Source organism: Syngnathus typhle, linkage group LG9 (assembly GCF_033458585.1).
Source record: "Syngnathus typhle isolate RoL2023-S1 ecotype Sweden linkage group LG9, RoL_Styp_1.0, whole genome shotgun sequence".
Lineage (NCBI taxonomy): Eukaryota > Metazoa > Chordata > Actinopteri > Syngnathiformes > Syngnathidae > Syngnathus > Syngnathus typhle.
The window spans coordinates 15471324-15543412 of NC_083746.1; the positions used below are offsets into that span (position 1 = coordinate 15471324).

At 45.6% G+C, this 72089-nt stretch overlaps 3 non-coding genes and 1 pseudogene across 3 annotated transcripts; 2 read left to right on the forward strand and 2 right to left on the reverse strand.

Annotated features, from left to right (window-relative positions):
• Positions 1 to 2026: 2026 nt before the first annotated feature.
• Positions 2027 to 2098, reverse strand: trnaq-cug (transfer RNA glutamine (anticodon CUG)). The gene has a single exon. It is a non-coding gene; the product is annotated as a tRNA-Gln (tRNA).
• Positions 2099 to 13620: 11522 nt separating this feature from the next.
• trnas-gcu (transfer RNA serine (anticodon GCU)) lies at positions 13621 to 13702 on the forward strand. Its single transcript has one exon. It is a non-coding gene; the product is annotated as a tRNA-Ser (tRNA).
• A 9959-nt stretch (positions 13703 to 23661) lies between these two features.
• Positions 23662 to 23734, forward strand: trnat-ugu (transfer RNA threonine (anticodon UGU)). Its single transcript has one exon. It is a non-coding gene; the product is annotated as a tRNA-Thr (tRNA).
• A 21133-nt stretch (positions 23735 to 44867) lies between these two features.
• On the reverse strand, positions 44868 to 45039 carry LOC133160275 (U2 spliceosomal RNA; annotated as a pseudogene).
• Between the last annotated feature and the right edge of the window lie 27050 nt (positions 45040 to 72089).

Sequence of the window (72089 nt, forward strand, 5' to 3'; positions counted from 1 at the left end):
AGAGGCAGGTCTTTAATTTTTGGAATGATCTTGGTTTTGTTTTTGAAGTCCGAAAATAGGCACTGATATTTTAACGAATGAGTCCTTCATCGGCCATCGGTGAATGGTTTTCCGCGCTTTATTATCTCCCGGGCTGCAACAAAACTTGCAGCAGTCGTAGAGTTTGGAGATGCAATCTATTTCTTGAAACTGTTTTTTCGTTCCTCAAATTGCACCTTTCCTCTCAGTTCCAACTGGGTGATCGGCAGCAAATTTAGCATGCTTTAGCTGAAAATGTCACTCCAAATTGCTCTTTTTGTTATATTTGACAACTTCTCATTGCAAATCCAACATTCAGGCAATCCTTCAGCATTGGTAATGAAAGCAAATAGTTGAGTCCATTCTTTCTTAAACCCTCTGTTCTTATCAGCAATCTTTCTCTTTTTGCCTTTAGAATCCATGGCCCGTCACTCAAACACCTGTTTGTTTACAACTCGCCTGTGCTGTGTCGCAATTTTGCGCCATTCTAAAATTCAGTATTTTTAATATATTCACAACTACATACATTTTCTACAGAATAAGAATGTTTGTGTCATGATTACCATCTAAAAACATATATATAAAAAAAACAGCTTTTTCCATTTTCACGCATTTTTGCAAGAGCTACAGGGAGCAGCTAGGATTGTGCTAAAGAGCTGCATGAGGCTCTGGAGCCGTGGGTTGACGACCCCTGAACTAGCCCCATTTAATCTGAGGTGCATGTCATATGGGCTATCAATTGCAATGAAACGGCTTGAGTTAATTGACCTTGGGTCTCTTCCGTCTGCTATTTTGTTTCTCATCATACATAAAACATCACTTAAACCTGCCATCATGTGTTACCCATTGCGCCACTCGCCCTACAACACTGTATTGACTGTAAACTTGTGTGGAAAACTGTCATTGTCCAAAGGAAGGCTGTTTAGCAAAAGTGACCAGCAGACAAATTCAACAAGGTAATTTGATTATGCCATAACCCGGATTTGAACCGAACCAAGAAACGAACCGAAAGGAACCAATCAGATGGCCCGAATCCAAGCACGGTGGATGGCGGCGGTGGTAAACAGTGATATTTGAGTGAAATGAAGTTTATAGGATTTGCAGACAGTGTGGAATCATTATTTCAACAAAAGTAGGCAGGTGCATACATTTGGGCACCCCAAGAGAAAAATGACATCAATATTTAGTAGATCCTCCTTTTGCAGAAATAACAGCCTATAAACCAGGGGTCCTGAACCTTTAATCGGTCAAACTAGGGGTTCGGTGAGTCGGTCTCAGAGGTTCAGCAGAGCCTCTACTGGGGAGGTCCGAACACACCTGATTTATCAATTTGTGATAACGCATATCTGAACTGATCTCGTAAAGGCAACAGCAGAAGTCACACTGATTTGCTGGTATGTCATTTGACGTGAATTCATGCATTATGTTGGTTTTATTCTTTGAACAAGGTGATGTTCATGCACGGCTCATTTTGTGTGCCAGTAAAAAACATCTATGTCTTGAATTTGAAAAAAATATATAACATTTTTTCACTAACGAGGGGTTCGGTGATTGCGCATATGAAACTGGTGGGATTCGGTACCTCCAACAAGGAACCACTGCTCTAAACACTTCCGAAAGCTTCCAATGAGAGTGTGGATTCTGGTTGAAGGAATATTGGACCATTCTTCTTGACAAATCGTTAACTCCAATAAACTTCATTTCACTTCTCAAATATCACTGTGTCTGTCTGCTATAGGATATATTTAACTGAAATTGCTGATGCGAACAGCCAAGGATTTATAAAGAAAATGTTGAAATTGATTGGGGCGCCCAAACCTTTGCATACGACGTATATGTATATGACCAAAGATTTGAGGTCCAACCGGGACTAAAACTTTGATCACTGGATTCAGAGTGTAGAGCGCTCATGGAACCCTCAGGTGTAGGGAAGCATACAATTTCATGGGGCAGCACACAAGCTATCACCATTTTGCAAATTTTTCCCAGCTAAATGACAAATTATTTGAGGTCCCACCGAGACTTGAACTCGGATCACTGGATTCAGAGTCCAGAGTGCTCACCATTACACCATAGAACCCTGGCAGTGACAGACGGAGGACCATAATTTTTCTTAGCACAATGCACTAACTAAGGTCCCCATTTTACGAAATTGACAGAAGTAGTGGAGGCAGGGCTGACACACTCATAGGGCTGTCCACAAAGTACTGAATTGGAATTTCCAATTGTTTCATGTAAATGACTACAAATTGGAAGTTCCACCAAGACTTGAACTTGGATTGCTAGATTCAGAGTGCTCACAATCACACCATGCCAACATTGACTAAATGATTGATTGATTGATTGATTGATTGATTGATTGATTGATTGATTGATTGATTGATTGAACATTTATTGATCCCGGGGGTGGGGAAATTCAGGCCCAATCAGAATCCATACCACAGAGCGGGTATACAAAAGACACAGAAGGCATGAGCGCAACTCAATAGGCTCTCATAAGGCTGCCACACAACAGCGCCACAAAGAAAGCCAGTAAGTGCGAAAGATAAAAGCCATCAAAGCAAAGGAAAAAAAGTAACAGCGGCTAACCAGCACCCCTCAATATCAAAGAACACCCCAAAACACACAAAATAGCCTCCATGGGGTCCATAAACAGGTGTAAGGACAGTCCAATTCAACGGCGCCCAATGGACCGTGGTCGTGAATTGGTGAAAACATCACAAAACAGGCAAACGTGTGAGCAGCGTCCTGGGCACGTGCAGATGGACACCACGGGGCTAGCACGGCGAAAGTCGTTGGTTCCGACGAGCACGAGGCTGCGAGGCCAAGGCGAGGGACCCGTCAGCACCGGCCGGATAAGCAGGAAGCCGTCGTAGAGTTACGCCGGTCTCAACCGATTACTCGGTAATCCAGAAGAGCATTAGCTTTAAAACCATCCAAGATCTAAAGTAAGTTCCACCAGTTGACATTGTAACTCGGAGAACATGTGATTACTTTATCAAATACTATATGGCTCCTGTTTGCCGAGGTGTCTCTGGCACACTTTGCAAAGCAGACAACACTGACAAATAGATTTAGAAAATGTTGTTTCCACCCAGTCTCAAACAGGGGGTGTTTCGCGTCTTAGAAGAACATGATGACCACTACGCTATGGAAACTGCTGTGAAGTCCAAAGCATTTTGAGAAGCCTGGCAAAAGTTCAACAAAAGTGAGTGAGGAAGAAAGCAGGCACTTATAAACTTTTTGATTTGCTTTTCAAAACTGTGCCAGCAAAAGCAATTTTTCCATACAAAGAAATAAACACGTCGGGGAATTGAAGCCCGATTTGCCGAGCCCAGGCTGCGTCGTTTCGCTAAAGGGTACCTGATTTGAGACTGGGTGAAAACCAGGTTTCGCACTTTTGTTTAACTTTTGCCAGGCTCTTCAAAAGGCTATGTGTCAGCGCAGTTTCCATGGTGTAGTGGTTATCACATTCCCTCACACGCTGAAGGTCCCTGGTTGGAAACAAGTCTTATGATCCTTTTGATTTTAGACTCCGTGTCGGGGAATTGAGCCTCAGTTTGCCGAGCCGAGGCCGTGAATAGTATAGCTAAAACGGCCTGTTGCGTTTTGTTCAAGGTGTCCATCGTTAAGCAAGGAAAACAAAAATGTGGAGTAACAGTTTTTGTAACAGATATTAGGTTTTTTAATGGCAGTCAGTGCACAAGGCACTTCAGCAGATGAAACAACAACGTCAAACTTCAAATCAGAAGGCTTTATACTGACCAAAAGCAGGAACTAGGAAGGGAACGGAAGGGAAGGATAAGGTCTGTTCTGTTATCACCTGAATGTCCTGTTATATACTGACTGTTTTGTGACTATGTGTCATGGAACTTAACTGAGCTCTGTGTGCCGTGTCTGTGCTCACTGCCTATGTGTAAGTGAAAGTCACAAAGCTCTGTGTGCTGTGTCTGTGCTCTGATTGAGCAACTGTGTTTGGGTAAATTATTTACACATTGATTGATATGTTTGTATAAACTAATAGGAGTATCTGCATATTGCTGTTGCTCCCTCTTCAGGCCCTAAACTGATCGGCATTCAATTCCATCCATTCCGTCCATTATCGGTACTGCGAGGGGTCGCAGGCGTGCTGGAGCCTATCCCAGCAGTCATCGGACAGTAGGCGGGGGACACGTTATAACCGGTTGCCAGACAATCGCAGGGCACACAGAGACAACAATCATTCACACTGGCACTCACACCTATGGGCAGTTTGGATTACTAAATCGGCTGACCAAGCATGTTTTTGTGATGTGGGAGGAAAACCCGGAGAACCTACAAACTCCACACAGGGAGCACCAGATCACAAGTCAAAAGTCCTTACATGATACAAATGGATTTGCTTTCATGTCGAATCGTATGCTTTGCATGTTTGAGTGGGGATTTGGGGAGGTTTCACCAAATGTGAATAAATGATGGAGTAACCGTAAAGATCTCAAATAGTGATGGTTCGGGTGCGCTTGGTGCCCAGCAGCCCTCACCTTTGGTCCAGTAAGTAAGGTGCACCACTCTAGCAGATGTTTCCATAGTGTAGTGATTATCACGTTTGCCTAAGACGCGAAAAGTCCCCAGTTCGTGACTGGGTAGAAACAGTTTCGTTACATTCCGATTGGTAGCGAATATGACATGGACCTGAGGACTGCATTTCAGTGATTATTCTGATATCATAGCCGGTTTGGACGTGTCCTTTCAGAGTCATAATTGTGTGTCTACTGCTGCCAGGCCTAAAAAAAAAAATGGGAACGCCTAAGGGAGTTTCGCCAAGATGAATTAGGAAGAACTTTATGAAATAAAGTTGATGTTGAAACGTAGTTGGACGTAATGTCTGGAAGCTTGTGTTCAACAGAAGGCTGTTTGGTAACAAAGTCAAAGTCAAATTTATTTATATAGCACATTTCATACACAGAGGCAATTCAAAGTGCTTTACAAAACAAATTTTTGAAAGCAGGTGAAGCAATGCATAGCATTTATTGTATTTTCCGCCCTATAAGGTGCACCTAAAAACCTAAATTTTTATCAAAAGTCGACAGTGCGCCTTATAGTCCGGTGCGCCATATTTATGGATCAAGTGATGAATTTGTTGATCCATACTGGTTGTACACAGTGCTCTGCCACAATGTTTTAGTACGTTTTAGTACGACTAGTAAATTACAAGGTCGCATCGCTTCCCAACATTACGGTAACTGTAGTCAGGGGCCGTCACCGAATAGCTGTTGTGCCCGCGAGGCTATTTCATGTCAAAATAGGCTGCTCTGTTCATGTTTCGAGTAAATCTACGGATCAATATGGAGGGGAAACATAGGTAAGTAGTACCAATGCGTTAGATCGAACTTTAGTCAGTTCTGATCATTTTATAGGAGATCGTTTGAGAAACGCGATTGTTTACACTTTACTGAGGCTCATGGGAGATTGCGAGCTGAGGCTCATAGGAAATTGCGAATGGCTAATGCTATAACGATAGCTGCTATACGCGCGAGGCTATTTCATGTCAAAATAGGCTGCTCTGTTCATGTTTTGAGTAAATCTACGGATCGATATGGAAGGGAAACATAGGTAAGTAGTACCAATGCGTTAGATCGAACTTTAGTCAGTTCTGATCATTTTATAGGAGATCGTTTGAGAAACGCAATTGTTTACACTTTGCTGAGGCTCATGGGAGATTGCGAGCTGAGGCTCATAGGAAATTGCGGATGGCTAATGCTATAATGATAGCTGCTATACGCGTGAGGCTACTTCATGTCAAAATAGGCTGCTCTGTTAATGTTTCGAGTAAATCTACGGATCGATATGGAAGGGAAACATATGTAAGTAGTACCAATGCGTTAGATCGAACTTTAGTCAGTTCCAATAATTTTATAGGAGATCGTTTGAGAAGCGCGATTGTTTACAGAGGGCTCATTGGTTATTGGCTAGTGGGTGCATACCGCAACCCTAGTCAACCTCAGTTTGTTGCAGTAAAGCTTCTATTTTATGCGCCTTATAGTTCGGTGCGCCTTATATATGGACAAAGTTTTAAAATGGGCCGTTAATTGAAGGTACGCCTTATACCCCGGTGCGCCTAATAGGGCGCAAAATACGGTACATAAATTCATTTAAAAAAATAGATTACAACGTCATTGATAGATTATAGAACAGAATCACATCAGGTCAGAGCCTGGCATAAATTCATTTAAGAACATTTAAGAACATTTTAGATTATGATAAACAAACAGAAACAAAAACAACATCATTGCTTTAGAAGCAGCTAGAAAGCAAAAGAGAATAAAAAAGTTTGAAGTTTTATTTAGATGAAGTTTAGATTTAAAGATGGGTAGGGTAGGTGTTAGGGTGGTGCTCACTCTAACTTATTTTGCAAGAACCACACAGGAGTCAAGTAAGTCATTTTAAACATCTGCAGGCGGAGAGTCCATTCATAGCTGTGGTTACAGCGATGGTCGAATGGAGGTCTGACTCAGGCCTTTTCAGGTGCATATTTATTGAGAGAAAAAGAGTGGGGTTGAAAGTGGGGGTGTGGGAACACACAGGAGGGGGTGAAGCTGCTCCCCTGCTGATCAAAGCATAGCAGGGGGCCTTTTACGACTTTCTGTAAACAAAGCAACTTTGATTGCTTCCTCTGCGTCTAGTCAATCAGTTGAAAAGATCTTAGCACTTTGGTCAACTACTTTTGTCTAGACAGGACAAGCTAGTTAAATTATTACAGGTTACATTACAACATAATCATACGATAAAGATATTCTGCAAACCCTAACAGTAGGGGCAGATCTAATGTCCTCTGGGAGTTTATTCCAGCTATGGGGGGCATAATGGCAAAAAGCAGCTTCACCATGTTTTGTTTTGTACCTGGGAACAATTAGCAGGCCTGTTCCCGATGACCTAAGTGATCTAGAAGGTTCATAGTGTTGGAGCAGTTCAGAGAGGTATTTTGGCCCTGGCCCATTTAGAGATTTATAAACTATTAGCAGAATCTTAAAATCTATTCTATGGCATACTGGTAGCCAGTGTAGGGACTTGAGTATTGGTGAAATGTGTTCTGCTTTCTTGGTTCTTGTTAGAACTCGAGCAGCAGCATTTTGAATGAGCTGTAGTTGTTTCATAGCTTTCTTTGGTAGGCCTTCGAAGAGGCTGTTCCCATAGTCCAATCTGCTAGATATGAAGGCATGAATTAATTTTTCAAGATCTTGTTTGGATGTATAGCCTCTGAGCCTTGCTATTTTTTTTAGCTGGAAGAAGGCACATTTTCAATAATAATGCCAAGAATTTGTACTTGTTCCTTTTGTTTAAGGGCTAGGGATTTTAATTGAGCAGTGACTTTGAGCCTTTCTGCTTTAGCGCCAAAGACAATTATCTCTGTTTTGTCCTTGTTTAGTTGGAGGAAATTCTGGCACATCCAGTCATTTATTTGCTCAATGGTTTGGTATAGTGTATTTATAGGGGTATAGTCATCCGATGAGAGGGCTATGTAAAGTTGTGTGTCATCTGCGTAGCTGTGGTAGGCTATGTTGTTTTTTGGAGTATTGGGCCAATTGGGAGCATGTAGAGATTGAATAGGACCGGATTTAGGATTGAGCCTTGGGGTACCCCACATGTCATATTGGTCAGGTCAGAGATGAAATTGCCGATAGAGATAAAGTAGTTCCTGTCTTGCAGATAGGATCTGAACCAGTCAAGAACCTTGCCGGAAAGACCCACCCAGTTTTCCAGTCTGTCTAATAGAATTTCATGGTCAACCGTATTGAACGCAGCACTAAGGTCTAGTGCAGGGGTGGGCAAACTACGGCCCGTGGGCCACATCCAGCCCACGGGACCGTTTAATCCGGCTCGCCAACCCTGAACAAATTGTATTATTAAACTTTTTTTTTTTTGGTAATTTTGCCTGCAATGACTGCGTTTCCCCAGTAGATGGCGAAGCGCTCGCATGCGCATTTACTACCAGAAGCCGTGTCAGAAAGCTCGGTGCACACTCACAAGTGCGTGTACGTACTCAGTAGTACGGACATGGCGCACTCTCGCTCTATTCGTATCAGTCCCGAATTTAGAGCGTGGGCTTTGACGACAGCATTCTTGTAATTCGCGCGCTGAGCTTTCAGATGCAGTTTGGCGCTAAAGCCAGCCACAAACCTTCCCCTGGAATCTTTCCATTAAAATGAGTCCCCCAAGGAAAAGCAAGGTGAACACAGTGCCGAGCGTTTAAAAGAGTCGCCAATTTGGCCCGACGTACGCGACGTGACGTTATTCTGTTATTCATAATAACAGTGTCGTATTTTATGAGAATCACTGATAGCAGGTTTTTTTGTGAATTTTTTTTTTTTTTTAATGCTGTTAATAAATGCATTTGTTTTCAAAAAACTTGTTTGGAATATCCATGCTTTACTACCTACTAAAGGCCAAAATCTTTTATGCAATGACCTTTGCAGGTCGCTTATATGACTTCACACAAAGCCTACGTCCATCTGCTCCTGGTTCGACCCACCGGTCCAAATTTAGAACCCAGTTCGGCCCGCGAGTCAAAAAGTTTGCCCACCCCTGGTCTAGTGACACTAGAATTAAGATTTTACCTGAATCCGTGTTCATTCGGATGTCATTGATAACTCTGAGAAGCGCAGTTTCGGTGCTGTGATGGGGTCGGAAACCGGATTGGAAGGGATCTAGTATGTTATTGGAGGATAGGAAGGCACAGAGTTGTTGATAGACAGTTCTTTCGAGTATTTTGCTTGAAACAGGAAGATTTGATACTGGTCTGAAATTGCTGATTATGGAGTGGTCAAGATTAGGCTCCTTTAATAGGGGCTTCACAACAGCAGTTTTCAAAGATCGTGGAAAGATGCCTGTAAGTAGAGAAGTGTTTATTATCTGCAGTAGGTCTGGGGCAAGGCATTTGTGGACATTTTTTTAGAAAGCTTGTTGGCAAGGTGTCAAGGCAGCATGTTGAGGATTTAAGGCTTTGCACTGTTTCTTCTAGTTGTTTTTGGTCAATGATATTAAATTGGGTCATGTTTACTAGGCACCTTTTCAGTTGGTGCATTGGTGCCATAGGTCCTTTTACTGATGGCTAATCTGATGTTTTTAATTTTATCCTTGAAGAAGGTTGCAAATCCATTGCATTTGACAGTGGATAGGAAATCAGGGGCAATTGGAGGGGGGGCGTTTGTTAGCCTGTTAATGGTGGCAAAGAGAGTACGAGCGTCATTTGTGATTTTGTTGATTATGTCAGCAAAGAAAGATTGTCTGGGGTATTTTAGTTCTTGGTTATAGGATTTAAGGCGGTCTTTGTAAATATCATGATGAATGTGAAGTTTAGTTTTCCGCCATTTGCGTTCTGCTTTTCTAGACTCTCTTTTTTATCTTTTACAGAGAGAGAGTATGTCCATGGTGCTTTCTAGGAGGTCATTGACAGATTCTGATGGAAGGGTAGGGGCCTGCGAGAAGGCCTCCATAAATAGTGTACTAGTGGCCTGATTAAAGTGCCGCTTTTTAATGGTTTGTGGTTGACTGAGAGCTATAGGGGTGACCTTCATTTCGATAAAGATGCAGAAGTGATCAGATAAGGCAATATTGACTGCTGAGAGGAAAGATGACTCAAGACCTCTGGTTATGAATAAATCTAGTGTATGGCCTCTGTTGTGTGTAGGTCCAGAGATATGCTGGGATAGGTCGAAGGTGTCAAGGAGGTTGTTTAGTTCTTTGATGTTATTATCATTGAGGTTGTCTATGTGAATATTAAAGTCACCTACTATTGATATACAGTCATGTTTAGAGATGCACCGATCCGATATCTGGATCGGATATCGGTCCCGATATCAACAAAATAGATGGATCGGGTATCAGAAAATACAGCCGATCTGTGAGCCGATACTTTCCTTAATCTATTGGGACGCGGGCTACGTCATACGCTAGCAGCACGTGTGCCGCATGCCACGAGAGTTTTCTAAACAAACGCAAACATGGAGCGAACGTTCGCTTCTCTTCCCCGGGTTGCTAAGCGGACGTCAAACCCTGCGCGTTCGCTTCTCTTCGGGTTGCTAATGGGACGTCAAAGGCTGCGCGTTCGCTTCTCTCCCGAATGGGGGGGGGGGGGCTAATCGGATGTCAAACGCTGCGTGTTCGCTTCTCTTCCGGGGGGGTGTTAATGGGACGTCAAACGCTTTGTGTGGCGGGCTCCATCTAGTGTGGAAACTGAGAAGCTGAGCTCAAGCTTCTTGTGCGGGTCATATTCAATTATGTTTTCAGAATTTGCTGCGGGCCAATAAAAACTGGACCGTTAGTTTGGACACCCCTAATTTAGAGCAGAGAACTGTGTAGTCTGCCTGATGCCATTGCCTTTGGTCTTTTCTCTTCCACATGTAGAGTTATGTAGCTTCTTAAATAAAATCGGAATTATTATTTCAGTGAGTTCAATTATTAAATTGAACTCACTGAAATACAACGACCTAGTCGACTTTAAAACCATCCAACTCATGTACAAAATAAAAAATAATCAATTACCAAACAGTATCCAGAGGTTGTTTGAGTGGAGGGAAAGTACCCATTATTTAAGAGGAACACGTATGTTTAAAAGAGATTTGGTGAGAACAAACTTAAAGTTACATTGTATAACAGTTAGAGGTGTGGAACTATGGAACACCAGCAGTGACGAATTAAAGAACTGTAGTACCTTACCTAAGTTTAAAAAAATGTATAAGGACAAAATATTGACGGGATACCGTAACATGCTGTGAAGTTGTTTAAGTTGATTTGTATTTTAATGAGAAAATATATGGTATATATATGTATGTATATGTGTATATATGTGTATATATATGTATGTGTGTATATATATATATATATGTATGTGTGTATGTATGTATATATATATGTATATATATATATATGTATGTTTTTTTTTTCTTTCTTTAATATATTGACTATGGACAAATTCTTGACAGAATTAAATAGAAACATGTAGTTACATGGGGTAGAGTCAGATAAGCTTAGGCTTCCTTCTACTCCCTTTTTGAACAAATATGATTTTACGATAAAGGAAAATTATGATGCAATATCTTTTTTCTTTTATATTCTATTGTATTATGGAGTTATCATTTTTCTGTATTTTTATTTTTTTCTTGTATTTCTTTAATGTTCGAAATAAACGTTTAAAAAAAAAAAATCAACCATAATATCGGATCGGTATCGGGTATCGACCGATACGCAAAGCCACGGCATCGGTATCGGTATCGGAACTGAAAAAGTCGGATCGGTGCATCTCTAGTCATGTTCCAAGGAGATTATAGCGAGGAGTTCAGAGAATTCGACGAAGAAGTTATTAGCATAACCTGGGGGTCTGTATACAACCATAAGTAGGACAGGGGGAGAAGACTTCATTACAACTGCAAGATACTCAAACGAAAGACAATCTCCAAATGACGTCCGTTTACATTGAAACAAATCAGAATAGATTAGGAAAACGCCTCCCCCTCTCTTTCCGATTCTGAGGGCGTCAATGCAGTTGGAATTAGGTGGAGTTGATTCATTAAGGATATATTCTCTGTTATCTAGATCAAGCCAGGTCTCTGTAAGAAACATGATATCTAATTCATTACTCGTAATGAGGTCATTGATGAGAAGTGATTTATTGACTAATGATCTAATATTGAGCAGGGCCGCTCGAATTGTTTTGGTTCTGGTGGAGTGTTTTGATTTCTGGAGCTGTTTCTGACGGATGGGTATCAGGTTTGATCCAGGGACGGAACAAACTAGGATGATAGGGTTGTTTATTCTAGGAGTGATCAGCGTTGTGATAGCTTCTGGAGTATGTTGCTGTGTGACCTTGTTCTTGCTGTTTTTGGGTGAGGAATTTTCTTTAGAACTCTGGCTTGCGGGGAGTAATGGGACAAGGGAGGACGTATGGGGGGAGTTAGGTGAGGGAAAGGGGGTTTGTGTAGAGAGCTGTTCAGTTTGCTTATGGGGAGGGGTTGAGCCTGGGTGGAGCATCGATGGGGGCTGGGTTCGTTCAGGTCGGTTTGGGGATCCTGGGTGGAGCATCGATGGGGGCTGGCTATATTGATGTTTGCCCGTTCAATCCTCTCATTCATGTGTGATGAGAAGGGCAGTGGAGGGGGGGAGGGAGAAAGGGATATGGAGGAGGGTGGGAAGTGGGGGGTGGATTAGAGAAGGGGGGTGGGGTTCTGGGGGTGTGTAGGGTGAGGTGTGGGGGGTGGATGAGAGGAGGGGGGGGTGATGGGTTTCTGGAGTTGGAGAGGTGGGGGGGTCTGAAGCATGTGGGAGCTGCTGAGCATGGTTGGTCTCCGTACCGGCGGCTGTAGGCGATAGAGGGTCGGTCTGGGTCCGGTCTAGTGGTTGAGATGATTCTGTGGTTGCTGTTTGTAGGGTTTCGGCTTCTTCTGCTGGAGCAGTGGTCTCTGCGTCTAACAGTGAACAACGGACAAATTCAGCAAGGTAATTTAAATACGCCATGACCCAGATTCGTTCCGGGGATGCTACGGCCACAAAAGTCAAAAAGTCAAAGTCAGCTTTATTGTCAATCTCTTCACATGTCAAGACATACAAAGAAACCGAAATTACGTTTTCTCTATCCCACGGCGACGAGACATATTACACGAAAGACATACAAGTAAACGACACAATATAAAAACAAGAAGGCACAAACAATAAATAAGAGTGATGAACAAATAATAAATAAACAGATAACACAATAAATAAGAAGAGCAAAACGGAGCCAGTGTGCATACAGCAGACAGTAAGCATAGCGCAAAAGTACAGGACGCTACGCAGAAAGGGAAGCGAGTTCAGGATCCTAACAGCCTGGAGTATGAAGCTGTTGTTGAGTCTGGTGGTGCGGGAGCGCAGGCTCCTATACCTCTTCCCAGAGAGCAGAAGATCAAACAAAGAGTGAGCGGGGTGACTCACATCACTCACAATCGTGGTCGCCTTGCGGGTGAGATGGGAGATGTAAATGTCTTTCAAGGAGGGGAGTGAAGCACCAATAATCTTACCAGCCGTGTTCACTATGCGCTGCAGGGCCTTCCAGTTGTAGTCAGTGCAGCCGCCACCCCAAACAGCAATACAGCTGGAGAGGACGCTCTCAATGGTGCCACGGTAAAATGTAGTCATGACGGCCGGAGGCTATACAGTCATGCAATAGCATACAAGAAATTTAGGTTCTTTTCTTTAGGATCTTCAGCCGAGATACCCAGGCAGACCATGAAAGAATGTTGATGTTAAAATGTTAGTGGAACTATCCAACTGCGCAGAGCCGATGATCCCAAAGATTCGGGGTGAGACAACATTGAAAAAATGTTTTTCTTTGCTGACAGTGTCACTTCTTTTGTGGCTTAGCTCTTCTTCATTTCACATCTAAAGTATCGTATCATTTTACCTTGTAGCTTATACTACCCCGTACATGACATATCATGTCGCCCATACAACTCATGCATGAGATGCGATGGCTGAGATATTTAGGCGATGGGTTGCTACTCCATTGTGCTCTCCACTCAGCATTTCATCATACTCGTCGGATTTTCACACAAAGTATCTCGGCACAACGTGTTGTCAATGCCATATGAGCAAGACGAGGTGGCCGAGAGGTTAAGGCGATGGATTGCTAATCCATTGTGCTCTGCACGCATGGGTTCAAATCCCATCCTCGTCGAAAGTTAATGTTACATTCTTTTACAGTGGAGCCTCGGTTTCTGAACGTCCCGGTTCTCGAACAAATCAATATTTGAACAAAAAATTCGAGAATTTTTTGCTCCGGATGTCGAACGAAATTCGATTGTCAAACCTCACGAGAGGACCCGCATGCCAACTGACTCCGTTCGTTATTACATTCTAGTTACTCTGAAGATTGCAACAACTCTAATCATGCCTCCAAAGGAAGCAAGTGGGATAAGTGTTGTTGATGATGTCCGTTGTTGGGTCAGGAAAACTAAGATGTGGGGTAACGGTTTGTTCTTTATTGGCAAGATCTTGGGTTGTTTAATGGGGGTCAGTACACATGGCACTTCAGCAGATGTAACAACATCCTCCATCTCCAGGTAAGAAGCTTTTATACTGTCCGGAAAAGGCGGGAAAGCAACACCTGATCATTTGGTATCGATGTGTATTGGAGAGTCACTGCTGCGTGTGTGTATTTGTGTGCGTGTGTGTGTGTGTATGTGTTTGTTTGTGTGTGTTGTTGTAAGGCGGACGTAGTTGAGAGCGCCATGAGAACGTTAAAGGGGCGTGGATTGTATATATAAAACCCGCACCCTATGATGCGGTGCGCCATATGTGTGTTAAACACAGTCATGGCACACATAACTGAGACTGCGCCTTTTATTACGGTGCACGTTTTAATCGTGAAAATACGGTAACTCGTCAGCGTTGGTTTACTGCAATTTGACGACAAACCGCAAAACTATTGGACATGGAAAGTATCATTTATTGGCGCGACTAAAGACTTAAATTTATCAGAAAGAGAGGAGTTCGACCTACTAACAAGGTGGCTAGATCCAAGATCTGCAGAACAGGTGAAAAGGGTTCATGCAGTACCCGCTGGAGGCGTAAAGATGATTTGGGAACGGCTTGAAGAGTGTCACCGTTCCTCAGAAGCAATTGAGGACACACTGCTAAACAAGATAGAGGAGTTTCCAAGGCTAACAAACAAAGACACGAGCCAGCTAAGAGACCCGGGAGACATCTTGTATGAGCTATTGTTGTCAGGCTTGGATCAGGGAGAGGACTCGGATGCAGAGTGCAAACAAAAGGTATTTATTCGAACAGGCTGGAGACAGCACAAAGAAACCAAAAGCGCCTCAAAAAGAGGGAAAACAAGGCTGAAGACAGCAAAAACCAAAAGCACCTCAAAACGAGGGAAAACACGGTGGCAAAAAACAAAATTGAAAAACAGCGCTCAGGCTTGACAAAAAAAAGGTATCTTCTAAACTAGGTTCTCTAAAGCAATATCTGTTACTCACGCGATCGCTGGTGCTCAAGACGGGACAAGACGTGAAGGAATGGGGTCAAAATACAAAAAGTCCTGCCTAGCTACAAAAACAGATATGCTCAAACCTCATTGAATAAAGTACATAAGTAGAAAAGTATATTCACATATTCAATCAATAAAAGAAACATTTTAAGCATATAATTATACCTACACACCAACTCAATAAAGAAGACATAACTAGACATTTTTGATAGGTGGTAATGACAAAGGTTTTTATAACTTTATGAACTGATATATATTTCTGAGCACTTTGAAATAACAAATGTTTTTTGATATATTGCTTGAATAGCTTAATGACCCTTAAGGAACTGTTTAATGCATGCCTGATGATTCTCTAAATCACGGACACTGCCAAAGTCGTCTAAAAATGTTCAGTACTTGATTGTATTTTATGTTTTGACTAATGCTAGACGCCAATTTTCGATTACTACTGAACGTTCTGGACAGAGGGAAATATTTTGCCTAACAAAGAAAATATATGGTTGGAAGCATGATTAAACTAAGAAAATAATGACGTAAGCAAAGACATGGAGTATCAAAAGAACAAACTTTGCATAGTCAAGGAACATTAATAGATTAATGATGTCACAGACAAAAAGCTCACATAATTTCGTACAAAATGACAAAATTGAAATAATTATGAAAGGATGAGGTGAGACAGTCTATGTGCAAGAATGGAGGGGAATGTTTACAGGAAGGTCACTTGGAGATAAAAACCAGCAGGTGCCAGAGGGAGCCAGCCAAGGACTCGGCCAAAGATGATCGCCAAGGCCGAAAGACGGGATGGAAGACAACAGCCCCCACACACACTGAATCGCTCATAACCACCACCCACTCCCATGAAATCAGAATCTCCTGCGAACTTGCCACACCCCCTGACTCATCACCCAACAAACTCGGCCCACATTGGCATGTGGAAATGAATATAAGCTGACCAAAGAACCTTGAATGTGGCGTTTTCTGAATGGAGACTCTCTGCTCTTGAAAGGCCCAGCGCTGTATTGTACTTTCCTGAAAACAGAGCTTTCTTAACAAGAATTGTGATTGAACTCAACCAACCTGTGTAAGTCTAATTTCTGCTTCAGTGTCTTAGCATTTTCCTAAATCTGAAGAAATCAAACGAGCATGCAGTGAGTAAATTGGATAACAGGTGATTGGCAATGGCCATGAGGCGCAGATAGCGCGCTCCCTAAATTGTGGACAAAATCCAACAGACGCACTGGCACAAGACAAGGGGAAGACGCTGGCTAAATACACATAGAAAGGTGAGGACACAGGTGCAGACAATTAGGACCAAAGACACAGGTGCACACAATTGGGATCAGGGAAGACAAGTAGCCTGACACACAGAGGAAGGACCCACGAACTGAAACGAGAGGAGAGTTACCAAAACAAAACAGGAAGTGACAATACGACAAACAGGACAAGACAAAAACAACTCACAAAACATAACAGCATGACAATTGTGGGAGCTGTCAGGGTTTTCCAAACTATCTTGATCATATGATTATGTTGGAATGTATGTAACCAGTAATAAATAACCTAGCTAGATTAGTTTTATGCTTATGTTGGTGCGTAACCAGTAATAAATAACATAGATTGTCCCATCCTACACAATGTCGTAAAACATCTCCTGCTATGCTTTGACTAGAGGTCAAGGGCTTTTTCTTCTCTATCCAGTCCACTGTCACCCCCACCCTGTTTTTCTCAATAAAAACGCTCTTGCGGGAAGCGAGAGTCAGACGTCGTTCGATCATTGACGAATGGACTCTCCACCTGCAGGTGCCCAAAAAGACTTAATTGTCTCCCATGTGGTTCTTGCAAAATAAGTTGGTGAGCACCACTCGAACAGGAACCAAGACAGATGATTGATTGATTGATTGATTGATTGATTGATTGGTTGATTGATTGATTGATTGATTGATTGATTGATTGATTGATTGATTGATTGATTGAAACTTTATAGATCCCCGGGAGTGGGGAAATTCAGGCCCCAGTCGCCGTGGGATAGAGAAAACGTAATTTCGGTCTCTTTGTGTGTTGTGACATGTGGAGAGATTGACAATAAAGCTGACTTTGACTTTTGACTTTGATAGAGCTGGTATGTAAAAGACACCCAGATGACATGAGCGCAACTCAGTGACGTCATATGATGGCGCCGCGGATGGCAGCCACGGTGAGTCGCTCTCTGTTTATTTGTCTTATTTTGTGTGTTTTCTGTGTCCTCTGCTGTCCATCCCGGATCACTTTTACCAGAGAAGCTCTGTTAAACATCGGACAGACTTCTTCTGGTATTTTCTCTCCTGTTCTCTCCGATTCAGACTGTTTGTCGGAGATTCTAGCCGGAGCGGCGGTGCTGTACAAGCTAGCGCGACGACGGCGGCGCGGAAAGCGAGCCGGAGCACTCGTAAGGCTGAGGCAGAAAGGGTTCCGTTCTGCCCTACCGTCAATTCATCTGGCGAATGTCCGCTCCCTGGCGAACAAAATGGATGAACTGCTGCTCCTCACTTCAAGGAACACGGACTTCAGCAGATCCGCTGCGCTGTGCTTTGTGGAAACGTGGCTTAGCGAACAAACCCCCCACCACGCCGTGGAGCTAGCCGGGTTCAGGCTAATGCGAGCAGATCGCAGCGCGGAGCTCTCCGGAAAATCAAAGGGAGGTGGTCTCTGTTTCTACATTAATGAACGTTGGTGTACTGATGTCACGGTGTTGAAAGAGTTTTGCAGCCCTCTCCTAGAAACACTTTTCATAAACTGCCGGCCGTTCTATTCACCACGTGTTCTCCTCGATCGTCATGACGGCTGTTTACATCCCACCACACGCACGTGCGAGTGAAGCCACGCAGATGCTGGCTGACCAGGTAACAGACATGGAGAAACTTCTACCAAACTCACTAATCATTGTTCTGGGTGATCTTAACAGGGCGAACCTCACACACGAACTCCCCAGATACAGACAGCACGTAACGTGTCCCACCAGAGGGGCACAGACTCTGGACCACTGCTACACCGTGATCAAGGATGCATACCACTCTGCGGCTCGTGCAGCTTTAGGACTCTCGGACCACTGTCTAGTTCATCTGATCCCGGCCTACAGGCAGAAACTAAAAACTTCTAAGCCTGTGGTGAGGACTGTGAGGAAGTGGACAGTGGAGTCAAGGCAGGACCTCCAAGCCTGCTTTGACTGCAGCGATTGGGGAGCTTTCGAAGCTGCAACTTCAGACTTTCATGAACTCACTGACACTGTCACATATACATCAGTTTTTGTGAGGATCTGTGTGTGCAGACTAAGACCTTCTGCACGTACAACAACGACAAACCTTGGTTTACACCGAACCTCAGGAGGCTGCGCAAAGTCAAGGAGGAGGCCTACAGGAGCGGCGACCGCGAGCTGTTCAGGCAGACCAGAAACACACTGAACCGAGAGGTCAGGAAAGCCAGGAGGTGCTACGGGGAGAACCTGAAGAGACACCTCTCTGCCAATCCTGATCCCTCAACGGTGTGGAAAGGTCTGCTGAGCATCACGGGCTACAAGAAACGAACCCCCCGTCCTGTCGAGAGCCCAAGGCTTGCTAACCAGCTAAACAAGTTCTACTGCAGGTTTTATCTGTCCTCCCACACAACGGGACCTCCGGCAGCACAATCTACATACTCACCTCTACCCACAACTGCTCTGTCCACACCTGTATCATCGTTGTCACCCACTCACTCTCTTGCAGAGGCCGCGCCGGCACTCCAGGTCCGCGAGGAGGAAGTGCGCCAGCTGTTCCGGAGACAAAAGACCAGAAAGGCACCGGGCCCAGACGGCGTGTCACCTTCCTACTTGAAAGTCTGCGCTGAGCAGCTGGCGCCCACCTTTGCACGGATCTTTAACCGTTCTCTGGAGCTGTGTGAGGTGCCCTCGTGCTTCAAGAGCTCCACCATCGTTCCAGTGGCCAAGAAGCCCGCCATCACAGGTTTGAATGACTATAGACCCGTCGCACTGACATCTGTGGTCATGAAATCGTTCGAGAGGTTAGTGCTGAACCACCTGAAGGAGGTCATGGGCCCCCTGCTTGACCACCTCCAGTTTGCCTACCGGGCAAACAGGTCAGTGGATGATGCGGTCAACACGGGACTGCACTACATCCTGCACCACCTGGACACCCCAGGAACGTACGCCAGGATCCTGTTCGTGGACTTCAGCTCGGCGTTCAACACCATCGCCCCTGACATCCTCCAACAGAAGCTCATCCAGCTTGCGGTGCCTGCCTCCACCTGTCAGTGGATCACCAGCTTCCTGACCAACAGGAGACAGCGTTTGAGGCTGGGGGGCATCACATCTGACACCCGGACCACCAACACTGGAGCCCCTCAGGGGTGCGTCCTCTCCCCACTGCTCTTCTCTCTCTACACCAATGATTTCTCCTCAGGTGACTCTCCTGTGAAGCTCCTGAAGTATGCAGACGACACCACTCTCATCGGACTGATCCAGGACGGTGATGAGACTGCGTACAGACAAGAGGTGGAGCGTCTGGTCCACTGGTGCAGTCAAAACCATCTGGAGGTGAACCCGCTCAAGACCGTGGAGATGACAGTGGATTTCAGGCGAGACCCTTCACCACTTTTACCCCTCACTATCCGCAGTAATACTAATCTCTCCACAGACACCTTCAAGTTCCTGGGAACCACAATCTCTCAGGACCTGAAATGGACTGGCCACATAGACTCTGTCCGGAAGAAAGCCCAGCAGAAGCTGTACTTCCTGAGACAGCTCAAGAAGTTCAACCTGCCGCGAGAGCTTCTGAAGACCTTCTACACTGCCATCATCCAGTCTGTCCTCTGCACGTCCATCACTGTCTGGTTTGGATCGGCCTCCAAACAAGACAAGCACAGACTACAACGGACAATCAGAACTGCAGAAAAGATCATTGGAATCAACCTCCCATCTATCTAAGACTTGTACCTGTCTAGGACCAGGAATCGGGCAAGGAACATCTCTACAGACCCTTCTCACCAAGGTTGCAGTCTGTTTGAACTACTCCCCTCCGGACGGCGTTATAGAGCTCGGTACGCCAAAACCAGCAGACACAGAGACAGCTTCTTCCCCCAGGCTGTTGCTCTGATGAACTCACACCACTCATAGAGTCTCAGAGACATTACTGTGCAATAACATCTCTTCAGCTCTTCACACCTTTTTGAATTTGTCTACACTGTTTTTGCCATTATTCACGTCCTGAATGTTGTTAGTCACCTAAATGTTGAGGGTGTGTTTTTACCGAAGTTAAATTCCTTGTTTGGCACGCTCAAACATGGCGAATAAAAACTCTTGAATAAAAAAAAACTCTTGAATCTCAGCCATCAAACCAAAGCAACAAGACAAAGGAAAAAAGTAACACCGGCCAACCAGCCCCCTTCAATTCCAAAGAACACCCCAAAACACGCAAAATACCCTCCACAGGGTCCATAAACAGGTGTAAGGGCAGTCAAGTTCAACGCCGCCCAATGGACCGTGGTCGTAAATCGGTAAAACATCACAAAACAGGCAAACGTGTGAGCAGCGTCCTGGGCACCCAGTCGGGGCACGTGCAGATAGTCACCATGGGGCTGGTACGGCGAAGATCATTGGCTTCAACGAGCATGAGGGAGCGGACCTCCCACACGGGTCGCGGCTGCGAGGCCAAGGCGAGGGATCTGGTCAGCACCGGCCGGATGAGCAGGATGGCCATCGTAGAGTCACGCCGGTCTCGACCAATGTGTGCAGCCATCCCATCTCCCAGGGAAAAAAATATCCGATCCGAAACAATCTGCACACACCGAGTTGTGATAGATGGCACCAGCTAGAGATGCACCGATCCGATATCTGGATCGGATAACGGTCCCGATATCAAGAAAATAGATGGATCGGGTATCGGAAAATACAGCCGATCTGTGAGCCGATACTTTCCTTAATCTATTGGGACGCGGGCTACGTCATACGCTAGCAGCACGTGTGCCGCATGCCACGAGAGTTTTCTAAACAAACGCAAACATGGAGCGAACGTTCGCTTCTCTTCCCCGGGTTGCTAAGCGGACGTCAAACCCTGCGCGTTCGCTTCTCTTCGGGTTGCTAATGGGACGTCAAAGGCTGCGCGTTCGCTTCTCTCCCGAATTGGGGGGGGGGGGGGGGGCTAATCGGATGTCAAACGCTGCGTGTTCGCTTCTCTTCCGGGGGGGTGTTAATGGGACGTCAAACGCTTTGTGTGGCGGGCTCCATCTAGTGTGGAAACTGAGAAGCTGAGCTCAAGCTTCTTGTGCGGGTCATATTCAATTATGTTTTCAGAATTTGCTGCGGGCCAATAAAAACTGGACCGTTAGTTTGGACACCCCTAATTTAGAGCAGAGAACTGTCTTTTCTGTTCCACATGTAGAGTTATGTAGCTTCTTAAATAAAATCGGAATTATTATTTCAGTGAGTTCAATTATTAAATTGAACTCACTGAAATACAACGACCTAGTCGACTTTAAAACCATCCAACTCATGTACAAAATAAAAAATAATCAATTACCAAACAGTATCCAGAGGTTGTTTGAGTGGAGGGAAAGTACCCATTATTTAAGAGGAACACGTATGTTTAAAAGAGATTTGGTGAGAACAAACTTAAAGTTACATTGTATAACAGTTAGAGGTGTGGAACTATGGAACACCAGCAGTGACGAATTAAAGAACTGTAGTACCTTACCTAAGTTTAAAAAAATGTATAAGGACAAAATATTGACGGGATACCGTAACATGCTGTGAAGTTGTTTAAGTTGATTTGTATTTTAATGAGAAAATATATGGTATATATATGTATGTATATGTGTATATATGTGTATATATATGTATGTGTATATATATATATATATGTATGTGTGTATGTATGTATATATATATGTATATATATATATATGTATGTTTTTTTTTCTTTCTTTAATATATTGACTATGGACAAATTCTTGACAGAATTAAATAGAAACATGTAGTTACATGGGGTAGAGTCAGATAAGCTTAGGCTTCCTTCTACTCCCTTTTTGAACAAATATGATTTTACGATAAAGGAAAATTATGATGCAATATCTTTTTTCTTTTATATTCTATTGTATTATGGAGTTATCATTTTTCTGTATTTTTATTTTTTTCTTGTATTTCTTTAATGTTCGAAATAAACGTCTAAAAAAAAAAAATCAACCATAATATCGGATCGGTATCGGGTATCGACCGATACGCAAAGGCACGGCATCGGTATCGGTATCGGAACTGAAAAAGTCGGATCGGTGCATCTCTAGCACCAGCATTGCCGAATGGACAAATAGAAAGAAAGAAAAAGGAGAAAGGAAGGAAATAAAGAGGAAAAGAGAGAACACTGCTGCGGGGCTGCCACTCACAGTGGCGCCAAACAAAAAAAAAGGGGCTTGCATATTAGGTAACCGCTCGTGGTGTCCGACAATTAGTGGATTTTGAAGTTTCTCTTCAGAGAGAATCTTTGGCCACAAAGTGAGTAGGAGACAGGTTTTTCACCAGTGTGTTCTTGCATTTGATTTTAAGTTTACTTTCTGAGAGAATATTTGGCCACAAGCTGAGCAGGAAAAAATTTTTTCACCTGTGTGTGTTCTTCCATGTGTTTTTAAGTTTACCTTCTGATAGAATCTTTGGCCACAAACTGAGCAGGAAAACGTTTCCTGTCCTGTGTACTCTTGCATGTGTTTTTAAGTGTCCCGTCTGACCGAATTTTTGGCCACAAACTGAGCAGGAAAAAGGTTTCTCATGGGTGGGGGTATTTGTGTGTGTTTTTAAGTCACCCTTCTGTGAGAATATTTGGCCAGGAACTGGGCAGGAAAAAGGTTTCTCAACTGTGTGTGTTCTTGTCATTATTTTTAGGTGACAGTTCTGCGAAAGATTGGCTACAAACTGAGCAGGAAAAATATTTTTTCAGCTGAGTGTGTTCTTGCATGTAGTTTTAAGTTTACTTTGTGAGAGAATCTTTGGCCACAAAGTGATCTGGAAAAGGATATCTCACTGGTGTGGGTTCTTGTGTGTGTTTGCAAGTCACCCTTCTGAAAGAATTTTTGGCCACAAACTGAGCAGGAAAAACGTTTCTCCCCAGTCTGGGTTCTCATGTGACTTGTTAAGTGCCTCTTCTGAGAGAATCGTTGGAAAAACGTTTCCCTTCTGTGTGTATTCTTAGGTGTAGTTTCAAACTCCTCTTATGAGCAAACATTTTCCAAGACTGAGAACATTTCCAGTGTTTGGTATAAAATATCAACTTCTGACTCAAGACAAGTTGAGGGCATACTGTAGATATCCTCTTCGTCCTTCTCTTTCCCCTCCTCTTTTATCAAAGTTGCTCTGGCCCGGCCTCCTGTTTCTCATTAATCATGGCTGTTCCTGGCTGTTGTCTCATTCAAACTTGTACATAAAAACTAGCGCTTCAACCACCAGCTTCAACCACCAGCTTCAACCAGAGGTTCAAGCACGCTAACTGATTCTCAAACTTGGCCAAGCTATCTAGCCTTGCTTGGTCGCAGAATAGTAGCATGGGAGGTAAACGTGGTGACATCCTGATTTCCACTTTGTAATATTGTAGTTAAATAATTTATAGTTTATAATCAACCACAGCAGAACAGGCCTTGTAGCTCAGTGGTTAGAGCACTGGTCTTGTAAACTAGGGGTCGTGAGTTCAATTCTCACTGAGGCCTGATTGTATACTAAACATTTACTGCGCAAGCTTGACATATAAGAGTTGAGGGTGTAATTCCACTTATCTTGTCCATAGTACTGGTGACCAGCAGTTATGTGATGAGTTGTTATTGTCTTTGAGGATATTAAGGGAAATTTTATAATTTCAGACGGCACACCAATGTGTCCACACTGGATGAGAATCACTGGCTTACAGTCCTGTTTAGACTACATTTTCAAGCGTTTCTTTTGGTCAATCTTCTAAAAGGTTGACACAGTTTTGCCAGGCAAGACCGCGTAGCTCATTAATAAGAGCATTAGAATTGTAACTCAGAGGGTGTGAGTTAAATTCCCACTAGAGTCTGACAGACAGCTACATCTGCTAACCCTGTTTGGTTGTAGTGTGTTTGAATTTTTGATTAGCGGTAGGTGTTAAAGCCTCATTGCTAGCAAGAGAACTAGTCTTGCAAACAAAGATTCACTCGCTGTGTCTCAATTCACAGGCTGCATCCTCAGAAATACTTTTTTTTTTGCCAATTATCAGGCTGCATGACATGACTTCTGGTGCGACGCGAACGCACGTCATGTGACACACGAATTCAGCCTTGAAACCGGCATAATTTAAATGGCAACAGATGCTGAGCGGAGACTACATATATTTTAAAGTAATTTCCCATATTACTCTTTCAAATATCTATTCAGAAACTCTGAACATATAAGGACATATTTATTGAGAAAAAACAGGGCAGGAGGGGGAGTTTGTTCCCCTCAGCAACTGGTTAATCAATATAGTCTACATTCCAACATAATCATACGATCAAGAACAGTGGAGCCTCGGTTTTCGACCACAATCCGTTCAAGAAGGCTGTTCCAGAAGTGAATCGTTCGAATTCCAAATAATGTTTTCCCTTTACAAATAATGGAAAAAAAAATTATCTATTCCAAGCAAAAAAACCTGTCTTTTTTAACAATTTTTTTCCATTTGCGCATTTTTGTCCGATCACGTAACTGCAGCGCAGCGCCGAACACGCAACTGCACCGTGCTGGTCGCATTATTGCGACAGAGCCGTCGCTAAAATTTAGAAAATATTTTTAAAGTCCTAATGGCCCCTCCATGAGTCGTCACCTTATCGTGGTGGAGGGGTTTGCGTGCCCCTATGATCCTAGGAGCCATGTTGTCTGGGGCTTCATGCTCCTGGTAGGGTCACCCATGGCAAACGGGTCCTAGGTGAGGGGCCAGACAAAGCACGGCTCAAAAAGCCCCTTATGATGAAGAATATATATGGAAACAGATTTCCCTCGCCCGGACGCGGGTCACCGGGGCCCCCTTCTGGAGCCAGGCCTGGAGGCGGGGCTCGAAGGCGAGCGTCTGGTGGCCGGGCCTTCGCCCATGGGGCCCGGCCGGGCAAAGCCCGAAAAGGAAATGTGGGTCCCCCTTCCCATGGGCTCACCACCTGTGGGAGGGGCCAAAGGGGTCGGGTGCAGTGCGAGCTGGGCGGCGGCCAAAGGCAGGGACCTTGGCGGTCTGATCCCCGGCTGCAGAAGCTGGCTCTTGGGACATGGAATGTCACCTCTCTGGCTGGAAAGGAGCCCGAGCTGGTGTGCGAGGCAGAAAAGTTCCGACTAGATATAGTCGGACTTGCCTCCACGCACAGTTTGGGTTCCGGTTCAAGCCCTCTCGAGAGGGGCTGGACTCTCTTCCACTCTGGAGTTGCCCACGGTGAGAGGCGTCGAGCAGGTGTGGGTATACTTATTGCCCCCCGGCTGGGCGGCTGCACATTGGGGTTCACCCCGGTGAACGAGAGGGTAGCCTCCCTCCGCCTTCGGGTGGGGGGACGGGTCCTGACTGTTGTTTGTGTCTATGCACCAAACGGCAGCTCAGAGTACCCACCCTTCTTGGAGTCCCTGGAGGAAGTGCTGGAGAGCGCTCCTTCTGGGGACTCCATCGTTCTACTGGGTGACTTCAATGCTCACGTGGGCAATGACAGTGAGACCTGGAAGGGCGTGATTGGGAGGAACGGCCCCCCCGATCTGAACCCGAGCGGTGTTCTATTATTGGACTTCTGTGCTCGACACGGATTTTCTATAATGAACACCATGTTCAAACATAAGGGTGTCCATGTGTGCACTTGGCACCAGGAGGCCCTCGGCCGCAGTTCGATGATCGACTTTGTAGTCGTGTCATCGGATTTGCGGCCGCATGTTTTGGACACTCGGGCGAAGAGAGGGGCGGAGCTGTCAACTGATCACCACCTGGTGGTGGGTTGGCTCCGATGGTGGGGGAAGATGCCGGTCCGACCTGGCAGACCCAAACGTTCTGTGAGGGTCTGCTGGGAACGTCTGGCGGAATCCCCTGTCAGGAAGAGCTTCAACTCCCACCTCCGGCAGAACTTTTCCCAGGTCCCGGGGGAGGCGGGGGACATTGAGTCCGAGTGGACCTTGTTCCGCGCCTCCATTGTTGAGGCGGCCGAACGGAGCTGCGGCCGTAAGGTCATTGGTGCCTGTCGTGGCGGCAATCCCCGAACCCGCTGGTGGACACCGGCGGTAAGGGATGCCGTCAAACTGAAGAAGGAGTCCTATCGGGCCGTTTTGGCCTGCGGGACTCCCGAGGCAGCTGACAGGTACCGGATGGCCAAGCGGAACGCGGCTTCGGCGGTTGCTGAGGCAAAAACCCGGGCGTGGGAGGAGTTTGGCGAGGCCATGGAGAATGCTTTCCGGACGGCTTCGAGGAGATTCTGGTCCACCATCCGGCGTCTCAGGAGGGGGAAGCAGTGCAACGTCAACACTGTTTACAGTGGAGATGGCGTGCTGCTGACCTCGACTAGGGACGTCGTGTGTCGGTGGGGAGAATACTTCGAAGACCTCCTCAATTCCACCGACACGCCTTCCATTGTGGAGGCAGGGCCTGGGGACTCTGAGATGGACTCTCCAATCTCTGGGGTTGAAGTCACTGAGGTAGTTAAAAAACTCCTCGGTGGCAAGGCCCCGGGGGTGGATGAGATCCGCCCGGATTTCTTAAGGGCTCTGGATGTTGTGGGACTGTCATGGCTGACACGTCTCTACAGCATCGCGTGGACATCGGGGACAGTGCCTCTGGATTGGCAGACTGGGGTGGTGGTTCCCCTCTTTAAGAAGGGGGACCGGAGGGTGTGTTCCAATTACAGGGGAATTACACTCCTCAGCCTCCCTGGGAAGGTCTATTCAGGGGTGCTGGAGAGGAGGGTCCGTCGGGAGGTCGAACCTTGGATTCAGGAGGAACAGTGTGGCTTTCGTCCTGGCCGTGGAACAGTGGACCAGCTCTTCACCCTCAGCAGGATCCTCGAGGGTGCATGGGAGTTCGCCCAACCAGTCCACATGTGTTTTGTGGACTTGGAGAAGGCGTTCGACCGTGTCCCTCGGGAGGTTCTCTGGGGGGTGCTTCGGGAGTACGGGGTACCGAGCCAACTCGTAAGGGCGGTTCGGTCCCTGTATCACCGATGCCAGAGTTTGGTCCGCATTTCCGGCAGTAAGTCGGATTCGTTCTCAGTGAGGGTTGGACTCCGCCAAGGCTGCCCTTTGTCACCGATTCTGTTCATAGTTTTTATGGACAGAATTTCTAGGCGCAGCCGAGGCGTTGAGGGTGTCCGGTTTGGGGACCTCAGCATCGCGTCTCTGCTTTTTGCAGACGACGTGGTGCTGTTGGCTTCTTCAGGCCGTGATCTCCAGCTCTCACTGGAGCGGTTCGCAGCCGAGTGTGAAGCGGTCGGGATGAGGGTCAGCACCTCCAAATCCGAGTCCATGGTCCTCGATCGGAAAAGGGTGGAATGCCCTCTCCGGATCGGGGATGAGATCCTGCCCCAAGTGGAGGAGTTTAAGTATCTTGGGGTCTTGTTCACGAGTGAGGGGAGGATGGAGCGCGAGATCGACAGGCGGATCGGTGCAGCGTCGGCAGTAATGCGGACTTTGTACCGGTCCGTCGTGGTAAAGAGAGAGCTGAGCCAAAAGGCAAAGCTCTCAATTTACCGGTCGATTTACGCTCCTACCCTCACCTATGGTCACGAGCTATGGGTCGTGACCGAAAGAACGAGATCCCGGATACAAGCGGCCGAAATGAGTTTTCTCCGCAGGATGTCCGGGCTCTCCCTTAGAGATAGGGTGAGAAGTTCGGTCATCCGGGAGAGACTCGGAGTAGAGTCGCTGCTCCTCCACGTTGAGAGGAGCCAGATGAGGTGGCTCGGGCATCTCATCAGGATGCCTCCTGGACGCCTCCCTGGGGATGTCCCACCGGTAGGAGACCCCGGGGACGACCCAGGACGCGCTGGAGAGACTATGTCTCTCAGCTGGCCTGGGAACGCCTTGGGATCCCCCGGGATGAGCTAGATGAAGTGGCTGGGGAGAGGGAAGTCTGGGAGTCCCTCCTGAAGCTGCTGCCCCCGCGACCCGACCCCGGATAAGCGGAAGAAGATGGATGGATGGATGGATGGAAGTCCTAATAGACTTTCCAAAATTTAAGTGGACCTCAGTGCGCAGGGAGCTTAATTTGGTCCGATCTGGCAACCGCAGCGCGCCGGGCGCTCACTGTCGCATTGCTTTAGGAGCGTCTTTGTGTTTTAGGATGGCTTTACTGCTCCCACTTGCTTACTTTGGAGGCGTGATTAGAGTTGATGCAATCCTCAGAATAACGAGAATGTAATAACGAACGGAGTTAGTTGGCATGCGGGTCCTCTCGGCTCATCTCGCGAGGTTCAACCACCGAATTTCGTCCGACATCCGAAGCAAAAAAATCTCGAATTTTTTGTTCAAATACTGATTTGTTCGAGAACTGGGACGTTTGAAAACCGAGGCTCCACTGTAATTTGTCAACCCTAACAATCTTTGGCCACAAACTGAGCAGGAAAAACGTTTCTCACCTGTGTGTGTTCTTGCATGTGTTTTTAAATGTCCCTTCTGACAGACTCTTTGGCCACATCTTTTTTGATGAAAGAACACACCTTGTCCTTTTGCTCGTTAGGCATGGCTGTTGTCACATTTGGTGCTCACTCTTTTGCAAGAACCACATGGGAGACTATTAAGTAATTTTCTGGGCACCTCCAGGCGGAGAGTCCATTCGTCACTGTGCGTACAGCAATGACTGCGGGACTGCTGTGTGCTCGTGTTCACTGAGACTTGGTTGACTGTCAACATTCCGGACTCTGCCGTACATCTGGAGCGGCTAGCGTGCTATCGGGCGAACCGGGCCATTGTGAAAGGGGGTAAATCTCGTGGAGGTGGAATATGCGTCTACATCCGTGACGAATGGTGCCGAGACTCTGTAGTGGTATGCAAGCACTGCTCACCACTGGCGGAGTTCGTGATCATTAAGTGCCGTCCTTTTTACCTGCCAAGGGAATTTACCGCGATTCTGCTAGTCGCGGTTTACATCCCGCCTTCCAACATCGAAGGCGACAGGATCGCGGCTCCTAGTGAACTGTACCAGGCTGTCAGTGAACAAGAGACAGCGCACCCTGACGGTTTGACCATCTTCGCTGGGGATTTTAAGCATGCTAACCTGAAGTCTGTTTTTCCGAGGATTCACCAGCATGTTAATTTTCCTACGCGTGGCGACAGCTTCCTGGACCGGGTCTACTCTTCACATAAAGGAGCTTTCAAAGCCGCCCCCCTCCCCCATCTTGGACCTTCTGACCATATCACTGTTATGCTTTTGCCCGCATACAGACAAATGGTGAGAGCGTCCAGGCCGGTTCGCAAGCAGGTACGGGTGTGGCCTGAGGGTGCCTCTGATGCACTGCGTGACTGCTTTGGCTCTACTGACTGGGACATGTTTAGGAGGGCTGCCACTTGCGACGATCGGACAGACATTGAGGAGTATACTGACTCTGTTTCCTCCTACATCAGGAAGTGCATTGATGTTGTGACTCTCTCAAAATCCATCGTCGCTCGGGCTAACCGGAAGCCATGGCTGACAGGGGCTGTCTTCAGGCTGCTGAGGGCCAGGGACAAAGCCTTTAGAGCGGGGGATGAGGCTGGCTTGAGGACTGCGAGGGCCGACCTGTCCCGGGGCATCAAAGAAGCAAAGAGGGCGTTCTCGTGCAAAATTACCGCCCACTTCAAGGACAGCAGGGACGCACGGAGCCTTTGGCAGGGCATTCAGACCATCACGGATTACAAGCCCGCGCCGCAGAGCTGTGAAGGCGACGTCCGTCTGCTCAATGACCTCAACCGCTTCTTTGCTCGCTTCGACGCTCAGAACAGCACTTGGCCGCTGAAGGCCACTCCCCCTTCAGACGAGCTGCCCCTGTGCCTCTCCGCCGACAGCGTGAGGAGGGCGCTTTCCGCTATCAACATCCGTAAGGCGGCGGGCCCTGACAACATCCCGGGTCGAGCGCTGAAGGACTGAAGGACTGGTGAACTGACGGATGTCTTCACAGACATCTTTAACACTTCCCTGCAGCAGGCCATCGTCCCGTCGTGTTTCAAAGCTGCCACCATCGTACCTGTGCCGAAGAAACCCGCTCCGTCCTGCTTCAATGACTATCGCCACGTGGCACTTACGCCCATCATCATGAAGTGCTTTGAGCGGCTTGTCATGGAGCACATCCGATCCGTTCTCCCCCCCACCATTGACTCCTTCCAGTTTGCGTACCGAGCCAAACGGTCCCCTGAGGATGCCATCTGCTCTGCCCTCCACTCGGCCCTCACCCACCTGGAGAGAAGGGACTCGTATGTGAGGTTGCTGTTTGTGGACTTCAGTTCTGCCTTCAACACCATTGTGCCACAACGCCTCATCAGCAAACTTGACGCGCTGGGCCTCAGTACCTCTGCAACTGGCTACTGGACTTCCTCTGTCACGTGGTGCAGGGACAACAACCTCCTGCTGAACGTCGACAAGACCAAGGAGATTGTTGTGGACTTCCGGAAGGGTCACACCCAACACCTGCCACTGACCATCGACGGTGCTGTGGTGGAGAGAGTGAGCAGCGCCATGTTCCTGGGGGTGCACATCAGTGAGGATCTCTCCTGGTCCACCAACACCGCATCACTGGCAAAAAAAGCCCAGCGCCGCCTGTACTTCCTGCGGAAACTCAGGCGAGCGAGCGCTCCTCCGGCCGTCATGACTGCATTTTACCGCGGCACCATTGAGAGCGTCCTCTCCAGCTGTATTGCTGTTTGGGGTGGCGGCTGCACTGACTACAACTTCAAGGCCCTGCAGCGCATAGTGAACACGGCTGGTAAGATTGCTGGTGCTTCGCTCCCCTCCCTGAAGGACATTTACACCTCCCATCTCACCCGCAAGGTGACCACGATTGTGAGTGATGTGAGTCACCCCGCTCACTCTTTGTTCGAGCTTCTGCCCTCTGGGAGGAGGTACAGAAGCCTGCGCTCCCGCACCACCAGACTCTCAAACAGCTTCATACTCCAGGCTGTTAGGATCCTGAACTCGCTCCCCCGTTCTGCGTAGCGTCCTGTACTTTTACTGTCTGTACTGTCTGTATGCACACTGGCTCTTATTTGTTGTGTTATCTGTTTATTTATTATTTATTATTACTCTTATTATTTATTGTTTGTGCCTTCTTGTTTATGATATTTTTACTTTTGCGCTATGCTTGCTGGCTCCGTTTTGCTCCTCTTATTTATTGTGTTATCTGTTTATTTATTATTTATTCATCACTCTTACTATTTATTGTTGAATTTTTGCCTTCTTGTTTTTATATTGTGTCGCGTACTTGTATGTCTATCGTGTTATATGTCTCGTCACCGTGGGATAGAGAAAACGTAATTTCGGTCTCTTTGTGTGTTGTGACATGTGGAGAGATTGACAATAAAGCTGACTTTGACTTTGACTTTGATCGAATGACGTCTGAGAGCATTTTTATGAAGAGAAACAGGGTGGGGGTGAGAGTGGACTGGATGGAGAGAAAGCCCTTGACCTCTAGTCAAAATATAGCAGGGGATGTTTTACGACATTGCGTAGGATGGGACAAGCTAGGTTATTTATTACTGGTTACATACATTCCAACATAATCATACGATCAAGATATCGCAGGTCCTTCCTCCCTGCTGCCATCAGACTGCACAACCAGGCCGATCACCGTAGCTAACGGACAAAATAACATGCAATAACGTGCAATACCATATGTGCAATCACACTATGTGCAATATCTGTCTACCTCACACTCTTCTACCTGCTTTCTTTGCACTGTTTTTTGCACTATTTTTTTTACCTAATATTTTTTTTATCTCCACTGCATATTGTGTATTGTGTATTTTGTATACACTGTCCATCCATCCATCCATCCATTTTCTGTACCGCTTAGTCCCCACTGGGGTCGCGGGCGTGCTGGAGCCTATCCCAGCCGTCATCGGGCAGTAGGCGGGGGACACCCTGAACCGGTTGCCAGCCAATCGCAGGGCACACAGAGACAACAATTATATATACCTTCTACTTCTTTAAAATCTTTTACCCCCTTCCCCGCATGCGTGTGTGTGTGTATATGTTAAGTGTACTGCTGCTAACATAGGAGTTTCCCCATTGAGGGAATAATAAAGGATTATCTTATCTTATCTTATCTTAGTTTGGAAAACCCTGACATATCCCTTGTGTTTTATCACGTGATTATGTCAACCCAATCCACAAACACAAGCAAGAAAATATAAAGAAGAATAGTAAAAATAATAAAAACACTAATAAAAAAGATCAATAAAAAACAGAGACGAGGCGGACAGGTTGGGGAACGTGTAGGGTAGGGGTGTCCAAACTATGGCCCGCGGGCAAACCGCGGCCCGCGGTCCAGTTTTTATTGGCCCGCAGCAAATTCTGAAAACATAATTGAATGTGGCCCGCACAACAGCCTGAGCACTTCTCAGTTTCCACAGTAGATGGAGCCCGCCACACAAAGCGCTTGACGTCTGATTAGCCCCCCACCCCCACCCCCACCCCCCGGAAGAGAAGCGAACGTTCGATTTGACGTCCCACTAGACCCCAGCCCCCCGCCCCCCCGGGAGAGAAGCGAACGCGCTGCGCTTGACGTCCGATTAGCAGCCCCCCCACCCCCCGGAAGAGAAGGGAACGCGCAGCGTTGGACGTCTCACTAGCAACCCCCAAGGAAGAGAAGGGAACGCACAGCGTTTGCCGTCCCACTAGCGCCGCCGACCCCCGGAAGTGAAGCGACAAAAAATATTGGCCGTCGGGCCCCTTCATGTTACTAAATATGGCCCTCCTTGCAAAAACTTTGGACACCCCTAGTGTAGGGTGAAACATGACAAAAACAACAAACAATGATAGCAACAATCTCAAGTGAAGACGAGGATTTTCCTCAATACTCCAGTTCAAACTTATTGTGTGATCTAAAAACCTGGTGGCCGATGTTAATATGTAGGAAAAGTCTCACACGGTCCCTCTGCCTTAGGCGACCAGAAAGCTACCAATAAAAAAGAAAAAGAAAAACACAGAAACAGTACATCATTGTATCCATCTCTTGCGAAGCATTTTCGATGGTCAAATCATCAAGTTTCTGTAAAACACGCACAGTATAACAGCACCTACGAAATCTGCGTTTCATTATGGTTATCACATCCATCACGACCAAGAAGTTGCATATGTACTTGCGCTACGGTAGAAGAGACAACCCTCGTCACAGCAGACTTCAAACATGGGATAACACAGGTCGTAAACAAGCACAACAACACCAGCACAACCAGCACAGGAGACACAATTTTCAACAGCAGTTGCTACCAGTTGCGAGAGAATAGCCATGAAAAGAAACCCCACTGTTGTGGAACTTTGTCATTCGACATGACCTGCTGTAAGTTCTTCAGTGAAGCCATGGCGTCGTAGATGTGTGTGTCATTTTTTCCCGGAATGTATGTGCAACAGGAAGTCCCAATGATGTGGCACACACCGCCTTGTGCTGCTGTTAACAAGTCCAGAACCATCCTGTTTTGCAAGACCATCAGCCTAATAGCCTGAATCTCTCTATTTTGTCCATCGTTGACTTGTAGTGAGAGATTCGGAAAGGATTGAAAACAATAGTTCAGTGTCTCGATGAAGAGTGAATGTTTTCCAACTCTGACCCAGGGAAAAAGCGCATGAACAACTTTGTCTCCAACGGACCATACTTTATGGTCGTCTGGAACATTCGCACCCCAGACAGGGCCATGAGGGTCAAAGGTTGCAACCACCCTGCGTTGACGTCCAGAAGAGTTGTGTGCTGTCCCCAGCTGACGATGTCGTATCCTGTAGGTGTGGTCTGTCACCCACACTGGTGCACACACTCCTGTCCAGTTGGCTGGCAGCATCGGGTAAACCTTGTGACCACAAAGCCACCAGCCATTCTGTATGAAGTATGTTCCGTTCGATGGTGCAGCCATGTTGGTAGGAGAGCCCTTACGCCTTGAAATGGCTCTCCCATCCTGGCACACAGCGGTGATGTCCAAAGCTCCCATCCAGTTTCCTCCTGGAGAGCAGTTGTCGTTAATGCATTCGGGGGTCTTGTTTTCTTGGATGAAACACGTGTAGTCCATTCCAGGTAGCCTTTTTGTTTAGGCCACTTGTGGCATCTGTCGTCCTCCAACAGTTACATTGGGATCAATCCAAAAGAGTTCAATCACAGATTCATTTCTGCGAGTCCAGGGCGGTAGGGGTAGCGTCACTGTCTGTGACAGCACGGTGTTGTTATCCAACTCCTCCCATGGATGCCATACATTTCGTTTCAGTGACATTCATTGCTCTGGCCTCCAAATGAACTTGTGTGGAGTAAGAGGCGTTTTCGAACACACACATAACATCCCTCCTGTGTGTGTGCTCTCACAGTGACCTTTACATACCGGTACCAAGTGTTGGTTTTGTATGGGTTTCCGGGATCTCATGACGAGTCCTCAAAGTTCTCATTGTGTGACGATTGTTTTCCACGGTCAACACTGTCTGTTCAGATGGTTCCATAGACACTAGCACGCTCCAACCACAACGCAGCAGAGGATCCACCTCGCATGTGGAACCCCGTTGCTACTAGGATGGCAGAGACACCGGGACATCCCCTCGCCTAGCGGAGTGGGGATGGTTGTTTTCTTCACCAACATTGAGACGTCCCAGCCTAAACGATGGGACCCCTTTGAAGTCAGCCTTCCCCACCACTCCGAATTAGGGGTCCAGCACTCTCTGCAACTTGCAGTGGCTGAGGTGAATCCAGCTGGGCCGTTCAGCGACCTTCACTACGGTGGGGGTAGTCAGCAAAATTGGAATGGTCCGTCCCACCATGGGCTGACCCAGTTCTTTCTTTTAACAACCTTGATGTAGACCCAGTCTCCTGGATTGATGGGGTTGTTGACCTGTGAGGAGGAAAGATCAGGCGGCAGTAAATTTCTATTTGACACATTTTTCAGTTTGAGCGTCCTTATCATATAGTCTGCCAAGGACTGTTCTTCATCTGCTTTTTGCACATCTGCAGGGAACACAGGTAGTCTATATGGTCTCCCATGGATGATTTCAAAAGGTGTTAACCCTTCTGAAGTGGGAGTAATTATCATATAGCGCTTCACTAAGTCTAGGCACTCTGGCCACGATCTGCCTCATTCATTGCTCTGGCCTCCAAATGAACTTGCGTGGAGGAAGGGGGGAGTTTTGAACAAACATAACACCCCTCCTGTGTCTGGGCTCTCACAGTGAACTTGACGTACCGGTACCACGTGTTGGTTTCGTATGGGTTTTTGGGGTCCCATGACCAGTCCTCAAAGTTCTCATCGTGGGACCGTCGTTTTCCACGGTCAACATTGTCACTTGGTCTGTTCAAATGAGTCCATAGACCATAGCACGCTCCAACCACAACGCAGCAGAGGATCCATCTGCCATATGGAGCCCTGTTGCTACTAGGATGGCACAGACACCGGGACATCCCCTCGCCTAGCGGAGTGGGGATCGTTGTTTTCCTCACCAACATTGAGACCACCCACCCTAAACGATAGGACCACTTTGAAGTCAGCCTCCCCCACCACTCCGAATTAGGGGTCCAGCACACTCTGCAACTTGCAGTGGCTGAGGTGAATCCAGCTGGGCCGTTCAGCGATCTTCACTGTGGTGGGGGTAGTCAGCAAGACTTGGAATGGTCCCTCCCACCGTGGGCTGACCCAGTTCTTTCTTTTAATGGGGTTGTCGACCTGTGAGGAGGAAAGATCAGGCGGCAGTGAATTTGCATTTGACACATCTTTCAGTTTGAGCGTACTTATATAATCGGTATGATGGCTTTGCAGATGGCTTTTGCCACTGTTAAGGCATCTGCTCGTTTAGATGGAACTATTTCCACCCATTTGGAAAATGCACCAATCATCACTAAGCAGTATTTGTGAGGTCCACTTTGTGTGAGCTCAATAAAATCCATGTGCATTTGAAATGGGCAAGATGGTTTTGGAAATTAGCCTCTCTTTGGTCTCATATTTCCTTGTGGATTATGTTTCACACAAACAGGACATGCTTTACAATTTTGTTTTAAGTAAGCATCTAAACCAATTGTAGTGAATTGTTGATGTATGATGGACTTCATCCCTCCTGTCGACACATGGCAAGGCCCATGTGTCGCAATTGCTGCTGCCATCAATTCGCTAGTAACGTTTGTTTACCAAACTTCAAATTCTCCTAGTAACAGCGATCTCGTCTTTATATTGTAAGTCCTGCAACTCATCCTATTTCCGAGCTACGTTTCGTCTATAGTTCCAATTTAATGGCACAGCACATTGTGTTTTCAGTACCATCCATCCATCCATTTTCTGTACCGCTTAGTCCCCACGGAGGTCGCGGGCGTGCTGGAGCCTATCCCAGCCGTCATCGGGCAGTAGGCGGGGGACACCCTGAACCGGTTGCCAGCCAATCGCAGGGCACACAGAGACAAACAACCATACGCACTCGCACTCACACCTAGGGACAATTTGGAGTGCTCAATCGACCTACCAAGCATGTTTTTGGGTTGTGGGAGGAAACCGGAGTGCCCGGAGAAAACCCACGCGGTCCCCGGGCCCGCGTGGGTTTTCTGTCCCCGGTCCCCGGTCCCCGGGCCCGCGTGGGTTTTCTCTGGGCACTCCGGAGAACATGCAAACCCCACACAGTGAGGGCCGGAGGTGGAATCGAACCCGCACCCTCCTAACTGCGAGGCGGACGTGCTACCCAGTGCGCCACCGAGCCGCCATGTTTTCAGTACCATTATTCAAAATTAACTCAACGAGGTCTGCGTTCCACATCTAGCCCTGATCTATGTCTTGATCTCTCAAACGTTATTACTTGTGTCATGATTGTTCAAAAATGTGACTTAGAATATGGTGCTGTGAATTTCCAATCTCCCTGATCAAATTGGATCCTGCTTCTTAGCTCTTCTTTTTCATGCTCCTGTTAGCCTGCAATTGTCCAAATCAATAATGTTGTTTTCTTTTAACTGTCTTTCTTTTGAACATCTAAATCTCTCGTGTTGCTAACCTATCTACACCAGGAAACCATTTAAAGGGTCTTAAAGAAAGGACCAACAGATTATTCCCAATATCTCCTCATTATTTATGAGTTAGCCCCCCTTTCCTCACTCGGGTGCATATCTCGTCAGTTGTTAATGGAAACCAGATGTGTCTCATGCCAATGAGATCATGGACCAAGGCCCAAACAATCCCGCACGAACCTGACCCGAAACATGACCCAGTCACACTTAGGCTTACTAGTGAGATATACATTGCATGATACCAGAATAAAAATTTACCACAGTATGACACCTCTCTCTCTCGTTAATTATCAATCCAAAAGCTACGTTTCTCTTTTTAGTATTTAACTTACCGTATTTTCCGCCCTATAAGGCGCACCTAAAAACCTAAAATTTTCTAAAAAATCAACAGTGCGCCTTATAGTCCGGTGCGCCTTATATATGGACCAAATTCCTAAATTTAAACTGGCCCAAAGCATTGTGTCATGAAATCAATCATAAGTGGCCCGCTGAAGACTATGAATCATGACTCAAAAAGACTATGGATCATTATTTTATGATTATAAAGTAATTTGTTCTGTCTGAAGTTGAAATAAAAAAGATAAAATGGAGAATGATTTGATTTGGATTAAAAATCTGACATGATGCATTAATGGTGCGCCTTATAGTCCGGTGCGCCTTATATAAGGATAAAGTTTTAAAATGGACCATTCATTGAAGGTGCGCCTTATAGTCCGGTGCGCCTTATAGGCCGGAAAATACGGTACTCAAAATCACTCTTTCATCAAAGTCGCTCTACTAATTTTCCATAGTAGTCGCCAACAACTTCAACCATTCAACCTGTATTTTCCTTTCATTCAGGGAATCATTCATCAATGCTCATTTGCATCTCACACACAGTCTCCAAAAAGGAGTCTTTCCATCACATTGGACCCAGTTTAACCAAGCTCACCACACAACATTAATATACCATTTTCAACTCAGGCTTCCTGATAGGACAATCCACCAACCCAAAAAAAAAACCTCAACTCATAAAAACTACTGGCAAATTAATCCTAATTTTTTCTTTGTTTTTCAAATTTGAAGAACTCAATCTCTCAGATTTAGCTCGCATATTGAAAACCATCAATCAATTATTCCTATTAATTGTAGCATTGCAATGTCTTAAATTCACAATTTTGCTTCTTCCAATTCCTGAAAGTATGTTCTGTCATTTTTTTTTTCTTCTTTCAAATTTCTCATGAGGGCTCAACACTTAACATGCACTAGTGGGGATCAATTTCTGCTCGCAAACAGATTTCTCTCTTTTCCTCTCATTTTTATCTTTCCAAATCGTTTCTGTTCTGCGGTGCAAATTGGATAGACCACAGTCTAGCAAATTTCTTTACACTAAAAGTTTAGCCAATTTTCATCATTTTAACACACATGCACAGCTCTCACGCGCGTAAGGTAGGTCCCAGCACCAATGATTCGTCACAGGCTGGCCATTTCCTGTGGTCGATCATGAGCTGGTCCCTCCCACGCACACGAGGACAGTACATTCTAAATCTTTCATTTATCTTCTAGAAGCAAGTTCCATTTATTTACCACATGATTTGCAAATTTTAACTTTAGTGTACACACACAATTTGATCTCTGGTCATTTGCCATTGGGCATACAAACAGCATTGTCATATTGGCATCTATTCTTTCTTTCTCTGTATTAGCATGAGGAGTCAAAGTGGAGGAAGCTTGTCATGCTGAAAACCATACCAAAGACTATAAAAATGGGACCCATTGCCTCCCTGCTTGGCACTCAGGATTAAGGGTTGGAATTGGGGGGTTAGATCACCAAATGATTCCCGAGCGCGGTACCGCTGCTGCTCACTGCTCCCCTCTCCCCCAGGGGATGGATCAAAATCACATGGGGATGGGTTAAATGCAGAGGACAAATTTCACCACACCCAGATGTGTGAGTGACGATCATTGGGACTTTAACTTTAACTTTAACTTAAAATGTTACTTTTCCTCTGCCTCTTCCTCCGCCCTTTGATTGGTTTTGTTTTTAACGACGACACACTCTTGCCAAGTGTCCCCGTTCCCCACAATTCCAACAGTCCAAATTTGATGTGGAGTTTGAATTGAATGGCGGCCTGCGGCCTTGTTGGTCTCTAACTCTTCCTCTCCCCCTTTGGGAACTTTGGAAGAAGACCGTTGTATCTTCATCTAGATCATTACCATCATCATCTAGATGAAATACATCAGAACTTTTGCCTTTTTGGATTACTTTTTTAGCATGTCTGGCCCACTGCATAGTTGTTGTATACAAGTTTTGCGCACGAGCGGAATGCCTCCCTTGCTCCTCTGCTTGCGCTGCAACCGGGACAGTGCGCCTGCGCACTGTGGCCTCATTGTCTTCCAGCCTGACAAACATAGTCGCAACCTCATCACTTTTCAACTTTCTATCTTTTGTTACATTTCAACTTTCCTTATACTTCATACTTTTTCTTCCACTTCGGCATGTATTGCATACAATTAAGAAATCTACTCGCCATGGACTTCTCATCTCCTTCAAGAGCTAGAGATTTATCGTTCCTTTTTCCCATCTTAATTTTAGTTTTTCCAGTTTTTTTTTCAATCTTTTTTTCTTTGAGGATCCTCAATGCAGGTTTAAATTGACCTTTCAACAATAACTAGCCTGTATTATTGCCGTTGATCAATGCTAGAACTGCTATCTAGTCAATTTATTCTACCAGTCACACTTTCTCATTCACACAAACTCTAGCGCTTTTTATTCTTAGGCCTATCCAGGATGGGTGTAAAACCCTCCCAAACAGCTTGGAAAAACGGAAAGAAAAGAATCTACGCCCTTCTTCAATTAGGAAAAATAAACTGTTTTTTTCTTAGCCCATTCCTTCCACTGGGACTAGAATCCCAGCTGTTTCATAGCCCGGAAAAAACAAAGCCGTACCTCATAGCTCGGACAAACCAAAGCCGTATCTCATAACTCGGACAAACCAAAGCCGTATCTCATAGCTCGGACAAACCAAAGCTGTATCTCATAACTCGGACAAACCAAAGCCGTATCTCATAGCTCGGACAAACCAAAGCCGTATCTCATAGCTCTGACAAACCAAAGCCGTATATCTCGTGCACCTTTAACTTTTTACGCGTTTCACAACAACACAATCACACAACTTTAGGGTTTTAACTTACTTGTCACCTGGTTCGTTGCACTGCCGGGTCCCGTCAATCCACCTCTGTCAGACGAAGGCAGATTTAAGATGCTGGCCCAGCAAAAAATTCTCTTCCCAGGACTTTCTTTTCTAGGTCCTCCTAATGGACCCTGGCTTGTCGACAATGCAGCACGTCCTCTTCCGTCAGCCAGATGGCGGGTATGAGGGTCCCGGGTTTCGGCAGCAGAATGTTAGAGTGGTGCTCACTCTAACTTATTTTGCAAGAACCGCATGGGAGACAATTAAGTCATTTTCTGGGCACCTGCAGGCGGAGAGTCCATTCGTCACTGTGCGTACAGCAATGATCGAATGACGTCTGACTCTCGCCTCCCGCAAGAGCATTTTTATTAAGAGAAACAGGGTGGGGGTGTGAGTGGACTGGATGGAGAGAAAGCCCTTGACCTCTAGTCAAAACATAGCAGGGGATGTTTTACGACATTGTGTAGGATGGGACAAGCTAGGTTATTTATTACTGGTTACATACATTCCAAAATAATAAATAACGATCATGATAGTTTGGAAAACCCTGACAACATTCAAACTTGTACATAAAGGAGAATCAAAATCAGGACTCGATCCTGCTTTCCAAGACCAGCACTTACACCAGCTATGAGGTTCGAGCACACTAACTGGTTCTCAAACTTGGCCCAGGTATCTTGCTTGGCCAGTGACAGGTTCGACCTCCCGACGGACCATCCTCTCCAGCACCCCTGAATAGACCTTACCAGGGAGGCTGAGGAATGTGATTCCCCTATGGTTGGAACTCACCCTCCGGTCCCCCTTCTTAAAGAGGGGAACCACCACCCCAGTCTGCCAATCCAGAGGCACCGTCCCCGATGTCCATGCAGTGCTGTAGAGGTGTGTCAGCCATGACAGTCCCACAACATCCAGAGCCTTTAAAAACTCTGGGCGGATCTCATCTACCCCCGGCGCCTTGCATCAAATTACCTCAGTGAGTTCGACCCCAGAGATTGGAGAGTCCACCTCAGAGTCTCCAGGCCCTGCTTCCACAATGGAAGGCGTGTCGTGGAATTGAGGAGGTCTTCGAAGTACTCTCCCCACCGACTCACGACGTCCCGAGTCGAGGTCAGCAGCACGCCATCTCCACTATAAACAGTGTTGACGGTGCACTGCTTCCCCCTCCTGAGACGCCGGATGGTGTACCAGAATTTCCTCGAAGCTGTCCGGAAGTCGTTCTCCATGGCCTCGCCAAACTCCTCCCACGCCCGAGTTTTTGCCTCAGCTACCGCCGAAGCCGCGTACCTCTTGGCCATCCGGTACCTGCCAGCTGCCTCCGGAGTCCCGCAGGCCAAAATGGCCCGATAGGACTCCTTCTTCAGCTTGACGGCATGCCTTAACGCCGGTGTCCACCAGTGGGTTCGGGGATTTCTGCCACGACAGGCACCAACCACCTTACGGCCACAGCTCCGGTCGGCTGCCTCAACAATGGAGGCACGGAACATGGTCCACTCGGACTTAATATCCCCCGCCTCCTCCGGAACGTGGGAAAAGCTCTGCCGGAGCAATACGTTTGGGTCTGCCAGGTCGGACCGGCATCTTCCCCCACTGTCGGAGCCAACCCACCACCAGGTGATGATCAGTTGGCAGCTCCGCCCCTGTCCAAAATATGCGGCCGCAAATCCGATGACATGACTACAAAGTCGATCATTGAACTGTGGCCTAGGGTGTCCTGTTGCAGACAATCTGTGTCAAGAACAGATGTCCAATAATAGAACACTGCTCGGGTTCAGTTCGGGGGGGCCGTTCCTCCCAATCACGCTCTTCCAGGTCTCACTGTCATTACCCACGTGAGCATTGAAGTCACCCAGTAAAACGATAGAGTCCCGAGACGGAGCGCTCTCCAGCACTTCTTCCAAGGACTCCAAAAAGGGTGGGTACTCTGAGCTGCCGTTTGGTGCATAGACACAAACAACAGTCAGGACCCATCTCCCCACCCGAAGGCGTTAAGGTTAGGGTTGTCTCTCGTTGACTGGGGTGAACTCCAATGTTCAGGCGCCCAGCTGGAGGGCAATAAGTATACCCACACCTGCTCAACGCCTCTCACCGTGAGCAACTCCAGAGTGGAAGAGAGTCCAGGGCCAGCTTGTACCGGAACCCAAATGGGTGTGGAGGCAAGTCCGACTATGTCTTGTCGGAACTTTTCTGCCTCGCACACCAGCTCGGGCTCCTTTTCAGCCAGAGAGGTCACATTCCATGTCCCAAGAGCCAGCTTCTGCAGCCAGGGATCGGTCCGCCAAGGTCCCTGCATTTGGCCGCCGCCCAGCTTACACTGCACCCGACCCCTTTGGCCCCTCCCACAGGTGGTGAGCCCATGGGAAGGGGGAACCATGTTTCCTTTTCGGGCTGTGCCCGGCCGGGCCCCATGGGCGAAGGCCTGGCCACCAGACGCTCGCCTTCGAGCCCCACCTCCAGGCCTGGCTCCAGAGGGGGGCCCCGGTAACCCGCGCCCGGGGGAGGAAAAACGAAATCCAATTATGTTTTTCTTCATAAGGGGCTTGTGAGAGCTGTGCTTTGTCTGGCCCCTCACCTAGGATCCGTTTGCCATGGGTGACCCGACCAGGGGCATGAAGCCCCAGACAACATGGCTCCAGGATCATTGGGGCGCGCAAACCCCTCCACCACGGTAAGGTGAGGACTAACGGAGGGGCCTCGTTTATCAATGCAGTTTAAATTCTGGTGGTTTGCATTTGAATGGACACATGTCAGTCTATTGTAATTTGGCAAAAAATATTGTTTTCGAATAAAACCAATAACCACCGCCCTCAATTACACACACACTCCTCTTTACTGTTTACAAGCACAATCACAAGTACAAGTCATCTTCATCCATAAGCACATCAGTCTTTCCTTGTTAAAACACAGCATCCCAACAAAAAAAATGTGTTCCATCAACTTTTAGCTTCTTAATAGACAACGATGGTATTTATTTACATATTGAAACACACGTCCACCTCCTTCAATGTTACACGTGAATGCACATACAGAGAGAAGTTTTATTCATTTTGATCAGGCTACATGAAGCAAAATATAAAGGTGAATGTAATTCTCATTCATGGAATAAATTACTCTTTTTGACCAGCAGGGGGGGGGGGGGGTGTTCACATGAAGCCTCGAGAAATGAACCTATTTGCAAACCGTTTGGTGGGAAAGCCTCGAATCCCAACATCTTACATTGAGATCAGACCCCATCAAGTCATAATTGACTGCTTAATCCTGTAAGAATGAAGCGAACGGATTGAAATGGTTTTGGTTTTGAACTATTGATTTAACCAGTAGAGGGGGTGCACCATTCCTGGAGGTACTGCAATACCTGGTCGATGTCTCCTAGGCTTGCCGTGTGCAGCTGAGAGAGTTGCTGCAGCCATTTGGAGCACAGCCACGGGCTGGGGGGGGAGATCTGTCTGTGCTTCCTTACCAGTTAGTTTCTGGAAGTCCACATGGCGTCATTGATGGCAGCAAAGGTCAGCAACTGCTTTGTAAAGTCTTCTTGCTTCATTTTCAACGGTCTCACCCCATAGAGTACAAGGTCTGCATTCAGCGCTTTCCTTGCGGGGAATTGCAGGTCGCCCACAGGTCTACGGCAGCCCTGCACTACCAGAGCAGGTCCCACACTGACTCCTGGGCGCCACAGCCAGATCAGGGGCACGTTGAGAGCGCTGACATGCCCCGAGAGTGCATAACCGACCTGACTGGGAGGACATCACGGGCCACCATCCATGACAGGTCCCGAAGTTTGTTTCGAGAGGGCGGGGTGGTTGACGTTGCGCCAAACTGCAAGGCCGCGCACTGGACACACCGCTTCCCGCTCCTGTGGGACAGAGATCATAGATCTGTGATTTGTTAAAATTTCACTATTTTCTTGCTCTATGTAATTTAAAGTTCTTCAAAAACTTCTTGATTAAGGAAAAAGAAGGTGGCAGGTTAAAAGACACAGGAATTCTTTGGTCGATGGTTTTTAGCTTTAGTTTCCGGAGGTATGAGCCCATCCAGAATCGTGTTATTGCTTGGCTTTTCGGTGCATTTGGTGTAAGGGATTGGACAGTACAGCCAAGTGCGTAGCGATAGACTTTATTGCGGTGGGAGTAGCTGGAACTAGCGCTGGATCGGCGATCAGGCTGGGAAGAACAAGCTGTTCTGCGGTTTCTTCGATTCTTCATGGACCGGATCGTGGACCGGAGAGCGAAGCAATATCATGCGACAGACGGACACTCGGGTCTGCGCTGGCGGCGTTGATATAGCGCTGTCCCTGAGCCTGTGGCAGGTGGCGGCGATTCGGCTGATAGGGGGGCGTGGTCCTGTCACAGGTGGCGCCGGTACGTGACATTTGGTGTAAGGAGCGCGCTTCGCAGGTGCAGGGCAACATATCTGCTTCCGAGGAAGAGCTTTAAGTCCGGCACTCCTTTTCCTCCTTTTTTTTGTTTTTCTTCATGGTGTCCCTCTTCAGTCTCTCCAACTTGGATTTCCAGATGAAGTAAAAAATGGCTCATTCCAATTTTAAAATCACCTTCATTGTTGGGATGAAAACAGAACTGATTAGTAAAAGCAAGGGTAAAATCACCACTTTTATTGTTACATTTTTCTCTTCTATGGTCAGCTCTCTTAATCCCCCAAACCCAAGAACAGATACTACACTTGATTTGAGCCAAAAGGCAGAGGAGCGATGGAGTATACGAGTGACGGATTCGCTTACATGTCATGAACTGGTAAACTGTAAAGAACTGGGAACAAACTTAACAGGTTACAGTACGGAACAGAGTGCTTCTCTTCTGGGCACTAATAAATCCCCAAACTTGTCTGCTGACTTATTTGTTCACACTTCTTCACCCGCAGCAATGCATGTAGTTCACAAGGCATATATGTGTCCCCTTTCAGCAGTCTCTATCCAAATACACAGTGTAGGTACCTATTAAAAGTGTAGTCCCGATGAACATGAAAGGAAAAGATTGATCATTCACAAAGAACTTTCCATGGTCATCATATCTACCTAACGGCTGCGCCGAAAGAGTTGGGCCAGAAGAATAGAGCGGAACTCATCCAGAAGTGCATGAACACCACCTTGTTGAAAGAATAAAACCAACACAATGTATGAATTCACGACAAATGACATACCAGCAAATCAGTAGGACTTCTGCTGTTGCCTTTGCGAGACCAGTTCAGATATGCGTTATCACAAATTTATAAATCAGGTGTGTTCGGACCTCCGCAGTGGAGGCTCTGCTGAACCCCTGAGACCGACTCACCGTACTCATTTTCTCACAAGCCAAGCCCTCCTCCTCCGCCCCCCGTTCCAATCCAAACAAACACAAACAAGCATGGCGACGGCGGCGGCCCAGTCCGAACGCAAGAGAAGTCTGGTTTGGGGATATTATATTTTACTTAATAACAAAATGTGAAATATGTCACAAAACAATTAAATATTGTGGCAACACCACAAACTTGACAAAACATTTAAGCAAAATTCACCCCACGGTTCATGAAGAGCTGCAGTTGAAACGTGCCGCAGACACTAAGGCAGCGACGGAAAATCTAAGGTACCAAAGTAACTTAGAAGCAGCGTTTCAGAAAGGCAAGACATATCCAAGTATCAGGTGCTAACCAAAAATCGTAAGCATTTGTGAATGATGTGCTATTTGAAGCAATAATTACTACGCTTTAGTCAGTCATTTATAAATAAAGTTTTCCCCTTTTCAATTTGTGGTCGAACGCCATACGTTTTATTTGTAACTCCACTTTCTATAAACAACACTAAAGTATTACAATATTAAATGTAAGTATCCAGTGGCTTTACAAATTGATAGTTTTGCTGCTCATGACGATTAAGCCCTGCATCTCTGTTGGTACCATGTCTCTTTTTAGATTATACTAAAAGACAAAACTTTTTCCCAACAACAGAGAGAGAGAGAGAAAAAAGTAAAGAATAGCTCCTTTTTATTAAAGTTATACTATTAATATGCATCTTCCACTAATGCACTAATGTCTAAAAAGGTTAATAATACATGTACATGACGTAATACTTTTTTCTACAAAATTCAATAGATGACTCTCCAAGAGCAAGAATGCCACGGCATTTAAATTGTTTTTTTGGCGGGAAATTACACTTCCGGTATCGATATCGGATCGAATATCGGGTATTTTGGGTAGGAAATACTTGGTATCGGATCGATTCCAAAATCATTGGTATCGCCCATCCCTACCTTCTACACCCTACTTTTTCTTCCAGTTCGGCATGTATTGCATACAATTAAGACATTTACTCGCCATGAACTTCTCATCTTCTTCAAGAGCTAGAGATCTACCGTTCTTATTTCCCATCTTAATTTGGTATTTTAGGTTTATACAATTTTTACAATTTTTTTTTTCTTTTCTTTGAGGATGCAGGTTTAAATTGACCTTCCACCAAATTCTCTTTGCAGTCAATTTATCCTACCAGTCGCACTCTCTCAACCACACAAACACCAACGCTTTTTATTCCTAAGCCTATCCAGGATGGGTGCAAAACCCTCCAACACAGCTTGGAAGAACGGACAAAAAAAATAATCTACGCCCTTCTTCAATTAAGAAAAAGAAGCTCTGTTTTTTCTTAGCCCGTTCCTTCCACTGGGACTTGAACCCAAGCTGTTCTTTGGCCGGAAAAACATACAAAGAAAAATCTACGCTCTTCTTTGATTAACAAAAAAGAAGCTCCGTGTTTCTTAGCACGTTCCTTCCACTGGGACTCTAACCCAAGCCAGAAAACCTTCCAACACAGCTTGGAAGAACGGACAAAAAAAAAGAATCTACGCCCTCCTTCAATTAAGAAAAAGAAGCTCTGTTTTTTCTTAGCCCGTTCCTTCCACTGGGACTTGAACCCAAGCTGTCTCCCGTGCACCTTTTACGCGTTTCACAACCTCACAATTTTTTAACTTACCTGACCCCTGGTCCGTTGCATTGCGGGAACCCGTCAATCCACCTCTGGCAGACGAAGGCAGACCTAAGATGCTGGCCCAGCGAAGAAATTCTCTTCCCAGGACTTTCTTTTCCAGGTCCCCCTAAAGGACGCTGGCTTGTCGACAATGCAGCACGTCCTCCTCCGTCAGCCAGATGGCGGGTATGAGGGTCCCGGGTTTCGGCACCAAAATGTTAGGGTGTTGCTCGCTCTAACTTATTTTGCAAGAACCACACTGGAGTCAAGCAAGTCATTTTAGACACCTGCAGGCGGAGAGTTCACTCGTCGCTGTGCTTACAGCGATGGTCGAATGAAGTCTGACTCAGGCCTCGTCAGGTGCTTATTTATTGAGAGAAACAGAGTGGGGTTGAAAGTGGGGTTGAAAGTGGGGGTGTGGGAACACACAGGATAGGGTGGAGACGCACCCCTGCTGATCAAAGCATAGCAGGGGGCCTTTTACGACTTTCTGTATACAAAGCAACTTTGATTGCTTCCTCTGCAGCTAGTCAATAAGTTGAAAAGATCTTACCACTTTGGTCAACTACTTTTGTCTAGACAGGACAAGCTAGTTAAACTATTACAGGTTACATTCCAACATAATCATACGATGAAGATATTCTGCAAACCCTAACAGGCCTCCACTCCCATCTTCTTTCTCAGCTCTGCACTGGTCTTTTCCTCCCTCATTGACACACCATACATCCATCTGATCATCCTCATTTCTGATTTGTTTAGTTTGTCTTTGTGTTCTGTTTTCAGGGCCCATGCCTCACTTCCGTACGTCATACCACTTCTGACGCAGGCTGAGTACACTTGGCCCCTCATCTTCAGGGATGGGGCCTTAGATGTTAAGAAGGGCATGAGTTCATGATACTCATGTATCAAGGACATCAATTCAGCTCCACCTTTCTCAATTGCCTGTGATGAGTCGTGTGACATGACCGATATCAAACAGACAGCTCTGCTATGCAGGGACGTGAACTCTAATGGGCCGCAAGAAGAAATTTATACAACTAAAAGGCCAAAAACAGGGGGAGGACATCTGCGAGGCTGTGCTGCAGTGTTTAAATGACAGCGATACACACTGGCCACTTGATTTCAGACGCTACAGACGGCACACCGAGTTTGAGAGGGTCGCAAAAGTTTGTGACTTTACGACAGAAAGCATTGGATCGAAATTTGCTTGCATTCCATTGCATAGTGCACCAAGAGGCGTTGTGTGCGTAAACATTCCCACCAGAGTGTATGGAGGTAATGAACCTTGTCATCCAAATTGTGAAGAAAATAATCGCAAAAGCATTAAACCACCATCAGTTCCGTGAATTGCTAGATGAAGTTGAGAGCGAATATGCCGATCTCCTGCTGCACAACAAAGTCTGGCGGCTATCCAGGGGCTCCGTTTGTTGCATTGTATTTGTAGCCTACTTAATTAATTTAATAGTAGGCATACAGGTCATGTATTGACAGTCTATATTGCCATATAAAAAGTTTTTAGATTTTTACCGCTCTAGACAGGAATGTTTTTTTGTGTGGGGGGGGGGGGGGGGGACAACATGGCTTTTTGAACATTTTGGGTTGCCGACCCTTGGCCTAACACGTGAAAGATCCCCAGTTCGAGACTGGGTCGAAACAGCGTCTTCTACTATTTCTTGTCATTGCTGGTTCCTATGCAAAGTCCATGACACATTAAAACGATTTTGCGCTGCAACTATGTTGTGGTACCTGATTTGAGACTGGGTGAAAACTGGCTTCTTTCACTCACTTTAGATGGAACCATGCTGACTCTGATACATTCCATTTGGTAGTTCTTAGCTGTGTCGAAATTCATATCACGTGTCACACAAATGCAGCCTGTAAATGATGCGCATGTGACATTGGCAGAGAACAGGAGCCAGCTGTGTTTCAAAGTAGGCCTCATTCGATAGTTGAACCCAAGACCTCTCGCACCCTAAGCGAGAATCATTCCCCTCGACCAACGAGCCCCGTATCAAATTAGCTGATGCCGTTACATTCCGATTGGTAGCGAATATGACATGGACTTGAGTACTGCATTTCGGTGAGTAATGAATTTTGATAAATATCATAGCCAGTTTACGCATATCCTTTTAGGGTCATAATTGTATGTCTACCGCTGCCTCGTGGCAGCCAGGCCTAAAAAAAGATAGGAATGCCTGAGGGAGTTTCACCAAGATGAATTAGGAAAAACTTTATGAAATAAAGTTGATATTAAAATATAGGTGGACGTAATGTCTGGAAGCTTGTGTTTAACAGAAGGCTGTTTGGCAACAGTGAACAACGGACACATTCAGCAAGGTAATCTAATTACGCCGTGACCCAGATTCGTTCCGGGGATGCTGCGGCCACAACGCTATACGATCATGCAATAGCATGCAATGAGGTTTAGGGTCTTTTCCTTAGGATCTTCAGCCAGGACACCCAGGCTGTCAGGGTTTTCCAGATTATCTTCATCGTATGGTTATGTTGGAATGTAACCTGTAATAAATAACCTAGCTAGATTACCGTTTTTTTTCTTTGTATAATGCGCCCCCATGTATAATACGCACCCTTAAAATGGCATGTTGATGCTGGAAAAAAGCCTGTACCCATTTATAATACGCACCCAATTTTTTTTTCTTTTTTTTTTTTTAAGTCCCAATGATCGTCACACACGCAGGGAGGCAATGGGTACCATTTTTATAGTCTTTGGTATGGTCTTAACTAGGCTGGATGTATTTTTTTTGTTGGCGTTGATTTCTCCGACCGCCCGTAAAGGCACCACCGCGATCAGTGCGCACATGTGAAAAAGGCGTGCGGACGTGAAAAAGGCGGCTCTGTATGGGAGAGACGTTGAAGAGGAATAAAAACACCCTTGGAAACCAAAACTTGCCCCTCGTCGTGCCTCGGAGCCGCAACAAATGTTTCGGATTTGTGTAGGGTACATTGTGACAGCAAACGAGCAGGTGATTGAGCAAGCGTCTGATACGAGAGCATTGCGTTCGTATGGAGCGTGTTTGAAGTAAACAGCAGAGACGAAAGGAACAAGGCAAAGTGTTGTGAAATAAAATATTACCTGTAATACGCATTTTGTTATTTGCTGATTGTATTAAACTATCACATTCATTGTCAGTCAAGAAGAGAAGAGGACTATTCGCATCGGATCCATAGTGCGCATGCGCAGTGATACTGCCTCCGTATGATGTCCAGTCCACGATGGAGATTAAAAAACAAACAATATTTGACAATAACACAGGTTTCTGTTCCTACCTTTGATAATGTCACCCTGTCTTTTTGTTCCACGTCTTTGTCGGTCAGTCATGTTGTTGGTTTTGTTAGAGAGTTATGTTAGTTTACCAAGTCTGTGTTTTGAGTTCCTCCAATGAACCCTGGTCCAAGCTGCACTTGGTCGCCCTGCTCCTTTCCACACTCCATCCGTGACAAGATTTTCATCAAAAATTGTTGTACCATGATTTTCTTCAAAAAAAAAAAAAAAAAAATTGTACCCATGTATAATGCGCACCCCAGATTTTAGGACAATAAATTTGTTAAATTTTGCGCATTATACATGGAAAAAAACGGTATGTTTGCAAACTGCCGAAAGCACATTTCCCTTTATTCCCTCTCATGACGTCATTTATGAGGTCATCACCCGTTACTCTAGCAAGCAGCGACCAGCACACTGTCGGTCATTTCTTCCCTCCGCGGCTCATGTTGAGTCACCAGGGTATCTTGGCCATTCGGTGACAACGGGTCAACGGTTTTCTCGATCAAACGAACAGTGAGTGATCTAAAACAACTGCATAAAATCATTATTGTAGTAAAAATAGCCACAGCAACAAGCACAGACATGATGAGGCCTTTCCAGCTTCCGAACGTTTTCATCCAATGAGACCAAATATCGGTGCGTACACCTGAATGATCTTTCATCTTTTTATTCAGTGACCTTAGTCCTTCCAACGCCCGGGTCAGTCGGCCCCCTGGTGCCGTGTTGTTGGGGATGAAAGTACAACATGCATCACCAAACATTCCACACACACCATGTTCTTTAGCCAATAGCATGTCCAACGCAATTCTATTTTGGAACGACATCAAAGACGTCGCAGCCAATTGTTCATGGACTGCTGCAAATGATTCAGTTGTATAATCACCCAGTCGTTGGACATTGTCATGAACGTAATTAATACAGTCTACATTTTTATTGGGGGTGATCCATAAGAAAATGCTTTCGAATCCCGAGGACACTTGATTAACGAGTTTATACTTATCTGGTACACCCCGGGGCACTCCTATAGCGTCAATATATGTTGGATCGTTGTCGCTCAACCATGGGGGCAAAACGTCTCTTTGTGGCTCGCTTCAGGAGCCCCGCCAGTGGGGAATCCATGTTCCAATTGAGATTCTGTATTTCAATGGGGACAACCACTACAGGCATTATCAAAGACACGAGGGAACAGATACCTGATGCATCCTTCGGCAAGCGATCATATAATTTGTTGTCACCACACCACAACAGGATGTCACTGGTCTTCCTCTGCTCCTTCCATCACTGCTAGTTGAATTCTGGCATGTCCTGTTATAGCTTAAAACAAGTGAATTTGGAAAAAAAACTTTTTATATCACAATTACGAATTGGAACCTACTCACCCATTTCATTTCTATTTTACCACTCCCTACTCACCCATTTCACCTACGCACCCATTTCTATTTTACCACTCCCCCTTTGACACATTCATCCAATGTGTCCTTACGTATCAAAACGAACCTGCAAAGCGTCCCCTCTCATCACCACACTCATTGTAGCCAGGCTCGCGGAACCTCTAGCTCCCATCTGGGCCCCGGGACCGTCACTCCAAGTCCCTGAAAATTAACCGTCCACCACACACTCGGCAACACAAACAAAAATCATCGCACTCCTTTCAGTGAGCTTATAGCCCTGCTGACAGCGGACATTTGTACACACAATAACAGACATCAAGTGTCAAAATAAAACAAGTCATAAAATGAATCGTGGCGCCCGCGGATCATGTCCTGAAAACCATGTCATCAACAAGTTTATCATAAAAACCAAAAGGACAAGGGTTAACATATTCTTATAAATTTCTTATAAATCTTATAAAACGGACGCAATCGACAGCCTGCAAGAACGAAAACAAGTTACGCAAGCAACGCGCAATCCGCTCCTTGGCTGGTGGCTGTTGCTGCAAAAAAAAAAAATTAAACAATTAAGTCACACAGAAAAACAAAGCAGAGCGTGCTCTTGTCGCAAGCAAGCTCAAGCGTCAAACATTTGGTCACTGTCCACCTAGTCCGTCACCCTGTCGGGTGAGCTCAAAGTCGTCACACGTGAAATCGTCCAAAGTCTTGATGTTCGATACTAGTTCTGTCTTGTCTGACCATATTACTGAAATGGGCCTTCTCCATTGCACTGTTTTGTTGTCGATGGTGACCATGATTGATCCTAAACCCATATTTAGTCCAAAATTAGCCCTGATCAATCTTGCTTTTTCCAATCTGTAGTATCTTTATATTTTTCAGGTGAGAAGAATGTTATCCTCTGCTGTGATCACATCACCCGAGCCTTGAATTATGTTAACCATTCACAATACACAAACACCACACCACAAGCACAGACTTGACATTCATACACTACTACAGACAAACTGTCATCCCACAACACACACATGAACCCCATACAATATTAAATTGTAAAAGAAACCCTCCCTACGCAAAACTTTCTCCTCAATTAAAATTTCCCTTTTTGATTTTTAAATCCAAAGTTAGTATCTAATTGTCTGGTCTCCTGTCCTCTCGTCGTTTGCCAATATGCATAATGCTGGAACATGATTTAATTCCCCATTTAGTTTGCTCACATCTCACACTTAGACTATTTGACACTTTGTGTTGAGCTGTAACTTCAATATTTCCACCTTCCCATATTTCTTCCACTAAACCGTTCCATTTTGCTTTCAGTTTAAATTCATCCCTCCAAATAACTACCTCTGGCAAAGAACCAACAATTTATAGAGCACTCCCTTATACAGTTACCTTGTTCCTTCATTCATCTCCTCACAAGCATAACTGACCCTCCTAAAAAAATAATGATACCAAAAATATTGTTTAAAAACAATATACACAGCTTCCTCCTGCCACTTACACTATCACCTTGAAGATTATCATTCTCATTTTTGTTGATGCCAATTCGTAGAATTAAAAAGCAATGCTTACTCTTGATAATAGAGCCACGCTATATCACAAATTTTGAAAACCTTCTTCCACGTTCCCCCTTTGTACATATCAAAACCAATTAGAAATATTTTTGCTGTCATGATCATCATTGTGGCCCCCACACTTATTGTTCCTGTACTTTAAATTGTCATTTTTTGTACATTTGAAGCCCTTTGAGACTTGCTTGTGGGCTATATAAATAAACTTGACTTGCCTTGACTTTATTATTATTCAACTTCTTCTGCATTCTTCTGCCTCTTTTTTATTTATTTATTTATTTTAGCTTAACTACTTCTACAAATTCATCTGATTCACTTCACACCACTTTTAACACATTCCAAATATTCATGCCAAATATTCTAAATATTTCCCCGGTAGAAGACCCCGGGGACGACCCAGGACGCGCTGGAGAGACTATGTCTCTCAGCTGGCCTGGGAACGCCTTGGGATCCCCCGGGATGAGCTAGATGAAGTGGCTGGGGAGAGGGAAGTCTGGGAGTCCCTCCTGAAGCGACCCGACCCCGGATAAGCGGAAGAAGATGGATATTCTTAATATTTACGGTTTTTGAGAAATGTACAAATTTTAAGCCAATATTTCACCATTCATTCTTCATGGCACATTCAATATTTCTCATTTTCTTCCACATAATTCCTCCAATTCACCTTCTTTCACTTTCTAGATTAAAATTTCACATTTTCCCTTTTAACATTGCGGTAAAATCTTGCAAAATTTCCTTTTTACCTTCTAATTTCTAATAAATTTATTTCACTGACTCAACCCATTTCAATTTTTTAACTGTTCATCTTATGCCTACCTATTTAAAAACTTCCCACTTGTGAAAAATTTCAAATTTTCAACTTTAAAATTCACGCCCAATTTTACCAAATTCTTTCTATATTTTCATCCATTTTCTGACCAATTCAACACATTCCAAATTTAAACATAATCTTGTAGCATTCCCCGAATTCTTATTCAGCCTCTTCGCCTTCACACACAATTTCTCCAGAAATTACAAATTCTAGTTATTATTGTTAATCCTCCGTGACCCTCGTAAAGACAAGCCACACCAGTAATGGATGGATGGATGGATGGATTGTTAATCCTAACCCTAAATGCCTATCATAAATTGCCATTTAAATCAATTGTCGCAAGGGTCATGTCACTGTATTTGTTATTTAAAGCCCTACTGTATCCTTTTTGAATTAGGTAGTGCCCTGTATTACTATTTTGCTGACTATCCAAAATTCCAACGTTCTTACGGCCCCTCACCCCTTCAAGCTCAAATATGCATCCTATAAGTTGAATTCTGTCGTTTTGATAAAGGTCAATTAAGTTTAGCAATTCAGCCTTCTGTTGCCCGAATCCAAATTTTCACCGGTCCAATTATAAAATTTCATTATTTCAATTAGATTCATCATGTCTTCGAAATGCTATGTTACATATAGAAATTTATGATTCAAATGATTTAATTTCTATCGATCAATGTCCACTTTGCAAAGTTTCTGATCACGCTGTCGTATGATTTGTTATTATTAGTGCATCTTCACTGTCCATATCTATGTATTTTGTTTTTTATCCCCGTTTCAGTGTCAATAAGCAGCCTTATTATTCAAAATTCCTCAGATATGTCCGCCCCAGCACCCAAACACACTTCCATCCCTTTTGTCCCACACTCCACCAACTTTGTAATGATTCAGCAGTCTTTAGCAATGTGTCCAGTTTGACTTCATGTGACTCGTGCAAGTCTTTAGCAGCCAGCAGCCTCTCCTCTTAGATTCTCATGATGAAGATTCAGGGCTGGATCGTCCGCCACTCTCAAATGTGTCCATCTTGCTCTTGTTCTTTCAGTCCATTTTCTTTTTGATCTGTAACTGTGTGTATTCCACCAACTGTATGGTTCTTGTCCTGTGAAGAGCTGTGCTTGCCCCCTTCAAGCATGGTAATAGTTCCTGTTGTTCTCTCAAAGGTGTCTCATGACCAGGGACAGTCCTCTGTTGATTTTGAGACAGCCAGTGGAGTAACAGGACTCAGTTCAGGAATTGTTCCACGCGCTAAGGCAGAACACACAAATTTCACAAAACCATCTTCGTGTTATCAGTCTTCCTGTGTAGTATTTGTTCCTTACACCCCAAATGTTCCTATTAACATTTTGTATCCTATCAGTTGCGCACACTCATCATCTTACTATCAAGCCGCCCATATCAAATGCTTTTTTTTTTTCCTTCTGAGTAATCCATCCACCCTACCCATTAACACGGCTAAAATCCTCGTTCCAGTGTTTATCATCAAATAAAGTTCCGAAATGCTTTGTAAGCGCATTAATGTTGACGCCACGATCCGGCCAGGCCCACGCGTCCCGCTGGCCCCCACCCCCGCCGGTATAGCGCCATTCCACACCTTGGAGCCCACCGGGCCCCCTCCTTCTTGAACATTCTCTGATCCATGCCGTCTTCCTCCTCACACGCCCGCACCCACACAGGGTGTGCACATAAACACACACACACCGAGCGCGCACACAACCGCACATACACACACGCATCCGCACGCACGCACGGCAACACACAAAGTGCGCACACAGAGCTCAGACGAACGACGACAGACTGACACAAACTTTACAGAGATTACACACGAACACAGAGCACACAGACAAAGGGATTAGAATCCATCTCTCATGTAGCTCACGATTTGCGCTTCCACATCAGCATACATTCCTTCAATCTCACTCTATTCATACCTCTCATCGCACACACACTCCCCCCAATTTGGTTGCACATTTTGGATATTTTAGCGGTCAGATCTCTCACAGGAGGAACTGTTACCACCGGATACTTTTTGAGGAGGCCTCACTTCTCCTCGGGGATCTCAAAATCACCGCACCCTTGTCCGCCATGATGAAGCACTAGCTCCCTGACCTATCCTTAGTACAAAAGTCAAAGTCAAGTCAAAGTCAGCTTTATTGTCAACCTCTTCACATGTCAAGACACACAAAGAAGCCGAAATTACCTTTTCTCTATCCCACGGTGACGACATATTACACGATAGACATACAAGTAAGCAACACAATATAAAAACAAGAAGGCACAAACAATAAATAATAAGAGTGATAAATAAATAATAAATAAACAGATAACAAAATAAAGAAGAGGAGTCCCTGACTTTACCGTACACGTTACACACGTAAGTTCCAAACTTATCAACCGTATGTATCTTAACTTCTTGCACACCTTATTTGATCTGAACGACAGTCTCCTCTTAAATTTCCTCTTTCAAGTTGCAGAATTTCAACATATAGTAACAGGTATTCTGCTTACCTTATCGGTGATGAGCTCAGGGTTGAGGAGACGTCGTACCAGCTCAACGTTGTGCGCTTATTCCCAAACGGTACGCCGACCGGGAGACAGCTGTCCCAGACAAAATGTCCGGTGTCTTGGATACAGACCACGAGTTGTCAATAACCCTTCTCTTGACAGCACAGTCGGGGTCACCAAGAAATTGTTAGGCTACGGATTTTAGTTATTGATCTGACTCCAAATTGCGATCAACACTTAACACATGAGTCGTTATGTCCTAATCCACACACTGGTACACCTAACAATTTTGCGAGTTCGTTCTGTCAAAGAGAAGACCAGTAGATCAATTAGGCCGAATTTACCAATTGTTTAATCCTGACAAAGCAAGCTAATACAGGCGCCTGGGTCTCGGGTCCTTAACACCAAAAAACTTGTTTGCCTTCGTGACCATCAAAGACAACACATTCTTCCGGGTTGCCCAGTTTTAAGGAAACACAATATGAATATTCAAGCATGCAAAGTATAGTGTGGCTCAGCGCAGGTGTCTGGTCTCAGTTGTGGGCGGTTGGGTCTGGACCACCATGACGAGTTGTTATTCGCGTTCCTCTCGAGATGTCCTTGTAAGACGTCCTCCCTGTCTGGACATCCTGTTCCACAATACTTTGTAGAAAATAAGTTCATGCAGTTGTCTGCACATTCCTTACCGCTTATCATGCGACCACACGAGTACACTACTACTGGAAATTATATTGATATGATTATATATACGTTTAACGCAGCTTTAATAAAATATGTTTGCAAACTGGCAAAAGCACATTTCCCTTTATGTTATATTTAGGTCACTTCTGGTTTCATTTAAGGCACTTCTTGTTGAAATAAGGTCAATTCCGGTTTATTTAATAAACCCAGGTTTCTGGACACATGCTTCATTTGGATAGTTCACCAATTTGACAACTTTTGCAAACATCCCATTGCACAGACCTGCTTGAACATCAATATTGCGTGTGATCATAACACGAGCACCGAAGGTAACTTTGATTGATTAGCGCCTTGCACAGGGGAAGCTTGCTTTGCCATTCTGCCAGTTCCTTTGTCTTTCTTGTAGTCATCTGCGTCAATTTGCACAATGTCCTTATGAAGCAGATTAAGCATCGCGGAGTTATGGCCATCCACCTGTTTATTGGTGGCAAAAACATCCAGAATATGCTTTGGACACATTTCTGGGGAAGTGTACCTCGTCACAAGGAGAGAGCTCTGTCCAGTTCATCAGACTTCGACGCAGAGTCGGTTCAGCAGTTCAGCAAAGGCAACATTGTCTTTCTGCCTCATGATGTCGCTGACTCGAATCCTCAATCATCTGATCCGAAGTCAGACGCCTTATCCATTCTGCCACCTAGCCATGTGGAAAACTGCATCAAGTGAAAACAGGGCAATGATTTTGATGATTCCCCAGCCTTCAGAAGCAAGTGAAGTTCACAGTTGTTATAGACAAAAATGTCCTGTGGATTAATCCATTTACAGTAAAAGAGAATTGCTATGCCATTGAAATATAGCCTTGTTAGTGCAAGTGATCGTGCATCAGTCTCAAAATCTGAAGGTTGTTAGCTGAACCCTCACACGGGGCGCTGTTTTCCATAGTCCACAGTAAAATCATTGTCAATTTCAGAAGATAGTAGGTTGCTCAGAATAGAATAAAGTTTTCTGTTTGTGAAGTTGAGTTTAATTGAAATGGCCGGTGGTTGAATCAATTTTACAGTAAAATAGCTTTGTAAAACCAATTACTCATGGACTCGTTATCACAGCGGTAGCGCGTCAGTCTAGTAATTTGAGGGTTGTGAGTTCAACCCTCACACTGGCCTCTGTTTTATTTAGTCCTAACCCTAATTTGAGCCCTTGTTGGAAACCCGAGCCCCAGTTGGAAACCTTAGTTGGAAACTCGAGTTTGAGAATGTTCAGACAAAAGTAACTTTTTCTTTCGATGAAGTTCAATTTGATGGAAATGGCCGGTGGTTGAATCAATTTTACAGTAAAATAGAATTATAAGACAGGTACCACATAGTCTCGTTGGCGCAGGCGGTAGCGCGTCAGTGTTGTAATCTGAAGGTCGAGAGTTTGATCCTCGTTCACGCATCATTTATATACAGTCCAACCCTAACTCTAGCCCTTCCTGGAAACCCTAGTCCTAGTTGGAAATCCTAGCCCTAGCCTAGTTAAGTTTGATCAAAATGGGCGGCGGTTGAATCAATCTTACAGTAAAAAACAATTGCACAAAATACAAACACATACCCTCCTTGGCGCAGGTGGTAGCGTGTCAGTCTCATAATCTGAAGGTCGTGCCTCACACGGGGCACACTTTTATATAGTCCTAACTCTAGCCCTAGTTCGAAACACTCATCCTCGTTGGAAACCCTGGCCACAGTTTGAAACCTTAGTTGGCCTCCTTGACCTGAGTTGGAAACCCTAGTTTCAGAATACTCCGACTTAAAGTCACTATTTCTTTCTGTGAAGTTCAGTTTGATTGAAATGGCCGGTGGTTGGATCCATTTTACACCAAAAAAGAATTGTAACATCACAAATGTACAGCCTCATAGTGCAGGTGCTAGCAGGTCAGTCTCACAATCTGAAGGTGAAGAGTTCGGTCCTCAGGTGGGGCAGACTTTTTATATACCTAGTCCAAACTAGCCCTAACCCTAACTCTAGCCCTAGTTGGAAACCCTAGTCCTAGTTGGAAACCCTATTTTCAGTAGGGAGCAGGTTGCTCAGACTAAAATAACTTTTTCTTCTTTTAAGGGGTAGGGCAGCAAAGTAAGCAGGGATTGTGAATATCAGCAAGCACAGGTTGCTCGACTGGAGTCAAGAGAAACAAATTACCGTTTTTTTCCGTGTATAGTGCGCAAAATTTAACTAATTTATTGTCCTAAAATCTGGGGTGCGCATTATACATGGGTACAATTTTATTTTATTTATTTATTTTTTTTAAGAAAATCATGGTACAAGAAAACCAACAACAGGACTGACCGACAAAGACGTGGAACAAAAAGACAGGGTGACATTACCAAAGACAAGAACAGAAACCAAACAGACATCATGACAGTAACACATGCAATGATCCGACGGTGAGCGAGGGGCAGACAGGACTTAAATACAAAACACGTTACATTGATTGAGGTGACACAGGAAGGGAGGGGCGACGCGAACAGAAACTATGGCAACCTAGACACATAGCAAAACTGGGGACGAGACATGACAAATCTCCCTCGAAATAAAACTTGAAATCACCTTTCTTCTTGTTTGTTGTCAATCGCGCATCGCATTCAGCCATCCTGCCCAACACACTTAGTAAAATTCATAATTGACGACACATCGTTTGATGCGATGGTGCAATCCTTGATGGTGTGTTATTGTCAAATATTGTTTGTTTTTTAATCTCCATCGCGGACCGGACGTCATACGGAGGCAGTATGACTGCGCATGCGCACTATGGATCCGATGCGCAGAACGGATGCGCAAGACACGTCAGCTATATAAAGAGCGAGAGTTGTTTTCTTCCTATTAGTTTCAATTCACAGTTTAATTAGCAGTTTCAATCAGCAAATAACAAAATGCGTATTACAGGTAATATTTTATTTCACAACACTTTGCCTTGTTCCTTTCGTCTCTGCTGTTTACTTCAAACACGCTCCATACGACTGCAATGCTCTCGTATCAGACGCTTGCTCAATCACCTGCTCGTTTGCTGTCACAATGTACCCTACACAAATCCGAAACATTTGTTGCGGCTCCGAGTCACGACGAGGGGCAAGTTTTGGTTTCCAAGGGTGTTTTTATTCCTCTTCAACGTCTCTCCCATACAGAGCCGCCTTTTTCACGTCCGCACGCCTTTTTCACATGTGCGCACTGATCGCGGTGGTGCCTTTACGGGCAGTCGGAGAAATTAACGCCAACAAAAAAAATTACATCCAGCCTAGTTAAGACCATACCAAAGACTATAAAAATGGGACCCATTGCCTCCCTGCGTGTGTGACGATCATTGGGACTTAAAAAAAAAAAAAAATCATAAAAATTAGATGTGTATTATACATGGGTACAGGCTTTTTTCCAGCATCAACATGCCATTTTTAGGGTGCGTATTATACATGGGGGCGCATTATACATGGGAAAAAACGGTATGTGTATTTTAACCATTTGTAAAGGTTTCTAAAACAGTACTGAAATGGGACAATCTGCTGGTCTGGTTCATATATGCCTGCCTTCAAGTTTAGAGGGCACTACCTTTAGGGGGAGCATTAAAGGGGAGGGTTAAAGGTCAGGGGGTTACTGTTAGCGAGTTAGCAGGTTAGGGGTTAATTATTAGGGTTTGGTTATTGTTAGGGTTTTAGAGTTAGCGTTAGGGCCTGAAGTGAAGGAATTAGGAGCCTCAGGCCAACCAGATTCCATTTATTCCATTAATCACTGACATTCAGTCTTCAGGTCCATGTCACATGGGCTACCAATCGGAATGTAACGGGGTCAGCTTGTCCACTATGAGGCTCATTGGTACAGGGGAATGATTCTTGCATGATTCTTGCTTAGGATGCATGATTGCCCGGGTTTAGCTCCCGGACGAGCTCTTCTTGCAACCATCGGTATCTATCATTATGTGGAGCGTTTGACAAGCCAACGTTACATAGTCTGCCAGTTCTTGCTGTGGCTCGTTGGTCTCGGGGTATGATTCTCCCTTTGGGTGTGGGAGATCCTTGGGTCGACTCCCCGACGAGCCCTACTTTAAAACATTGCTGTTGATCAACTAGCCCAATTGAATCTTGGGCGCTAGCCCGAATCCATACACGGTAGGGATGGGCGATACCAATGATTTTGGAATCGATCCGATACCAAGTATTTCCTACCCAAAATACCCGATATTTGATCCGATATCGATACCGGAAGTGTAATTTCCCGCCAAAAAAACAATTTAAATGCAGTGGCATTCTTGCTCTTGGAGAGTCATCTATTGAATTTTGTAGAAAAAAGTATTACGTCATGTACATGAATTATTAACCTTTTTAGACATTAGTGCATTAGTGGAAGATGCATATTAATAGTATAACTTTAATAAAAAGGAGCTATTCTTTACTTTTTTCTCTCTCTCTCTCTGTTGTTGGGAAAAAGTTTTGTCTTTTAGTATGATCTAAAAAGAGACATGGTACCAACAGAGATGCAGGGTTTAATCGTCATGAGCAGCGAAACTATCAATTTGTAAAGCCACTGGATACTTACATTTAATATTGTAATACTTTAGTGTTGTTTATAGGAAGTGGAGTTACAAATAAAACGTATGGCGTTCGACCACAAATTGAAAAGGGGAAAACTTTATTTATAAATGACTGACTAAAGCGTAGTAATTATTGCTTCAAATAGCACATCAACCACAAATGCTTACGATTTTTGGTTAGCACCTGATACCTGGATATGTCTTGCCTTTCTGAAACGCTGCTTCTAAGGTACTTTGGTACCTTAGCCTCGGTGTGGCTGCAGGGTTTTCCGTCGCTGCCTTAGTGTCTGCGGCACGTTTCAATTGCAGCTCTTCATGAACCGTGGGGTGAATTTTGCTTAAATGTTTTGTCAAGTTTGTGGTGTTGCCACAATATTTAATTGTTTTGTGACATATTTCACATTTTGCCTCGTTGTTATTAAGTAAAATATAATATCCCCAAAACTGACTTCTCTTGCGTTCGGACTGGGCCGCCGCCGTGGCCATGCTTGTTTGTGTTTGTTTGGATTGGAACGGGGGGCGGAGGAGGAGGGCTTGGCTTGTGAGAAAAGGGGGCGGGAGCAGAGCAGTGCAGGACACGCCGGTGCAGCAGGCGGAAGGAAAAGTAGTGCTAGCATGAGTGCAAGTCGTCAAATTGGAGCAGAAAAAAAATGAGGAAAAATATAATTAAATAATTGTAAGTATCGATATTTTAGCTAGGGAGATCGATACTCAAAAATGAGCAGCCTGGATCGATATATCGATATTTTGGTATCGATCCGCCCTTCCCTAATACACGGTGGATGGCGGCAGTGATATTTGAGAAGTGAAATGAGTTTATTGGATTTGCAGACAGTGTGCAATCATTATTTCAACAAAAGTAGGCAGGTACATAAATTTAGTAGATCCTCCTTTTGCAGAAATAACAGCCTCTAGACCAGTGGTTCTTAACCTGGGTTCGGTCCAACCCTGGGGGCTCGGTGAGTCGGTTTCAGGGGTTCGGTAGAGCCTCCACTGCAGAGGTCCGAACACACCTGATTTATATATCTGCATATCTGAACTGGTCTCGCAAAGGCAACAGCAGAAGTCACACTGATTTGCTGGAATGTCATTTGTCGTGAATTCATGCATTGTGTTGGTGTTATTCTTTGAACAAGGTGATGTTTATGCACGGCTCATTTTGTGCACCAGTAAAAACATCTCTGTCTTGAAAATACAAAACAAAACAAAATTCACTAAAGAAGGGTCCGGTGAATGCGCATATGAAACTGGTGGGGTTCGGTACCTCCAACAAGGTTAAGAACCACTGCTCTAGATATTTCCTATAGCTTCCAATGAGTGTGGATTCTGGTTGAAGGTATATTTCACCATTCTTCTTGACAAATCTGAAAATCCTATAAACTTCATTTCACTTTTCAAATATCATTGTGTCTGTCCGCTATATGATATATTTAACTGATATTGCTGATCTGAACAGCCAACGATTTACAAAGAAAAATCTTGAAATTGATTTTGCATACGAATGAAACTTTTGCATATGACCTCAAACCAAAGGTTTGAGGTCCAACCGAGACTTGAGCTGGGATCAATGGATTCAGAGTCCAGAATGTTCAAGGAAGCCACAGGTGTATAGAAGAATAGGTTTTCATCGGGGAGCAAACAAGCAACCCTTTCACAGATTTTTCTCAGCAATATGACAATATATTTTAGGTCCCACCAAGACTTGAACTCAGATTGGTGGATTCAGTGTCCAGAGTACTCACCATTACACCATGGAACCCTGGCAGTGATGGAAGGAGGAGCATAATTTTTCTGAGCACAATGCGCTATCTAAGGCGCTCATTTTACGAAATTGACAAAATTATTGGAAGCAGTGATTACACACTCATAGTGCTGTACACAATGTACTGAGATTTTTGTTCCAGGTAAATGACTACAAATTGGAACTTCCAGCAAGACCTGAGCTTGTATTGCTAGATTCAGAGTGCTCACAATCACACCATGCACACATTACACGGTAATCTAGAAGAGCATTTGCTTTCGAACCATCCAAGATCTAGTAAAGTTAGTTCCACCAGTTGACGTTGTATCTCGGAAAACGTGATTACTTTATCAAATACTATTAGACCAAATATTTGAGGTCCTACTGAAACTTAAAACTCGGGTCACTGGATTCCAGAGTCCAGAGTGCTAACCATTACAGAGAGAAGGTGTGAATTGGATGAGCGGAGGCTTCGGGTGGCAGAAGGTCGTCTCAGGGTCGTCTACTTGTGGGTCCGCAGGTGGGCGTAGAGGCCGATCCGGGATCCACGTATTTTTGTGCAGTTTGGGCAGGGGAAAGTGGTGAGTGGTTGTGGTCGTGCTGGAGCCTGTTTTTGTCTTTCCTTACGGAGTTGTCGTTTGGTTTTTAGGACACGGAGTTCCTTTTCATGATGTGCTGCACCTTCTTGCACCGCTACCCTCCAGCAGTTCCTGTTCAAGGTGATGCGCTCCCAGTCCTGAGATGTTATTTGGAATTTCTTGAGATTGGTCTTGAGGTTGTCCTTAAAACGTTTATTCTGCCCGCTCGGGGCTCGCGGACCTCTCTCCAGCTGGGAGAATAACATCTGTTTGGGGAGGCGGGTGTCAGCCATGCGGATGAGATGTCCTATCCATCGGAGTTGGTGCTGCATTATTAAGGTGGTGATGCTCGGTATCCTGGCTTCCTCCAGAACGCTGATGTTTGTGCGTCTGTCTTCCCATTTGATCCTGAGTATTTTCCTCAAGGTTCTCTGGTGGTGTTGTTCAAGAGCTCTTAGGTGCATGCTGTAGGTTGTCAATGATTCTGCCCCATAAAGTAAGGTGGGGAGAACCACAGCTTTGTAAACCAGGAGGTTGGTGTCAACCCGGAGGTCTCTGTCTTTAAAGACTCTTTTCTGGAGTCTGGCATACACTCCACTGGCACAGCTCAGGCAATGGTTGACCTCAGAGTCAATGTCCGCTTTGGAGGAGAGAAGGCAGCCGAGGTAGGGGAAGTGGTGAACATATTCAAGTGCAGTGTTGTCCACATTTATGATGGGCGGACTAGATGACTGGTTGGGTGGGGGTTGATGTAGCACCTGGGTCTTCTTGATGTTCACGGTCAGACCCAGGGGTCTGTATGCCTTAGCGAGGGATTTCAGGATGCCCTGGAGGTCTTCTGCAGAGTGTCCTGCAATGGCATTATTGTCTGCATACTGAAGCTCCACGGCCGTGGTGGTTCTGATCTTGGTTTGGGCTTTGAACCTGTTAAGGTTGAAGAGCCTGCCATCAGTTCTGTACCAAATTGGGATTCCGTGTGGTAGTTCTTCGTTGATGAGGTGGAGTATGGGGGCAATGAAGACAGAGAACAGGGTGGGTGCAATGATGCATCCCTGTTTGACCCCTGTCTCTACAGTGAAAGGCTCAGTCAAGGAGCTGTTGTTGAGCACTGTGGCTGTCATTCCGTCATGTAATAAACGCAGAATTCTGACGTATTTATCCGGGCAACCATACCTCAGAAGGATTTTGTCAGGTCTATGAAAGCCATGAACAAAGGCAGTTTATGCTCACGGCATTATTCCGAGAGTTGGCGTGCTGTAAAAATCATGTCTGCAGTGCCTCTAGATGGGCGAAAACCGCACTGCGATTCTGGGAGAACTTCCTCAGACAGTGGCAGCAGGCGATTGGCAAGAACACGAGCAAGTACTTTGCCAACTGTTGAAAGGAGCAAGATGCCCCTATAGTTTCCGCAATCCGCTTCGTCCCCTTTCTTGAAAATGGTCACTATCAGAGCATCCCTGTGCTCCGAGGTGAGTACTTATTTTTCCCAGACCTTCAGAAAGAATGAATGGAGGTGGCGCTGGAGCTCTACTCCACCTTCCTTTAGGACCTCAGCTGGGATCCCATCTGGCCCAGAGGCCTTGTTGTTCTTCAGGGTCCTGATGGCATCTTGGACCTCTGCTAAAGTGGGAGGGTCACCCATGTCTTCCCTGATGGGACTCTGAGGGATGTGACTGAGGAAATCTGACTGAGTTGTGCTGTCACAGTTGAGGAGTTCCTGAAAGTGCTCTCTCCACCGGTTGTTTGTTGACTCATTGTCCTTCAACAGCTCCTGCCCGTCTTTAGAGCGTAGGGGGTTTTGGCTGCGATGGCTTGGGCCGTAGACAGCCTTAATAGCGCTGAAAAAGCCTCTGGTGTCAACAGAGTCTGCCAAACTCTGGATTTCCAGTGCCCTTTCTGTCCACCAGGAGTTTTTAATCTGTCTCACCCGGCTCTGGACGTCAGCCTTGGCTCTGGAGTGAGCCTGTCTCTTTGCTGTGCAGGTGATGTCATTTTGCGAGACACGAAAGGTTTCCCTTTTCTTGGATATGAGCTGTTCTATCTATGTGTCGTTGTCATCAAACCAGTCCTGATGCTTTCTGGCCTTGTACCCGAGAGCGGCACGGCAGGTGTCGAGGATGGAAGACTTGAGCAGGCTCCAGTGTTCTTCAATGTCCTCAGGGTATTCCTGATTGAGGCTTTCTCCAAGAGAGGCCCGAAACAGCTGCAGAGCGGCAGTTTTGTTCAGGGTCTCTAGGTTTAGTCTCTGCCGGCTCAGCTTCTTTTGCAGTCTCCTCTTCCTCTTGAGTCCGATGGACATCGTGGATCGTATCAGGCGGTGATCTGTCCAGCAGGCCTCTGAATCCATCATGGCTTTTGTGATGCTCACGTCGTGCTGATCCCTGGCTCTGACAATGACATGGTCAGTAAGATGATGTCACGACTCATCCCCGATCATGTCTGTGTGCTCATGTCCGTGTGTCTGTGTGCTCGCCCCTCCCCTCCTGTGTGCCCATGATTAGTGTGATCATACTCACCTGCCTCTTGTTACCTGTCACGTATTTAAGTCCTGTCTGTGTGTTACTCCCTGTCGGAGCATTGATGAAGTTTACTGTCATGGGGTTTGTTTGGTTCCTGTCTTGTCTCACGTCTCTGTTTGGTTCCTGTTGTTGGTTTCGTTAGTCAGTTATGTCAGTGTACCAAGTCTGTTAATTTGAGTTTGTTTCAATAAACCCTGGTCCAAACTGCACTTGGTCGCCCTGCTCCATTTCCACACTCCGATCCGTGACAGAATGCTCCGACCACTACAGCGACCAGCGCTTGGACCTCCCTCCACCACTAGCTCCCACTGCGACACCCGTCCATCGTCCGAGCAGGTTCCAGCGCGATCGGCTCCACTGTCGCCATCGGACTTCGCTGCCGCGACGCCGGACCCGCGGTCGCCATCGGAGTGCTTCTGGCGACAGCAGCTTCGCGGCCGCGATCGGACTCCACTGCCGCGTCGCCAGATTACAGGCCAGCTGCGACGGACCCGCGATCGTCCCTGGCCCCACTCCCACAGCTGCGGCGCGTGGTGGCTCTTGCTGTTGCCGCAGCCCCGCCTTCCAAATGCCGCTGATCGCGGTCCGGACTTTCAGGTGCCGCCGAATGCGGCGATGACTTTTTTATGCCGCCCGAGTGCGGTTCTGTGCCGCAAGTTGCCGCCCGAGTGCGGTTTGGTTCCCCAAGTGGCCGCCCGAGTGTGGTTCGGTTCTCCAAGTTGCCGCCCAAGTGCGGTTCGGTTCCCCAAGTCGCCGCCCGAGTGCGGTTTGGTTCCCCAAGTCGCCGCCCGAGTGCGGTTCGGTTCCCCAAGTTGCCGCCTGAGTGCGGTTCTGTCCCCCAAGTCGCCGCCCGAGTGCGGTTCTGTCCCCCAAGTCGCCGCCCGAGTGCGGTTCTGTGCCCCAAGTCGCCGCCCGAGTGCGGTTCTGTGCCGCAAGTCGCCGCCCGAGTGCGGTTCGGTTCCCCAAGTTGCCGCCCGAGTGCGGTTTTGTGCCGCAAGTCGCCGCCCGAGTGCGGTTCGGTTCCCCAAGTTGCCGCCCGAGTGCGGTTCTGTGCCCCAAGTCGCTGCCCGACTGCGGTTCTGTGCCCCAAGTCGCTGCCCGAGTGCGGTTCTGTGCCCCAAGTCGCCGCCGTGCACGGTTCAGGCTATTTCAAAGACCAGTAGGGTCGTCTGGACTGGTGCGCTTAACCCCCCCCCCCCGCGTGCCGCCGTGGGGGGTTGGGTTTTGGGACGTCGGGAGCCGTCTCTTGTGGGGGGGGTTCTGTCACGACTCATCCCCGATCATGTCTGTGTGCTCATGTCCGTGTGTCTGTGTGCTCGCCCCTCCCCTCCTGTGTGCCCATGATTAGTGTGATCATACTCACCTGCTTCTTGTTACCTGTCGCATATTTAAGTCCTGTCTGTGTGTTACTCCCTGTCGGAGCGTTGATGATGGTTGTTACTGTCATGAGGTTTTGTTTGGTCTTGTCTTTGGTAATGTCACCCTGTCTTTTTTTCTCACGTCTCTGTTCGGTTCCTGTTGTTGGTTTTGTTAGTCAGTTATGTCAGTGTACCGATTCTGTTAGTTTGAGTTTGCTCCAATAAACCCTGGTCCAAGCTGCACTTGGTCGCCCTGCTCCATTTCCACACTCCGATCCGTGACAGATGCCATTGTTTAGAGCAGTGGTTCCCAAAGTGGGCGGTACCGCCCCCCTGGGGGCGGTGGAAAGATAAGGTGGGGCGGTGAGGAAGAAAGGGGCGGTAGGGGGACGGCAGTCCGAAGTCGACGTTTGTTTGACTGAAAACAAAAACGACTGAAAATTACTGACCGTGGGGATCTACGACTTCTTCTTAGTGAGTTCCAGCCTGATGTTGAGAAGCTTATGTCCCTGCACCAAGCACAACCATCCCATTAATATTAAGTGTGAGATAATGAAGGTTACTGGTGGAATGTTTATTTACCATTCTATGTTGCTGAAACAGTTAAAACTGCTAAAAAATGAATTGGTTTACTAAATTGGGTTTTATTTGTGAAATACACATTTGTGTTTAACCTTTCTCTTTTCAAATTGCAGCATACCAAATATCAAGAAAGAGGTGTTTGTTTCCATATGTGTCTGTGTGGGGGGGTCGCTAGGAATTCACTGGGGAGTCAAGGGGGCGCCAGCCTGCAAAGGTTTGGGAACCATTGGTTTAGAGCGAGGGTGTCCCTTGAGGTTGTTCTTCTGGTGAAAGATGGTATTGGTGATGGTAAGGTCGTATTGAGCACATTTGCTAAGAAGGAAAACCCCGTTGGAGTTGATGTTTCCAATACCTTCCTTTCCAATGGTGCCCTTCCAGAGGTGGTGGTCTCGGCCCACTCTGGCATTGAAATCTCCCAATATAATCATCTTGTCCTCCTTAGGGATTTTTGACAATACCTCATCCAGACAGGCATAGAAGGACTCTTTTTTTGTCCTCATCGGAAACGAGGGTAGGTGCATAAGCACTAAGAACTGTTGCCGTCTGGTTGTTGGCCAGCACCAGACGGAGGGTCATCAGGCGCTCACTGATTCCCACAGGGAGTTCAGAGAGCTGACTGATCAGTTGGTTCTTGATGGCAAAACCAACCCCATGGATCCTAGGGTCATCTGTGGCCTTTCCTTTCCAGAAGAAAGTGTACCCACCCTTTTCCTCCTTCAGATGAGCTTCCTCTGCCCGTCGGGTTTCTGAAAGAGCAGCTATGTCAATCCGGCATCTTCTCAGTTCCCTGGCAATGATGGAGGTTCTCCTCTCCGGCCTATCACTGGTCACACTGTCCATTCCATGTGTAACCCAGGTTAACATAGCCTTGTAAAATAAGAGCCTGTTAAACATAGCCTTGTAAAATAAGAGCCTGTTAATAAAAACAGTCAAAAGAAAGTACATTGTAAATATCTTCTAAACAGACCAACACAGATTAAAAGCATGTAAAATATTAAAACAATACAAATTTATTATTTTATTAACGTTTTGTAGTTGATAAAATGACAAAAGTGTGAACATTCACTTTTATTTTGAAGGGACATGATGACGTAGGAAAAAACCCATGTGACCAGAAATGCGAACTCTACTTTTTTCCTTTTCCCGCCGTTTTTGTTTTTTTTGGAGAGAGGATGACGAAGGTGATACGGGAGTAAGTCCGTTAAACTAAAGAGAGAAAGGGAACGTGACACAGTATTGTATGAAGTTTTTTGTATTTGATGGACCTATTTTTCTGTTTCCAAACTTTTTTTTCACCTTGGTGATGCACTAAGTGCGGAACAGGACTGGATTCACGAGAGTTGGTTCGGAAACCTCTGAACTAATAACGAAGCTGATTTCTTGTGCGAGTCGCAAGATGGCGAGCCACCAAAGAGGCCTTTGAATTTTTTCTCACGCAGGAGCGGAGAGCACTTGCTGGACGAGGTTCATCGAACCTGGTAGGATCTATCCATATTTTTTTCCCCACTGCTACACCGAGGTGGATTTCGGAAAGGATTGATTGATTTTGTCACTTTAATTTTTTTGTGAACTATATGTACGATGATGCTGAAATGGTGTTATTGAAATATTGATTGGTGTGAACAAAACCAGTGAAATCGAGGGAATTTAAAAGTGGCTTTACTTAACTCAAATTAGATTTATTATTGTTTCGAATTACTTACTTGTATTGAATATTATTCAAACAACACAAAGTGAGGTAACTAAACCGATTGAACCTTAGAATTAATAAAACAACCCGGGTTTTAATTGAAATCATTTAAACTGAAAAGTTTACTGAAAGGAAACTTATTTTCTTCAACTAACGTTGAGTTTAAATGTGAATTGTATGTCTATTGTTGTAAATTGTATGTCAACTATTTTTCTCTATTTTTCTCTTCTAAAATAAGCCGGCAGTTCAATTCAAACTTTGGTCTGTGGTCATTTATTCTGCTCACTCTATCACCACTGCAAATATAGCCGAACTTAGAATTGGTCCATGATCTAAATTACTGTAAGCACTGTCCAAAGCGATATAGGTGTTACAGAAAGTGGCGAGCCAGCCAGGAGTGGTGGTTAATTCAAATAATATTACCTGACCCAGACCTTAAAATAGACCAAGCCGGAAAAAAAAATGGAGGTCATTGATAAAGAAAATATTAAAACCCCAAACTCAGTTATAGTTAGTGGGCTCACTGACACTGATGTTGATGAAGAATTAACTGACTTCCTGAGTAGGTACGGGCAGATTGCTAGGACAATTCAAATAGATGAACCCCAGTCTTCCTACCACAGAAATGCCATTGTGGAATATGAGAGCGGCGCTGCCTTGACCGCACTTGAACCTTTACTGCCCCATACACTTGAATGCTCCAATGAAGTCTCTTACCACATCAGAGCTCTGTCAACTGAGTATTTATCAACTGTTACGAACAGTGCCACCCACAGCTTTTTCAGTGAACTGCAGAAAATTGCCAAAATAAGCGGCAAATCTTTCGAAGATGTTTTGCATGAACACCTTTCCAAATGTGCTCAGTCGATTGTAAGCAACCCAAAAACACCCGAAGATATGGATTCCGTCTCAGAGAACCAGAATGAGCCAACAACCACTGTTGAAAGACCACCAGAAGTCACTGACCAACGTCAAGATGAAACTATGAAACCAATTAATCCGAATATAAGCTTCAGTTCTCCTGTAACAGTTAACCAACCACAAAGTGACCAACCATCTCACATACCAGCACGCTTTCTAACTCCTCCAGAGGTTCAAAAGGTTGTTGTGGAACACATAGTGCGAAGTGAAGCTCCTGTCTCACCGATAAATTCTTCTTTCCGCCTCAGACAGTTTTCAGGTAAAATACCTTATCCCAGTCACGAGGTTGATTTTGATACATGGCGTCACAGTGTTGAGCTCATATTGCAAGATCCTGATTTATCTGATTTGCATCGTTCACGGAAGATCTTAGACAGTCTTGTATCACCTGCTGCAAATTTGGTGAAACCTCTTGGGCCTAATGCCTTACCATCTGCCTATCTTGAACTGCTGAACTCAGCTTTTGGCACAGTGGAAGACGGCGATGAGCTCTTTGCCAAATTTCTCAACACATTTCAAGACCCAGGTGAAAAGCCTTCACACTATCTCCATCGGTTGCAAACAGCGCTATCCAAAGCCTTGAACAGAGGTGGAGTAGTAGCCGGTGAAGCTGACCTTCTGCGTCAATTCTGCC